Source organism: Dendropsophus ebraccatus, chromosome 13 (genome assembly GCF_027789765.1).
Source record: "Dendropsophus ebraccatus isolate aDenEbr1 chromosome 13, aDenEbr1.pat, whole genome shotgun sequence".
NCBI classification, from domain to species: domain Eukaryota; kingdom Metazoa; phylum Chordata; class Amphibia; order Anura; family Hylidae; genus Dendropsophus; species Dendropsophus ebraccatus.
Window position 1 is genome coordinate 23,531,641 of NC_091466.1, and position 65,824 is coordinate 23,597,464.

The window sequence follows — 65,824 nt, forward strand, 5'->3', positions numbered from 1 at the left end:
GAGGAAGACGATGGAGAGATGCTACAGGGATGGAGGAAGAGAGGATGGAGAGATGCTACAGGGATGGAGGAAGACAGGATGGAGAGATGCTACAGGGATGGAGGAAGACAGGATGGAGAGATGGTACAGGGATGGAGGAAGAGAGGATGGAGAGATGCTACAGGGATGGAGGAAGACAGGATGGAGAGATGCTACAGGGATGGAGGAAGACAGGATGGAGAGATGCTACAGGGATGGAGGAATACAGCATGGAGAGATGGTACAGGGATGGAGGAATACAGGATGGAGAGATGGGACAGGGATGGAGGAATACAGGATGGAGAGATGCTACAGGGATGGAGGAAGACAGGATGGAGAGATGGTACAGGGATGGAGGAAGACAGGATGGAGAGATGGTACAGGGATGGAGGAAGACAGGATGGAGAGATGGTACAGGGATGGAGGAAGAGAGGATGGAGAGATGGTACAGGGATGGAGGAAGAGAGGATGGAGAGATGGGACCGGGAAGGAGAAAGACAGGATGGAGAGATGGGACCGGGATGGAGGAATACAGGATGGAGAGATGGTACAGGGATGGAGGAATACAGGATGGAGAGATGGGACCGGGATGGAGCAATACAGGATGGAGAGATGGTAAAGGGATGGAGGAAGAGAGGATGGAGAGATGCCACACAGATGGAGGAAGACAGGATGAAGAGATGGTACAGGGATGGAGGAAGAGAGGATGGAGAGATGCTACAGGGATGGAGGAAGACAGGATGGAGAGATGCTAAGGGATGGAGGAATACAGGATGGAGAGAGGCTACACAGAAGACAGGATGGAGAGATGGTACAGGGATGGAGGAAGACAGGATGGAGAGATGGGACCGGGATGGAGGAAGACAGGATGGAGAGATGGTACAGGGATGGAGGAAGACAGGATGGAGAGATGGGACCGGGATGGAGGAAGACAGGATGGAGAGATGGGACCGGGATGGAGGAAGACAGGATGGAGAGATGCTACAGGGATGGAGGAATACAGGATGGAGAGATGGTACAGGGATGGAGGAAGACAGGATGGAGAGATGGTACACAGAAGACAGGATGGAGAGATGCTACAGGGATGGAGGAATACAGGATGGAGAGATGGTACAGGGATGGAGGAAGACAGGATGGAGAGATGGGACCGGGATGGAGGAAGACAGGATGGAGAGATGCTACAGGGATGGAGGAAGACAGGATGGAGAGATGGGACCGGGATGGAGAAAGACAGGATGGAGAGATGGTACAGGGATGGAGGAAGACAGGATGGAGAGATGGTACAGGGATGGAGGAAGACAGGATGGAGAGATGGTACAGGGATGGAGGAAGACAGGATGGAGAGATGGTACAGGGATGGAGGAAGACAGGATGGAGAGATGGTACAGGGATGGAGGAAGACAGGATGGAGAGATGGTACAGGGATGGAGGAAGACAGGATGGAGAGATGGGACCGGGATGGAGAAAGACAGGATGGAGAGATGGAATACAAGGCAGAACGGCAGCTTTGTTATCTGGGGCACAGACAGAACAGGCAGCGGAATCCACACAGATGATAGTAGGATGATGGGGGGAGCGGGGAGGGATGTGAGGAGAGCCGGCAATGCTATCATAGTAGACACAGCAGGAGGGCCATCACACAGACAGCACGCATATACATAGACAGCTGTTATACTGTATATATACAGACCAAGCAGCACCACAAAAAACTCATGTGAATCCAGCCTAAGGGTTATAAAAGTGCCCAGCACACAATCATATCTTACAATGTACTGGAGAAATAGAGAATAATGGATGTAACATTTATAGCTGGATTGAGGTATATACTGTATAATGCAGGACCACCCTTAGCCTGAGATATCAGAGAGAGAATAGAAAGCGAAACTGAGAAAGAGAGCAAAGAAAGGAAAGAGAGAGGAGGGACAGAGAGAGATAGAAGACTAGAACAGGGAGGAGGGACAGAGAGATAGAATACTAGAGAAGAGACAAAGAGATTAGGAACAGATAGGAGAAACAGAGAGATAGAAGACTAGAGAAGAGAGAAAGAGAGGAGAGACAGAGAGATAGGAGACCAGAGAAGAGAGAGGAGGGACAGAGAGATTGGAGACCAGAGAACAGAGAGGAGGGACAGAGCAATAGAAAACTAGAGAAGAGAGAAAGAGAGGAGGGACAGAGAGAGAGAACGGGGGAGGGGGGTGCAGAGAGAGAACAGAGAGGAGGGACAGAGCAATAGAAAACTAGAGAAGAGAGAAAGAGAAGAGGGACAGGGAGAGAACGGGGGGGGGGGGGGGGGGGGCAAAGAGAGAACAGGGGGGAGGGACAGAGAGAACAGAGAAAGAGAATAGAAAGGAGGGACAGGGAGATAGAAGACTAGAGAAGAGAGAAAGAGAGCAGGGACAGAGAGAGAGAACAGGGAGGAGGGACAGAGAAAGAGAATAGAGAGGAGGGACAGAGAAAGAGAATACAGAGGAGGGACAGATAAATAGAAAACTAGAGAACAGAGAAATAGAAAGGAGAGAAGGGACAGAGAGATAGAAGACTAGAGAAGAGAGGAGGGACAGAGAGGATGAACAGAGAAAGAGAACAAAGAGAGGGACAGATGGGAGGGTACAATAGGAGGGACTGAGAGATAGAAGACTAAAGAAGAGCGAAAGAGAGGAGGGCCAGAGAGAGAACAGGGGGGAGGGACAGAGAGAGAACAGAGAAAGAAAATAGAAAGGAGGGACAGGGAGATAGAAGAGTAGAGAAGAGAGAAAGAGAGGAGGGACAGAGAGAGAGAACAGGGAAGAGGGACAGAGAAAGAGAATAGAGAGGAGGGACAGATAAATAGAAAACTAGAAAACAGAGAAAAAGAAAGGGACAGAGAGATACATTAGAAGACTAGAGAAGAGAGAGGAGGGACAGAGAGGATGAACAGAGAAAGTGAACAGAAAGAGGGACAGATAGGAGGGACAGAGAGATAGAAGAGTAAAGAAGAGTGAAAGAGTGTAAGGATAGAGAGAGAACAGAGAGGAGAAACATAGAAATAGAAATAGAAGAATAGAGAAGAGAGAAAGAGATGAAGGGCAGAGAGGGGACCAGAGAATAGAGAAAGAGAAAAGAGTGGAGGGACACAAAGATAGGTGACCAGAGAAGATAGAGAAGAGACAGAGAGCTAGAAGACAAAAGAAGATAAAAGAGGGACAGAGCAATAGGACACCAGAGACAATAGAGGAGGGACAGAGAGACAGGAGACCAGAGAAGAGAGAGGGGGGACAGAGCAATAGGAGACCAGAGAAGAGAGAGGAGGGACAGAGAGAGATAGGAGACCAGAGAAGAGAGAGGAGGGACAGGGAGATAGGAGACCAGAGAAGAGAGAGGAGGGACAGAGAGATAGAAGACTAGAGAAGAGAGAGGAGGGACAGAGAGATAGGAGACCAGAGAAGAGAGAGGAGGGACAGAGAGATAGGAGACCAGAGAAGAGAGAGGAGGGACAGAGAGATAGGAGACCAGAGAAGATAGAAGAGGGACCGAGCAATAGGAGACCAGAGAAGAGAGAGGAGGCACAGAGAGAGATAGGAGGCCAGAGAAGAGAGAGGAGGGACAGGGAGATAGGAGACAAGAGAAGAGAGAGGAGGGACAGAGAGATAGAAGACTAGAGAAGAGAGAGGAGGGACAGAGAGATAGGAGACCAGAGAAGATAAAGAAGGGACAGAAAGATAGGAGACCAGAGAAGATAGAAGAGGGACCGAGCAATAGGAGACCAGAGAAGAGAGACAGAGAGATAGGAGAACAGAGAGGAGGGACAGAGAGATAGGAGACCAGAGAAGATAAAGAAGGGACAGAGCGATAGGAGACCAGAGAAGATAGAGGAGGGACAGAGTGATATTAGACTAGATAAGATACTGGAGGGACAGAGAGATAGGAGACCAGCAAAGATAGAGGAGAGATAGAGAGATACAGGAGGGACAGAGAGATAGGAGACCAGAGAAGATAGAGGAGAGACAGTTAGGAGACCAGAGAAGATAGAAGAGGGACAGAGAGATAGAAGACCAGAGAAAAGAGAACGAAAGGAGGGACTGAGAGAGAGAGACAGAGAGGAAAGGAGGGACAGTAAAATAAGAGACCAGAGAAAAAGGAAAGACATAGAAATAGGAGAGAGAGGAGATCAGAGAAGAGAAAGATGTAGAAAAGAGAGAGGTGGGACAAAGTGATAGGAGGGAGGACTGAGAAGAGTCAGAGAGTAAGAACAGAAAGAGAAAAGACAAAGGTAGACAGGAGAGAGAACAGAGGAAGAGAAAGGAGAGACAGAGATAGGAGGAAGAAAAGAGAGGAGAGACAGAGATAAGAGGAAGGGCAGAGAAAAAGGAGAAGGTGCATACAGAACAGAGAAAGAGAAAAGAAATGAGAGACACAAAGAAGAGAGAACAGAAAATAAGAAAAATAAGAGAACAGGGAGAGAGGAGAGGACAGAGATATATGAGGGAGGACAGAGAAGAGTCAGAATGAGAACAGAAAGAGAAAAGAGAAAAAAAAGACAAAGGAGGGAGAACGGAGGAATATAATAGAGAGGCGAGACAGGTACAGAGGAGAGAGCACAGAGGAAGAGAGAGAGAGAAAGGATTAAGGACAGAGAAAGAGAGGAAAGAAGAGAAGACAAAGAAAGATAACAGAGGAAAAGTAGAGACAGAAGATAGATTTATAGAAAGCCAATGTGAATAAATAAAAATGTCAATGTACATACAGCTTCTTTACTGTCAGAGCAGTGAGACTATATAGAACTCTCTGCCAGAGGAAGTGGCCATAGTGAATCCAATAAAAGACATGAGAATGGGCCTGGATATATTTCTGGAGTGTAATAATATTACAGGTTATGATCACTAGATCCTGGAGAAGGATTATTGATCCAAGAATTTATTTGTGCAGGGAGCCATTGTTAGGAAGTGCTACAGGTGAAGTCTGATTCTACTGTCTAGCAACCTGTCAGGGTCATCACAGTCAGCTCAGTCCCATTAATGTCAATGTAGTGATGTACAATCTCTGATATGCACCAAAGTCTGAGACTCGATCTAATGATCATCTGTTCTTTTTTAGAAAAATTACATCAGGCAAGGACATTGCCGAATTCTAGCCCGCTCTCTATAAGTCATCTGTCTGCAGTGGTCATGTTTTTTATACTTTTGTGGTGACATTATCAGTAAGATCGATACATGGATCCAAAACACCTATGTGCAGCCTAAAAGAATGACATACTGTATATAAACCCTGTTGCAAAACTTCCTTCAACCATATACTAGTGCAGCAGTACCAAAATTGTGGCCTTGTACTAAAATGGAAAAAAAAAAAGTAGTTTTGTAGCTCATTCCCACTAAAGTGAATAGGGTTGTAATACCACATACAACCTGAGCACAGGTGTGGTGCTGTATATCTGTGCTTTTTCTAATCCTGGAAAATCCCTATCAGCACTATATGGTGGTATTTGTGTAGACATTGTGAGGCACTGCTACATAGATAAGATGCTGTTTGGTATAGTGATGCATACACTGTATGGCCATGTTCCCACGCTGTCATTTTTGGGGTCTTTAAGAAAGGTTGTTATTTTTAGGCCAAATAACGGCCATTGTTTATTAATAACGGCCGTGGTTATAGAAATAGCAGCTGTCACTTGGGCTCAAAAAGAACTCCGTCCTTAAAGACGTCCGTAAAATGACAGTGTGGGAACACAGCCTATGACATCACACCCTATAGGGGAACTAACAGATCTTTGCACCATCCCGTGAGATCAGCCCTTATATAGCAATATATAATGTGTAATCTACAAAATACATATTGTCATTTACACTTTTTTACAAATTGCCTGGACTATTGATTTCTGCAAAAAAAAAAAAAACGACAGTGACACTTTAAGAACTAGTGCAGCAGAAATGTTTTTGTTACCTTCTCTAGATCTATAACTCCACACAATCATGTCTCTGAGCTCTACAGGTGGTTCGCTCCTCCTCATGACTAGGTGTTTAATATACACTGTCAGCTGTGAGGCCTTATATACACAAGGTGGTGGGGTATTGAATCCAATCTCCCTGTCTCAGCTGCTGAAATAATGGCCATTGTTTATTAATAATGGCCATGGTTATAGAAATAGCAGCTGTCACTTGGCCTCAAAATGACTTCTGTCTTTAAATATGGTCGTAAAATGGCCAAAAATGACAATGTGGGAATATATAACGTGTAATCTACAAAATACATATTGTCATTTACCCTTTTTTGCAAATTGATTGAAAATTGTTAAAAGCTAATAGGGAATAATGAGGGATGTTCTGTAGTGATGAGCGAATAGTGAAATATTCGAATATTCGATATTCGTACGAATATCTCCCGAATATTCGAATATTCGATGCCATTAAAGTCAATGGGAACGAGTATTCGATTATTGAAAAACATCTATTCGACCACTTGGAGGTTAAAACCGTAAGCTGGGGGATTTGAACGCTTATCGAATATTTATCGAATAGTCGGCTAACTATTCGATAATATTCGATAGATCGAATACCTTACTATTCGATCGAACAGTATTCGCTCATCACTAATGTTCTGCTATTCTTCGTATACAATGTAAGGTTGAAAACTGCTAAAAAATAAAAAAGAATAGCCAAGCCTGTCCATGATGCAAAAAGGAATTTAAGTGAAGAACAGAAAGCAGCTATTTCTACAGATGTAAAAGAAACAGACAAATCACTAAATATAATAATCATAATCATGATAAACATTTGTTCAGCTCAGAACTGTAATGTAAGCATTTGTCCACTAGAGGGTAGTGCAGGATAAGAAATACATTTCAGCTACAGCCACATCCTCTATCAGACTAGAACAGAACATTGCCTCTGTAGTCTTTATGCAGTTTTCTGGACCAAAGCTAGATGTGTTTCTAGTAAGGAGTCCATCAACCCTGACAGTCTCTCTGTCCCAGCCGTTGAAATAACCCCACGGCATGATGCTACCCCCCATGTTTGACTATAGGGATGGTACTGGGGATAGGCAGTGCTTGGTTTCCTCCAGACTTGATGCATAGAATTGAGGCCAACAGTTCAATCTTAGATCCACCAGACCAGAGGGAGTCCTTTAGATACATTTCTGCCAACTCCAGGTGGCTTTCTGTATCTTTTAGGGTGGGTTCACACTACGGAATTCTCGCGGATAAACTCTGCGGAATTCCGTCGGCTGGCCGCGCGCCTTTCCGCCGACTCCATAGACACCATTCTATGGGCCGGCGTATTCCGCTATCCACCGAAAGAAGTGACATGTCACAGAATTCTGCGGAGTTTATCCTTACTGAGAAGAGGCTTCTCTCTGGCCATAAAGCCCAGACTGGTGGAGACTGCAGTGATGGCTGACTTTATGGAAGTTTCTCCACAGGATCTTTCAAGTTCGACGTGACCATTGGGTTCTTGGTCTCCTCTCTTACCAAGGCCCCTTTCCCCTGATTACTTAGTTTAGTTCTTGAGAATTATGGAGGACGCTCTGCTCTTAAAGTGTACCTTTTTTTGGCAGAAATCAAAAGTACAGGCGATTTTAAGAAACTTTGTAATTGGATTTATTAGCCGAAAAGTGCATTTTTGTCATGAAAAAGCAGTTTGAAGCTCTCCCCCCTGTCTTCATTGTTTTCTATGGAGAGGGGAGTGGTGGAGGAAGATGAGGCACCAAAACAGGACAACAAAGAGTTAATTTACAGCTACATCACCGTCTGTCTCCTCCTCAGCACTGACCTCTGAATACCAGCTTCACACAGCTTGGTGCTGTGTAATCCTTTGTTGTCTGCTCTCTGCTGCCGACTAATCTCCCTCCTCCCCCCTCCCCTCTTCATAGGTTACACAAGGCTCGACTGTGTAAAAGAGTAGATTTCCTAATAATGAGCAGTGAATGAGAGAGAGGAGGAAGGGGGGGGGGACCTGGGAAAGTCTTTTTGAATGCAGATAATGGCATATTTGCCTAATAAACTCAATCACAAAGTTTCTTAAAATTGCCTGTAACTATTGATTTCTGCAAAAAAACAAACAAAAAAAACGACAGTGACTCTTTAAGAACTAGTGCAGCAGAAGTGTTTTTGTTACCTTCTCTAGATCTATAACTCCACACAATCATGTCTCTGAGCTCTACGGGTGGTTCGCTCCTCCTCATGACTTGGTGTTTACTCTAATATACATTGTCAGCATATACACAAGGTTGTGGGGTATAGAATCCAGTCTCCCTGTCCCAGCTGCTGAAATCAGGGAAGAAAATATTATATCCAGTTATGACAACCAAACCTGTGACCACAAAGTGATGTTCAGCAACCTGTCACATATACAGTTAGATATGCTGGGAACGTGAGACTGGCAGCAGATGCCACCCATAAACTACTGCTGCAAAATATACACTAAGGCAGTGCCTCCTAACCTGTGGCTCTCCAGCTGTTCCAGAACTGCAAATCCCAGCATGCCCTGTAGTCTGCATATTTATACTGCTAGCATTACGCCTACTGATACACATGGTTTGGGCCAGAACTGTACACTGATATAACACACTTGTCTCATCAACATTCTCAGGTGAAGGAGCTGATACAATTGTCTTAAAGGGGTAGTTCAGAAAAAAAACAAAAAAAAAACTTTAAATTAATTGGTGCCAGACAGGGCTAAAGATTTGTAATTTACTTTTAAAATCTCCAGTCTTCCAGTACTTTTCAGCTGCTGTTTGTCCTGCAGGAAGTGGTATTCTTTACAGTCTGGAGAGCAGGAGAGAATTTCCATGGAGATTTGCTAGAACATTGTGTCAGACTGGTAAGAATACACCACTTACTGCATAACATACATCATCTGATAAGTACTGGAAGACTTGAGTTTTTTTAATTAAAGTAAATTACAAATCTCTGGCACTTTGTGGCACTAATTGATTTAAAGGATTTTTTTTATATGAACAACCTCTTTAAATCTGATGTGGTTCTGATGTATAGATAAATCTTCTCAGCTCACGGCTTCCATACTGCACACTGGTTACACTTATAGGAATATCAGATTGCAGAGAGTGGAAACATACATGATATGAACATATAATTGAAGAATACATTCCTCTTATATTGTTCATATTCATATTTATAAGCCCTACAGTGAGAACAGTGCTGGGTACCCTGCTCAGGACCCCAGGAAGCTAAATCTAAGTATTACATTCATTGAATGAAGATGAATTTAAAGTGAATGTACCATCGGTTACATCGCCTTGGGTTTTCTATGTTAACAGATCGGGCTGCATTTCATTTTATGAGTTTCCGCACGGCTCCATTTATCGGTGGGGTTCTGAGTATTCAGACCCCAAGTGATCGCCAGAGTCCAGAGAAGCGCGCAGGTAATTGAGATAGACCCCAATGTAAGTCTATAGGAGCATCTTGTCCTGCACATAGAGCGGAAGAGAAGTGCTTAGACCTGTGCATCTCCCCACTGGTTCTAGTTATGGTCAGAACACAAAGACCCCCACACATTAAAACTTAAGATATGTCTCTATTACATACCAGAAGTTTTTTTTTTAAGTGACAGATACAAAAATAATTATGAAAAAGTTTAAATATTTTGTATGGAAATGTGTCAGTACAATTTTTTTTAAATCTCATACCGTTTTTCCTGAAAATAAAACACACTCCTAAAACATGCCTACTACTTAAACTCTCTGCCCTAAAGAAAGGCATCCCCCTGAAAATAAGGCACCCCCTCCTCTAAACTAGGGCACCCCTGAAAGTAAGGCCGCCTGTTGCCACCCGCCACCACCCAGGACTCACATAATCCCCTCATGGACCTCCAAAGCCGGCAGCCTGGTCCATGGCCCCCACGTCCTATGACACGTGCCGCAGTCGCATGTCACACCGCACGCATGACGCACGTTCTGCCACATCCCTGACCCACAAATACTACTGTCTACAAATACCGGCTCATTATTTCTGTCTGTATGATGGAAAGTCATGCCATGAAGTATCTGCTGTCTCTACACTGAACATACAGTGTGCTCTGGCACCCTCTCCTGGGCACATATCAGATTGCATGCTGATTCAGATGAGTGCAGAGCAGGGATCCAGTGCCATGTAACATGTACAGTACAGGAATATAGGGGGGAGATTAATAAAACATGGTATAAAGTGAAACTGGATCAGTTGCCCCTAGCAACCAATCAGATTCCACCTTTCATTTTCAAAAGAGTCTGTGAGGAATGAAAGGTGGAATCTGATTGGTTGCTAGGGGCAACTGATCCAGTTTCACTTTATACCATAGTGTGTGCTGGATCTGACAGTATGGAATGATCTATAGTTTTCTATTGGACAGTAGGGAAACCTGTTAACCCTTCCTGTTCCGCACATTCACCTGCAGACACTGGGCTAAGTAATGTTATCTCAGTGTCTGTATGAGGAATACATATCTCTGTGGCTAGGCCTCACTATGTCACTGTCATTGGTATGTCCTTAGGATCCTACTACAAACAGGCCAATATCCTCCTGTGTAATAGGGCCAGTGATCAGCCAGCCAACAAGCAACATCCACTGATCAGGCGTTCTGACATCCTGAAAAGTCATCAACCAGCAGCCACTTATCTCCCAGAGAACAGGAGATTTGCCAATGGTTCACTGCCAGAAAGTGCTGCATGAACAATATACTGATCATATATGTGGCCTGGCTGCATGACTGATCCATCCTGTGATTGCTCTGTAAGGCCCCGTTCACACTGAGCAAAAACGGGGGAAATCCTGCCGTGCTCAGAGGTGGTGCACATCGTGGCCTATGTGACATAATGTACAGGCTGATTTTCCCACCAGAGACATTCATGTTCTTTGTTAGGTTGAGGCGGGTGAATCTGTAGTGTCTCAGTAACATGTGACCTTGGTCATGGTACTTTCATTACAAAAATCAGTTTTGGGCCCTATTTTCATTAACCCCTTTCCGCAACATGACGTTCCTTGAACTTCATGCTGTCTCTGCTCATTGCGTCTGGGCTACTATGGTTAGAACGATCAGGCCCCTGCACTGAGGCAGGGGTCTGATCATGTGAATGAGCTGTCAGTGTACTGACAGCTCATTCACTTTATAATACATTACAGCACAGATCATGTGCTGTAATGTATTATATATACACCTGCAAAAGTTACAGTTAACACAAACACACAAATACATAAATAAATAAACAAATAAGTCAAATAAATGTAATTAATTAATTAATTAAATAAATAAATATACACATTCCCCACCCCCCTTTATAAATGATCTCCTATAAATAAAATACATATATTTGGTATCGCCACATCCGTAATTACTCCATCTATTAACCCGTTACATTAATTATCCCGCCCGATTAACACCTTAAAAAATAAAATAAACTAACCAAAATTACATTTTGTTAATCCCGCCCCCTAAAAAAATATAGGAAAAATCTAAATGTCAAATATACCCAAAAGGTGAACCACTAAAAGTGTCGGCTTATGCCGCAAAAAATAAGCCCTCACATAACTTCATTGGCGAAAAAATCAAATTATTGCTGCTCTTATAATATGCAAGACACAAACAGTATATATAGTATAAATGCCATAAACTATAACAAAAGCCATATAAAATGGATATCACTGTAATCGTACCGACCTGACGAATAAAGATAACATGTCATATGTAACGTATAGTAAACGGTAACAAAAAAAATGATGAAGAACAGCTGCTAAATTGTGTTTTTTATTCATACCACCTCATAAAAAAAATTTATAAAAAATTATCAGGGTGTCACATGTCCCCCAAAATGGTACCGATGGAAACGTCAACTTGTCTTACACAAATATTTTGGTACCCCAAGGCCTCTGTGACATGGTATAATAGCTACAAAAAAAACTGAAATAATACAAGGCCCCAAAATTCCCCAGGCCTCTGTCATGTCTGTGGCCTGTGGAGTCAGGTGACGCACTGCGGTCTAATTTCATCTTCATGGAGGACAACACTCCAGCTCATTGAGGTCACATCATTAAGGAACGGCTGGTGGAGACTGGGGGAACTCACATGGAGTGGCCTGCACTTTCTCCACACCTGAATCCCATGGAAATCCTATGGGATCAGCTAAGTCGCCGTGTAGAGGCTCATAACTCTGTACACCAGAACCTCAATGACCCAAGAGACACCCTTAAAAAAAAGTGGGATGCCATGCCTCAACAGACAATAGGGCGAACAGGATGAGACGTTGTAACTGATGCTCTAGGGCACATGACAAGTTATTAAGAAAGTGATATGTTTTCTTGGGGTATACCCAGCACTATTATTGGCTTTTGGTCCAATAAACAGTTTGAGATAAGGAAATCAAAATCGCATAAATGCCCTAAATTTTGTGATATGATATCACGGTAGCGTGATACTCGGGCCTAATCTTCATGTGTGTAGTATGCCTTCATGTAAAATAAAGCCTGACAGTGTCTGACCCAGTGATGGCTTATTTGTTTTGATGGACTAGTAATATTATGTTTCACAACATGCTGTAAAGTGAAATGGTTCTTTAGCTAATGTACTGTAAAATGCAGTCTTAGTGGTGACATCTAGTGGTCAATAGAAACATTTTATTCCTAATCTTTATATTGACTGTTAAAAAAAAAAAAAAAACTAACATGTTCTTAACAAAGAGAATCATGTATAATAATAATAATATTAATAATAATAATAATGATAATAATAATAATTATTATTATTAATATTATTATTATTAAACTGATACAGAACAAGCGTACTGGATACACTGGGTATGTTGTATTTATTTTTATTATTATTATAATGTTATTTTATTAATATTGCTAATCGTGATAGAGTTATAACATAAAACCAATAGGAATCTAATACATATTGATATAATGTAACATTTTGTAGTAGGATAGAGTTATATTATCCCATTGGCACACTAAGGAAATAGCTCATGGAGGTGATGGCAATTGTCACGTGGTTGCCATATCCCAGTGGTGAGGTTAGCATAGGACTATGTGAATAGATTGTGGATTAGACCTAGGAGACTGCCAGTTACCTTGTTAGTAGCACTTTGGGATTCTCACTAGTTGCTTTTACAGTACTTTAATTGCATATTGTGCAACACTAGTCCCCCGCCGCCCCTCCTGACTTCTGGGACCCGGATCACAGATGCTCTGCACATCCTCCCATTAATTAGAATAAAAATAAAAGTAAAATCTGGAGAGACGGGTGACGTGTGACTACTGTTTATCCCTTAGTTAATTCTGGTGTGGGTGTTACAAGCCTTCCCCTAGTGTCTCTCCTACTCCCCAGCTACTCCAAGTGAAAAAATATTTCTTCTCCCTATTATGAAGCCTCCTGGGCTATATAGAAACAAATTGGCTGAGTGCACTGAGTGCAAGCGTGGTGAATTGTGTACTGGCCTCCTGGGCTATGCAAGCAAAGTAGAAATGGTTTATTATATGAAATGAGAGGGCCGGGTTGGCTCATAAACAAGTCAGTTTCAACTCAAATTTAGCTAGAAGACTGCTGAGACTTAGGTAAATGTAATTCATGTACAGAGATGTCGTCACCTTCCACCTAGAGGGAAAGAGAAGTCTAGTTAGTAGAGTTAGCTTACAGGGAAATGTATATGGTGCATCTGTACTGCTGTAATACATACACACTGCTCAAAAATAAGAGAAATAATATTCTAATAAATATAATATACATTTTATTATTTATTATTATTATTATTATTATTATTATTATTATTATTATTATTATTATTATTATTATTCCTTTCCTTGGCATATTAGTTTTTAGAGAATCAAGGAAACAAAAAATACCCCAAAATGCTAAATTAATAAAATAGTCAGTGTACTCACTAAGGGGAAGATTTACCATCATGGTGTATGCCACTGAAGAGGGGCAGATTTGTGGCATATGCCATCTGTATCCCCCACTCCCCTGATGGGTGGGCAGAGGGGAGGGTGTGGCAAGGTAGGGAGGAGGCGTGGCCTCGCCCCGCGCAAGATTTATTCTAATTTATGCCTGCTCTCGGGCGTAAATCATGATACAAATCTACACCTGCTCAGGAGCAAATCATAATACAAAGCTACACCTGCTCAGGAGCAAATCATGATACAAAGCTACACCTGCTCAGGAGCAAATCATGATACAAAGCTACACCTGCTCAGGAGCAAATCATGATACAAAGCTACACCTGCTCAGGAGCAAATCATGATACAAAGCTACACCTGCTCAGGAGCAAATCATAATACAAAGCTACACCTGCTCAGGAGCAAATCATGATACAAATCTACACCTGCTCAGGAGCAAATCATGATACAAATCTACACCTGCTCAGGAGCAAATCATAATACAAAGCTACACCTGCTCAGGAGCAAATCATAATACAAAGCTACACCTGCTCAGGAGCAAATCATGATACAAAGCTACACCTGCTCAGGAGCAGGTGTAAATTTGTTTTTCAGTGCCTACGCCAGTCTTGATAAATGTCCCCCTAACAGTTTCTCACCATTCTCCTAACACCACATCTGATAACCATTCACAGGTGTATGCAGAGACCTATCGTCCAAAGTGACCTCACTACCGCAGAGTATCACTGACCCACCGACTCACTTCCTGAGTTGACCCTATAGAGAATACGAGATCACACGGGAGTGTAAACAGGGATGTGCAGCAGGGCCCAAAAAGAAGCAGTTAGGGAATGGTGGGAAAGGAAGGGTATTGGAAAGTTATTTATTACTTTAGCTTTTTGGCAGAAGAAAATTCTTCATTGTTCCCTCACTATTCACTTGCTATTCTTTCCCAGTGCGGAGCCCCAGTTCTTAAATGGTTGAAAACAAACTCTATTAACACAACTGCAGAGCTGCTGTCCTGTAACTCTTGGCCAGGGGCAATTCTGCCATGAGGCCACTTCAGTTGTGGGCTGAGGCAGCGCCCCCTACTGTTGGAAAGAAGACGTCAGAACCAACAGCAGCACCCAACAAATCAGGGTCCACCTGACTACTGGGTGTTGCGCCTAGCTCTTTAACAGTGAGCGCTCATGAGGAGCACTAACAGTAAATAATGCCTCCCAGCCCCTCCCTCCCTATCCAGTAACCTCAGCCATTTTAAACCTTTAAACTCCCCATTATTTTGTGGCAGACGTGCCGCGCGCAGGCTGACTTCCCAGAAGCACACTGTAGAGATCAGCATGGGGGGATGCTACATGGGGGTTCCTATTCTATATTGCAGTGATTTTCAACCTTTTTTGAGCCGCGGCACACTTTTTATACTTAAAAAATCCTGGGGCACACCACCAACCAAAATGGCACAAAATGACACTAAAACAGTTCATATTATACATATAGTTAACCCCTTAGCGACCCATGACGTATCTGATACGTCATGGTGCCGCTCGGGGTGTTCAGAGAGTGGTCCCGCCGGGACCCCGCTCTGAACGGCGCTGATCCCGGCTGACACGTGCAGCCGGGCAGTGCCTTTATTAGCCGGCGCGGGTCCCGTTGCCGCGCCGGCTAATTAAGCTCTTTGCTCTCCGTGTCCCTGGTGTCTAGTGGGACGGATCTCATCGCGGGGGGGAGATCTGTTCTTCTGCCCGTGCCGGGCCTCAGCGTCGGAATGACGCTGATCCCGGCTCGGCAATAGAATGCTATGGCCTGCAGCAGGCCATAGCAATCTATGACCGATCTGATCGATCTTTGCTGTGTATATACACAGCATTGATCTCTATGAGAGATCAGTGCTATGTATATACAAGCCCCCCAGGGGGACTTCTAGTTAAAGTTAAAAAAAAGTAAAAAAGTGTTTTTATTAATAAAAAATCCCCTCCCCTAATAAAAGTCCAAATCACCCCCCTTTTTCCATTTTATAAATATAAATAAATAAATAAATAAACATATTTAGTATCGCCGCGCGCGTAATCGGCCGAACTATTAATTAATCACATTCCTGATCTCGCACGGTAAACGGCGTCAGCGCAAAAAAATTCCAAAGTGCAAAATTGCGCATTTTTGGTCGCATCAAATCCAGAAAAAATGTAATAAAAAACGATCAAAAAGTCGTATATGCGCAATCAAGGTACCGATAGAAAGAAAGCATCATGGCGCAAAAAATGACATCTGACACAGCCCCATAGACCAAAGGATAAAAGCGCTATAAGCCTGGGAATGGAGCCATTTTAAGGAACGTATATTTGTTAACAATGGTTTGAATTTTTTACAGGCCATCAGATACAATATAAGTTATACATGTTATATATCATAGTAATCGTAACGACTTGAGGAACATATATAACAAGTCAGTTTTACCATAGGACGAACGGCGTAAATGCAAAACTCCACGAAATCAAAACAAATTAGTTTTTTTTTTTCAATTTGACAGCGCAAATGATTTTTTTCCGGTTTCGCAGCATATGTTATGGAAAAATAATGCCTGTCATTGCAAAGTACAATTGGTTTCACAAAAAATAAGCGCTCATATATGTCTCTAGGTGAAAAAATGCAAGCGCTGTTGACTTTTAAACTTAAAATGGAATAAGCAAAAGCGCAAAAACGAAAATTGACTTTGACCTTAAGGGGTTAATAATATAGATTCTAAATGTATTTATACTCACTCAGTGTTTTCTTCTCCCCCCATGCTTCTCTCCACCATACTTCTCCCCCCTACTTCTCTCTTGTGCTTCTCCCCCCCATGCTTCTCTCCTGTGCTTCTCTCCACCATACTTCTCCCCCCTACTTCTCTCTTGTGCTTCTCTCCCCCATGCTTCTCTCCTGTGCTTCTCTCCACCATACTTCTCCCCCCTACTTCTCTCTTGTGCTTCTCTCCCCCATGCTTCTCTCCTGTGCTTCTCTCCACCATACTTCTCCCCCCTACTTCTCTCTTGTGCTTCTCTCCCATGCTTCTCTCCACCATACTTCTCCCCCCTGCTTCTCTCCTGTGCTTCTCTCCACCATACTTCTCCCCCCTGCTTCTCTCCTGTGCATCTCTCCACCATACTTCTCCCCCCTGCTTCTCTCCACCATACTTCCCCCCTGCTTCTCTCCTGTGCTTCTCTCCACCATACTTCTCCCCCCTGCTTCTCTCCACCATACTTCTCCCCCCTGCTTCTCTCCTGTGCTTCTCTCCGCTGTTTCTTTCCCCCCAATCCTCATGTTTCTCTCCCCCCTGCTTCTCTCCCCTGTTTCTCCCCCATCCCCAGATTTCTCTCCCCCCATTGTTTTCTCCTGTTTCACAGGGGCACCATAGTTTGGGAAACTTTCCCCGTGGCACACCCGACCATGTGTCGCGGCACACTAGTGTGCCACGGCACACTGGTTGAAAATCACTGCTATATTGGATGGTTTAAACCAATTGTGAGATGGATCCAGACATCATACTTTATAAATTTTTGTTAAAAAATGAATAAATAAATAAATAAAAATTCTGAAACTTAAAACAGTTTTCCAGGTTTTAAGCATTGATGGCCTATGCACAGGATAAGCCTGCAATGTCTGATAGTTGGGTGTTCATAGACAGCACTTGATTAAATCAGCTGTTTGTGGAAGCCAGTGCACCAGTACTCATACACAGGCCAGACATCTGTGTAGTGGTGGACCAGGCTTCATTCAAGTCAATAGGAGTATTCCGAAACACCACATGGTACCTTAAAGTGACACTGTCCTCCCCTTTTTGCATTCTGACTTCTCTACACAGGTGTAAAAGGTAAATTTAGCAGCTTTCACACAGCAACTGCACCACTTAGCCCTGCCCACAGCGCCCCTCCGTGACGTCATCGGCACATAGGCCCCCTCGACACATATTGGTATGGGCCGACCTAGAGGGTGTGGGGCCTTAACCTTTAGACCAGCCTGTTTCAATGGTTGGCGAGGGGTGGGCCTTTGTGCCAATTACGTCACAGAGGGAGGGGTCTGCGGTGACAATATGGGCGGGGCTAAGTGGTGCAGTTGTCATTAAGCCCCACCCACTTAGCACAATGTGCAGATGATAAAAGATGACTTTTTACCTAAACAACCACCATGACCTATGATGTAAAATAAGGTATGAAAACTGCTAAATTTACCCTTAACATCTATGAAGAGAAGTCAGAATGCAAAAAGGGGGTGACAGTGTCACTTTAAGGCAGATGTGGCGGGCTCCTTAGGTGTCCTTAAAATCCTTGACTAAGCATAAGATGTATATAGGATTGGTAAATGCGAGACCCTATTCCTGCAAGTGGGGGGGAGGGGTTGTTTTCGTTTTTTTTGTTATCATTCTCAACATTTACTGTGGATCTTAATCTGCTTTGGAATCTTCTAGCAATTGTGATGTCATTGTATTTTGTTATACAAATACTATCTCACTGATGATTATATGATCTGCTAGCATGTTATATGGAAAGGAGTAGAGCTACTGGAACCTTTCACTACATTGCACAATAGAAATGCATGGTTTTTGGCACTGATTGCTATGTATGGGGCCGATGCAGTGCCTCCCCCAACAGCTGATCACAGAGGACAGAGGTCCTTACCCCAATGACAGCACATTTAACATGCCTATCCTGTGGACAAGCCATCAGTCTTATGAATGAAGGAATACACTTAGTGATTTTTAGGGGGCCTACACAGGAGGCCATCTACTATATAGGGGATGCACAGAGGGTGCCATCTACTATATAGAGAATGCATAGAGAGCACACTGAACTTGTCAGTGCGGACAGCAGAATCCGCCCAACCATAGAATGGTGTCTATGGAGCCCAGGGGAAAGAACGCACATTCTGCACAGAGTTTTCCTCAAGAATTACTCTGTGTGCATAAACTCTTAGAAACCCCCAGTTGGAAGGCCAACCCCATTACATAGTTAACAAGGTTGAAAGAAGACAAGTGTCAAGTTCAACCTATAATCCTACTGTGTTAATCCAAAGAAAGGCGGATTCCAATCATGGGGAGAAAAATGGTTACACGCCTTGGAGAAAAAAGATTACTTAACATAACATTGAGAAGGTATGTTTCCTAGTAGGTAGGCGGGTCATACAAGTAGGGAGGTAATTTACCCCATTAGGCATGAACTCCCAGTACGTTGACAATTTCTGACCAATAGGTAGGTGATTGCTCAAAGTAGGTAGGTAATTTTTTTCTATAAGGTAGATGCCCACAGATGTTTGGTTATTTCTTCCCATTAGGTAGACGCCCCCAGCAGATAGGTGATGTCTCCTCCTTAGGTAAGGGCCCTATTACGATTATTGTGCGTAAAATTGTTATATTGTTCAAATCTAAACAGTAATTGTCCTGTGTAATTGCAGGCAACGACTGAAAAATCATTTGTGTGTCATTGATCGTTGATTTAGATCTGACCCTAAAATCATTGTTAATTGTTCGCTGTGATTCCACATTCATTTTCTGTAATTCTGCATTCGTTCACTAATCGTTCAGTATGATTCCACATCGTTCCATCTTTTGCTGGGATCAGATGGAGTAAACGATCATAGTAACAATCACTGTAAAGATTGTAACTAGCGACTTTCATTCTGTGCAATATGGTAAACAATTTCATGTTAATGATAAACAATCTTGTTAAAAATCACTCTATCTAATAGGACCCTAAGCCCCCAATGGGTCTTAAAATCTGAATTGCGTGTGTCAAGCATTCACACATGGGCTTATCAGTATGTGTGAGGAAACCAGGGTGTTGTGGAAAGCAATGCAAAAAAAATCTTTATTTTACCACATTATCATATACACTACTTACAAAAAGTTAGCAATATTTGGCTTGTCTGTAAAATTTGAGGATGAACCTAAAATGCACTCTAACCTTCTCTAAAATTTTGAATGAACATGTTCAATGTTTCAGTACTTTTTGAGCCTGTTAGGTGGTGCTTGGTGGTCGTCGTACAGTGTTAGTAGGTGTGTCTAGTCAATACAGAACTGCCCTTCACTTTGTGACTGGTACAGTGACAGGCCCATACTACCTGAATAACATCAATAATCCAGTCATTGTGCCTCTGCATGAACAACACAGGAATAATTTCATCTTCATGAAGGACAATGCTCCAGCTCATCGAGATCACATCATTAGGGAATGGCTGCTGGAGACTGGGGGACCTCAAATGGAGCCTACACTTTCTCCACACCCATTAAAAACTTATAGGAATAGCTGGGTTGCCGTGTAGCAGTTTATAACTCTGTAGCCCCAAAACCTCAATGACCTGAGGGCCGCCCTTCAAGAAGTCATTGTCAATCCGTAATTGCTCAAGGACACATGACAAGTTATTGAGACATTGATATATTGTGTTGGGGTATACCCGCCACTGTTGTTGGCTTCTGTTAAAATAGTTTGAAATGAGGTAATCACCATTGCTGCTTCTACTTTAACCCATTCATGACCAAAGGTCATTGATACATGGATGTCCAGGTCACAATGAAGCAGCGCTCTCCTCCTCGACTTTTAAAAGCCATATTGCTTTTATTTTTCCACTTACGCCCTGAACGCGGTTCAGCGATTTTGCTATTATGAGGTCTTCTAAGGAAGATACTAAATCAAATCTATCTATCTATCTATCTATCTATCTATCTATCTATCTATCTATCTATCTATCATCTATCTATTCTATATAGGTCTTTTTAATATCTGACAAAATCACTAGGAGGATGCTAGCCATTAAAGTTGTGAACAAAGGACGTTCAGCAGAAACATCAGAAAAAGTCAAGCTGGAAAGTGAGATCCTTCAGCTGATGCCTGGAAGTTAATACTGATGAAGAGCTGCATGAATTTAGAAACCAAGAAACAACCATGAATGTTCTCACTAAGTTATATAAAAATATGTACAATGAATATGAATGTGTCCTCTGTTTCCTTCCTCTTACAGGAGCACTGCCATGGACTATACCTATGGAGGAGACCTGAAGAAACACCTTGCAAAAATATGGCGCTCTACCACTCACCAGTGCAAAGTGAGACCAATGGTTTTATAGTTCTTCTATAAGGAATTGGTGATCTGCGGCCCTCCATCTGTTAAAAAAAACTACAATTCCTATTATACAAGGACCACCAAATGGTAGTTCTGAGGGTCCCCATATCTGTTCTGCACTGATACCACTAGTTTACTCAGTACCTACAAGATGTATGGTAAGACTTATTATTCTTTACTTCTTCTCCTACAGCTTCTATGCAGCAGAAATCACATCAGGCCTCCAGTTCTTGCACACAGAGGGCTTTATCCATCGATAAATAGATTTCTCTACTTCCAGTCATATGTAGAGAACAACTGAGTTTACAATAGTCTAGAATATTTTATATGTTGTACTGTATATCTTATATACTCTGGATACTAATACATGAGTAGACAAGACGTTAACTGAAGTATTTCCTATTTCACAGAGATATAAAACCAGGAAACTTTCTCATTGACGGCACCGGTTATCTTAAAATTGCATAATTTTGGATTGGCTGTCAACCACATGTATGGATTATCCGGACATGCAGGGACCAAGAACTACATGGCATCAGAGGTGAGTATACGTAGGGAGGTGTGTACATATATATCCCCTATCAGTGCACACACACACACACACACACACACCACCAGCAGAGATGACAGGAGCGTATAATAAGCGCTACTGTCATCACATCTGACTACTCACCTATTCCCCTGTGCCAGATGGCTTACACACGCTCACCGAACATGGCCTGGACTATGCTGCTGCGAGAAGGCGGCAGCGTAGTCCATGGCACTTTTGGTGGACATGTAAGTCGGCCGGCACCAGTGGAGTAGGTGAGTAGTCAGATGTGATGACAGGAGCGCACATTATACGCTCCTGTCATCTCTACTGCCGGGCAGTGGGGGATCCGTGCCGAGATCCGCAATAGGACGTCCTATTTTTTTGAAGTGGGGGTTGTGGAATGGATTGTGTGAATGGCTGCATTCACTTTAATGGTTCCTAAATGTGTCCATTGTCACGGACCTGCAACCACGGACAATATTACAGGACGTGTGAATGCAGCCTTACTGATCGATTTTGCTATTATGGGGTCCTCTAAGGAAGTCAAATAAAAGGCAGAAGAGGAGGAGAGATGGGTCAGAATAACCAGGACCCAGTAACAAAAGACCATGTCCTGAAGAGGATCACGGAGAGATACAGAAAAATATAGATGGGTCAAAGACATCAGGACCCAAAAAGGAGACACCACATCCTGAGGAGAAACATGGTAAAAAAAACAAAGAAAAAAAATATGTATATTAGAAATTAAAAAGAAATGGATGAAGATTGCTCTCGTGAGTCTGTGAAAAGGCCAAAAAATAACAACTCACAAAGCAACCAGGAAGATTCACCATTCATCGAACGGTTTAAGGTTAAGAAGCTGATTGGAAGGGGAAGCTTTTGATTTGTGAGTTATAATATATATATATATATATATATATATATGTTGTTTATATCACCAAACCCGTCACATGTATCCCTTTATCATCAGTGCCCCTGACACCCATCATTTCTCTATCCTATATCCTATGTCTTTCTAGCATCTGACAAAATCACCAAGAAAATGCTAGCCATTAACGTTGTGAACGAAGAATTTTCAGCAGAAACATAAGAAAAAGTGAAGCTGGAAAGTGAGATCCTTCAGGTGACGCTTGGCAGTCCGTTCCTGATGAAGAGCTGCATGAATCTGAAAACCAAGGTACAACCGTGAATGTTCTCACTAAGTTTTCAGGATATATAAAAATATATACAATGAATATGAATGTGTCCTCTGCTTCCTTCCTCGTACAGGAGCCCTGCCATGGACTATACCTATGGAGGAGACCTGAAGAAACACCTTGAAAACAATGGCGCTCTACCACTCACCAGTGCAAAGTGAGACCAATAGTTTTATAGCTGTTCTATAAGGAATGGGAAACCTGTGGCCTTCCGGCTGTTGCAAAACTACAATTCCCATTATACCAGGGCAGCCAAATGGTAGTTCTTAGGGCCCCCATGTCTGTTCTGCACTGATACCACTCAATACCTACAAGATGTATGGTAAGACTTATTATTCTTTACTTCTTCTCCTACAGATTCTATGCGGCAGAAATCACATCAGACCTTCAGTTCTTGCACACAGGGGGCTTCATCCATCGATAGATAGATTTCTCTTCTTCCAGTGATATGTAGAGAACAATTGAGTTTACAATAGTCTAGAATATTTTATATGTTATACAGTATATCTTATATACTCTGGATACTAATACATGAGTAAACAAGACGTTAACTGAAGTATTTGTTATTTTACAAAGACATGAAACCAGAGAACATTCTCATTTACGGCACCGGTCATCAAAAGATTGCTGATTTTGGATTGGCTGTCAATAAAATGGATAGAGTATCCTATGCAGGAACCCAGAACTACATAGCACCGGAGGTGAGTATATGAAGGGAGGTGTGTATATATATATATATATATATATATATATATATATATATGCCATAGTCTTCTATTTCGGTTCTTATATCTTAACAGACTTGTTGGTCATTGCATATAATGAAGTTTACCTTTCTCCTTCTCATTAAAGGGGAGACATATAATGGCAGCCATGGACTGGCGCTGCGACTGCAAACTATCAGAGTTACCTGAATATAATCTGGAAACTGATACAGAAAACATCATTGAGAAGGTGAGTAAGAGCAGATGACTGGTTCTTGGCACTATGTACAGGGATGTTATACAAAGTGACAGTGTTGTTTTTTGTATGGGAGGTAAAGCCTCTGGGTAGGGGGCCAGTAGATCTCGAGCTTATTTTTGAATGAAGAGGGTATGAAAGTCATAGAATAAGTAACCGGTTGTTGCTACAATCACTATGTGATATAACAAAGGACTGTGTCATTGATGAGGGACAAAAGGGTATAAAATGAAAGAAACCAGAGTTCGAAGAAGAAAACCCTTACAAACATGAGAACATACAAACTCCATATAGATGTTGCCCTACCTGGATCATAGCCCAGAGCTGCACAGTGTAATGAAATAATCATGTAAAAGAAAGAGGTATGAAGATTGCTCCCATGGTAAGGGGAAAAGGCCGAAAAATATAACAACTTCCAAAGCGACCAGGAAGATTCACCAGTCATCGAACGGTTTAAGGTTAAAAAGCTGATTGGAAGGGAAAGGTTGGATTAGTAAATTATATTATATATATGTGGTTTATATCACGAACCCATCACATGTATTGCTTTATCATCGGTGCCCCTAAAACCCATCATCTCTTCATACTATGTAGGTCTTTCTAGCGCCTGAGAAAATCACCAAGAAGATGCTAGCCGTTAAAGTTGTGAACGTTCAGCAGAAAAAAGTGAAGCTGGAAGGTGAGATCCTTCAGGTGACGCTTGGAAGTCTGTTCCTGATGAAGAGCTGCATAAATTTAAAAACCAAGGTACAACCATGAATGTTCTCAGTTCTTAGGATATAAGAAAATATATACAATGAATATGAATGTGTCTTCTGCTTCCTTCCTCCTGCAGGAGCACTGTCATGGACTATAACTATGGAGGAGACCTGAAGAAACACCTTGAAAAACATGGCGCTCTATCAGTCACCAATGCAAAGTGACACCAATGGTTTTATAGTTGCTCTATAAGGAATGGGAAACCTGCGGCCTTCCAGCTGTTACAAACTTAGGCGGATTATCTGGGCAACCGCCCGGGGCCCGAGCTCCATGGGGGCCCAGCCAGGTTGCCCTCATTATAATGCCGTCCGGGATCAGCAGCTCTAGGGCAGAACAGTAGCAATAATAGACAGCTAGGATAGCCATTATCAGACTGAAGAGGCATGTGACTATCACATTACCAGGCCTCAATCAATGAAATGCAGGCTGATCATGTGATCATCAGCAACCGGTGGCCTCCTGGGTTCAAGCTGTCCCTGAGGAGAAGAATGGCAGCTCCAACATCACATCCACGGGGGAGGGGTCAGTGAAAGAATCTAGGCCTTTATCCCCCTCCCCCCTGTGTACTATTTATTTATTTTTAGTAGAAGCCGTCTTCACTCACTCTGTGTTTGTGAAGACGCTTCTCTCCCTGCAGCCGCAGTGCCCGGCTCCCTTTAGTGTGAGCTGCCGCTCATTGCACTGCAGAGGATAGAGGGAAGCTAGCAGGGAGATCAGACTGTCACCCTTACATGCCGGCAGCCTGGCCCAGAAAGATAGGAGTTAATTGACCCCTTCATTGCTGGGTTGTCTGCATCTGAAGCTCCCATTCTGATCTCCTGGGCAGGGACTCCTATCCAATGAGTTTACAATACTCTATTTTAAATGTTATACTGTATATGCCATATTCTGTGGATACTAATACATGAGTAGATAAGACGTTAACTGAAGTATTTCTTATTTCGCATAGACATAAAACCTGAAAACATTCTCAATGACGGCACCGGTCATATTAAAATTGTTGATTTTGGATTGGACGTCAATAAAATGGATGGAGTATCCAGACATGCAGGAACCAAGAACTACATAGCACCAGAGGTGAGTATATGAAGGGAGGTGCGTGTGTGCATATATATATAGTCAGGATCAGCGGACGTCAGCCCACTGTGTCACGTGTCCATCTATCCCTAAGGGCGTTGTCTAAGCGTATCCTCTGTTCTTCACAAGATACTCCTGATGGTGGAGATAGACTTTCCCAGAGGATATGCCAGGTCGTTACCTCTTGAGATAGACAAAGCATGTGACAGTTGGTAAAGGCAGACCAGATGGCATAGGTGGAACCACTCACATTGCCAAACTGACAGTACAAATATGCAGACTCAGGACACACCAGATGAAAGTAGCGGATGTAGGTGAGATACTGGGGACGAAGACACAGGTGCAGGTCACAAGGTGCAGTTCACACAAAGCTGGTAACTTGATGCAGGAATGGTAGTAGGCGCAAACACAGGTTGGGTCAGGTTCAGACTCTGGACAGGAAAACGCAGGTATACTGGAAGCAACTGGGAGTACAGGATCGGACAGCAGGAACACTAGGAAATGACACCACAGCAGGAACACAGGAACCAACTTAGCTGAGGTCCAGAGCGGAGACAGAGGGGGGAAGCGACCTAGGGGTGGGGCTAGGAGATGAGAGGGAAGGAGTGAGGAGGAGACAGAGGGGGAATTTGAACAATGTGCAAACTGATGTCAGTGGGTCCTTCCTCTCTTTAATGGCCAGATCTGTACTGCAGAGAGGACACAGGTTGGGGATCAGAGTTACCTGAATATTATCTGGAAACTGATACAGATGCATCATTGAGGTGAGTAGGGGCAGATGATTGATTCTTGGCACTATGTACAGCTGTAGTAAAGGCTCAATGTCCTGAGATCACGGACCTGTAGATCTCAAGTACAGTTTTGTATGAAGAAAGTATGGAAGTCATAGGTAGAAGAATAGGTAACTGGTTGTTGCTACAATCACTATGTGATATAACAAAGGACTGTGTCACTGATGAAGGACTAGGGGGTATAAAATGAGTCATTACTGTATACTGGGCATCACATGTATACCCATAGGCACTGTGTTTTATCAAGGTTTTCATTCTGGTATTTGTTCTCCTTTACAGTCACTGTGTGAAGACCCAAGCAGACGTCTGGGTGTAAATGGGTGCATAAAGGAACGCACCCTCTTCCGTTTCATCACTTGGGAAGATCTGGAAGCACTTAAAATACCACCTCCATTTATTCCAAACATAGTAAGTTCATACAAGTTACCAACCAAGATTCAAAAGTTACAAAATGTAAAATTGATAAGCTGGACCCAATCTCATATATGATATTTTTTACCTACAGCAAATAAAGAAGAAGTCTATGTCCGTGATCACCTGGGACTAACCATGCCAGCAGCCAATAGCAGCCCAGGTTCAGCCCACTGGGAACCATTAACCATCTGTAAGACCTGGCTGGTTTATACTCACAACCCACCACTCCTGCTATAAGTGACGTCTACTCCATGCAAGACACTATCCACAATGTCCCGATCTTGCCTGTTTATAAGGAACATCTGCAAGAATTAGTGGACATATTACCGGACTTGTCTGAAAACCTTTCTAGGACCCATGATAGACGTCCTCGAGGCTAAACCTGGACTTGAGTTATTATACCGACGGGAAATAAAGTTCCCAAGTAAAAATAGACTTTAAAAATTCTAGTTTTTTTTTATTTCCTTCCAGACATGGCAGCAGCACACATCTGAAATCCTTATCCACTGAGCATGGAGAACTGATCCAGGGATATAATCCTACTGCTATTTCTGGAGTCAGGAAGGAATCTTTCCCCCTAAATGAGGGCAAATGGCACTTATCTCATAGGGGTTTTGTTTCATCTTCTTCTGGATCAGTAATGGGTTAAACTTTTATTCACCGTCGCTATTCATGTACCTAAGTGTGCCGAGGATCTGTTAACTGAAGAAAAAAAAGAAAAATACTGAAATTTACCAAATGAGCAAATCACCAGAAAAATTACCTGGACTGATCTTTACCACATATGACCTTGTAAGCTGTGTACTGGGGTGGGCGCCTGAGGATACAGCCAAGTCATGAACGAGTAAAGTGACTCCAACACCAGCTTAAACAAAACTGCACCTGAAAACTGAAACATGCAAAGGTATCAAAGGTACTAGCAACTCAAATATCCCAAAATTACAAACACTCAGGCTTAAGGCTATACCCCTGTGCTACACAACGTGCCCCTCAGAAATATGTTGTATATTGTATATATATTATATATAACTTGACCTATTAGCGAGCTTGGATAAGCCAGCCGCCATATACCTATTAATCCCCTAAGTTGGGGTGAGGAACCTTTTCCCTGTCGAGGGCCATTTGGGCATTTATAAAATCAAGTGAGGGCCATACACTACATCGCACCCGCACTTAATTAGACTATGTTCACACTATAAAAGTTCTGCAGAAATTTTTGCAGTACTTATGTAGTGCTGCAGGCTGAGGGAATCCCAGCCGGAGTGTATACACATAGTACACATGTCAGTTTTCTGCGGCCGCTATTCAGTGAATAACACAGAAAACCCTGTCAGTTCACACAATGGAGCAAGCGGCTCCGGCCGCACACTCCAGTGTGCTTTGGGGAGTTCTGATGCGGAACTCAGAATTCAGCGGCGCTAAAGATCATCTGCAGTACCTGCTGGGATGATCTTTTCTGAGACCGGCCGTTCTGTGACCCGGCTGGTCTCATTCATACTACGTGTGACCATAGCCTAATACTGTATATGGCACCGTCAGATACAGGAGAGCGCTGTGCGTGGGGCACGCAAGTCTGCAAGCCTGCTCTTTCTTCAGGTCACATCTTCCAACTGTCAGGTTCATGTCCCTTGACACCAACACAGGCTGTGTACTGCAAAACAGCGACATCTTGTGGCCAAATGCAGAATGTCAGTTTAAAACCACAAAGCATACATATTTCTATACACAGTATATTTCCCCGCTTAAAGAGAATGCAGGTGGTTTACTATCTCACAACCTCTCTATAGCGATTGCATTGAATTGTTGGTAAGGTCACAAACAAATGTACATATAAACTATGCACCTATAGTCATACATAAATATAGGCATGCACACAAGCACCTGCTCACTATATACATATACAGATGCTCACAACACATGCTGACGCACAAACTTACACTTAGGCTATGTTCACACTACGTAAAACAACAACCATAGTTTTCACCGCAAAACTACGGCCGTAGTTTTGAGGATGATACGATGTAGCAATTCGTACGAACTACGGTCGTACGATGCACACAGCGTATAAGACTGCGGCCGTAGTTCGTACGGATCAGCGAAAAATGAACATGTCATTTATTTGCGGCCGGTAATGTTACAACTACGGCCGTGGATTTCAATGCGGCCGCACACGTAAAATTTATTGCGGCCAAATTAAACTTGATTTTAATGTAAAAAATTTACTGAGTGGTTAATTGGGCTAGTCGCAGTATTTCAATTAAATGACATGTTTCAGCCCGATTAAAAACATGCTTGGAGGAAATATTAAACAACGGCTGTTGTTTCACGACTAGCCCGTATTCTAGGGTCGTTGTTTTACGTAGTGTGAACATAGCCTTACACAGAAACTAATCACACATATGCACACTTATTACCACATACTGTAATATGTGTTAGTGCAGCAATCATAACTGTTAGGCCCAGATCGGATATACATTACATGATGAAAAAATAAAGAGAAAACTGTTTTTGGCAATGAGACCCAAACTGGGTTGTCAAACTGTTGCTTCAATGGCAGCAGGATTACTTACCATTGCTGCGATCCTTCATATACACTGTGCCACTCCTGCCACAGTATAAGAGCAAAAATAATATATCAGGTTCTGTGGAAACCTTTGATAAATGAATGTTGCCTACAGATTGGACTGATTTTCCAATGTGACAGGTTCTCTGTAGTATCATACTTCATTTTTCATGATGTTCTCCTTGTAAGCTATAAAGATACTATATAATTATCTCTATTATAACCCATGACCGCCCAGGTACACAGATGTTAGGGGAGTAAACAGGACACGTTACATTGTAATGTCATCAATTATTTTCACAATTAACTTTAAATTAACTGCTGCACTGCCATCTAGTGGCCGCTTCTGTAAGTACAATTCAAAAATGACTGGTATACAAGAAAAGGTTTTTTTCCAGGATAGTACATTGATGGCTTATCCTTAGGATAAGCTATAAGTGTATAATAGATGGGAGCTTCTGTATTGGTATTGGGCAGGAGCGTACAGCTCTCAGCAGATCCAAGCCCACTGCTAGGCTTACCAGATGGATCATAGCCAACAGCGAGCACTGGAACTCCCTGGCAGACTAAGACATGACTACAGCCTCAGAAGAGCAAAAAGAAAAGTCAAATTCACCTACCTCAGTCCCCCATACTTCCCGTTCCATAGAACTCACATCTCACATGGCCTGTGATTGGCCTTATGGGCAGGTCCTGCAAAGACGACGAGTCTCGAAAGGAACAACACGGTATTGTATTTTGTGAAATAAACTCCCCCTAGTTTTTTTTTTAGTTCAGAGAGAACCGCTTTGTTCCTCAGCTCCCCCTAGTGGTAACCACTGGCTGACAGAATCTGGGTGCCGTGTAAACCGTGTAAGATTTAAGATTCTGTAAAGTGATATCAAAGGGTACTCCAGCAAAAATAAAAAATTAAAATGCTTAAAATCAATTGAATAGATTTGTAATTTACTTCTATTTTTTCCCCCGCTATTCCAGTACTTATCAGCTGCTGTATGTCCTGCAGGACGTGGTGTATTCTCTCCAGTGTGACACAGTGCTCTCTGCTGCCACCTCTGCGAAAACAATAGCAAATCCCCATGGAAAACCTATCCTCCTCTCCAGATTGGAAAGAATCCCTTCCTGCAGAACATACAGCAGCTGATATGTACTGGAAGACTGGAGATTTTTTAATAAAAGTAAATTACAAATCTCTGGCACTTTCCGGCACCAGTTGATTTTAAGGATTTCTTTTCTTGTTAGAGTACCACATTAATCTCCAAACCCCAAAAAAGATTTTGTTCAGAGGGGGTCTGAACTCTAGATACCCCTAGAAAAGCACCCAGATGCTCCTTTGACTTTTCACTTATAAAGTGCCACTCCCAACCTGTGTGTACTATTCATGTAAAAAGTGAGGTAACAGAGGCAATTTAGCAATATAGCCATCAACATCAATCATAACACTACCCCTCTAAGTAAGCAATATATTACAATAGATGGGACAAAAAAACATGATTCAAGAAAACAATGGTAAGTTCATCCTCTACCTATTTAGATGGCCATGAAGTGTGTGAAGCAAAGACAAAACAGCTAATATCTAAAACTAATTTTACAATATGTCAATATTGTCCACTCAATGTATACAGTATGCCAGGGGGAATCCCCAATGTATACCCCTTAGTGGCATCCACCATACTTAGGGTCATATAAATATCTAGGGGGAGATTTATCAAACACGGTGTAAAGTGAAACTGGCTCAGTTGCCCCTAGCAACCAATCAGATTCCACCTTTCATTTTCCAAAGAGTCTGTGAGGAATGAAAGGTGGAATCTGATTGGTTGCTAGGGGCAACTGGGCCAGTTTCACTTTACACCATGTTTGATAAAGCCCCCTCATAATGTTTATATATCCAACTTAAAGGAGAAGTCCAGTGAATTTTTTTATTAAAGTATTGTCATTGCCCCCCAAAAGTTATACAAATCACCAATATACGCTTATTATGGGAAATGCACATGAAGTGCTTTTTTCCCTGCTCTTACTACTGTATCAAGGCTTCACTTCCTGGATAACATGGTGATGTCACTTCCTGGATAATATGGTGATGTCACTTCCAGGATAACATGGTGATGTCACTTCCTGGATAACATGGTGATGTCACTTCCTGGATAACATGGTGATGTCACTTCCTGGATAACATGGTCACGACCCGACTCCCAGAGCTATGTGGGCTGTGACTGCTGGAGAGGATGATGGCAGAGGGATGCTAAGTGTCCCTCCAGTGCCCTGTGTCCCTCAGTGTCCCCCTGCCATCATCCTCTCCAGCAGCCACAACCCGCACAACTCTGGAAGTCGGGTCGTGACATCACCATGTTATCCAGGAAGTGACATCACCATGTTATCCAGGAAGTGACATCACCATGTTATCCAGGAAGTGAAGCCTTGATGCAGTAGTAAGTGTAGGGAAAAAAAGCACTTTATATGCATTTCCTATAATAAGTGTATATTGGTGATTTGTATAACTTTTGGGGGGAAATACAATACTTCAATAAAAATTTTTGCCGGACTTCTCCTTTAAGGGAAAATCACAGAGGCCCCCTCTATTTCATCTAGAAAACCTTATGCTATATATTGAACATTAGCCAAATTGACACAGTTTTTGCCATCCATCAGGTACATGGGAGTCTATAGATTAGATGAATGTACTGGTGTGACATTCATATGTATGGGGAAGCTGGGAGACATAATGATCATTTGTCCTGCAGTTATTATAAATGAAACTGAATGGTGGTGTCAGAAACTAGGAATACTGGGCTGGTCAGCTTGTAAAGATGAACTTGAAATAATAAAGTCAGTGTCAGTCGTATATTACAGAGTTTTTAAGTGAATATTAATTTATTGTGTAAAATTAGTAAAAAAATTTTTGGAATAATAGTAACAAGCATAATAACATTAACATATCACTTATAATGCACAGTAAATGTTGTGTTAGGCTAGCTTCACGCGTACCGTACCGCATCACAGGGAAGACCAATAGCTCTTCCTTCTCACAGTGGATTTTCCTTCCGCTACAACAATTTAACCATTGCCACTTAACTAACTGGATGCCGGCCTTTAAATGAGCTAATACATTACTTGCTTCTCCAGCTCCAGAGTCACTGAGTTGGCTGTGGTGGGACAGTGCACTGAGCAGGACGTCAACAACCCGGGAGCCGAAGAAGCAGGCGGGAGCAAGGGCAGGTATAAGCTTGGTAAAGCCTGGCAGCTGATGGGTTAAGTAGGCAGGCTGTGACAGTACAGAGTATTGCAGCGTATTCTGCTGTGGAACACGCAGTGTGAAATCAGCTGCAATAGTATATGTGTGAAGCTGCCCTTAAAGGGTTATTCTGCTCAAACATAACTTTTCATATGTTGCTGCCCATGATTAGACTAACAATTCCTTCCATACTTGTTATTACCTTATCAGTTTCCTTTCCTCAGTTCTCAGCCACTGCTTTCTGCTAAAGACATAAAAATCTGTGTGTGAGCTTTTCTCTGTCTCCCCTTCTCCCCCCCTTCCCAGACGGCTGATGTAAACAAGCCCCTGACCGTCTTTATTTGCAACATTGCAGCAGTTTTGTAATGCTGGGAGGGTTAATCACAGCAACTTCATTAGCAACCTGACCTCAGAATAACGCTCCCGGAATTACAAAAAAGCTCCAAAGTTATAGATACAGCCGGCCAGGAACTTGTTTACATGAGCTGTCTCGGAAGGGAAGGGGAGAGAAAGCAGCATCTCAGAACTGGGGGAAAGAGACTGAATAGATAATGACAAGTATGGAATGAATTGTTAAGTCTCACCATGGGCAGCAACATATGAAAAGTTATGTTTGAGCGGAATACCCCTTTAATGAAGAAGAAAAATTATTCAGATTTTTTTTTCCATTCCCAACTGTTAAAAAATAAAATACATTATGTGCAGGTAGTGTTTTGGTACTTTTTTGTTTTGCTGCCCTTCCTGAGTTGACATATTTTTCTGGGGGGTTGGTATAAGGCATCTGTAGGCAGGGGTGGGTGCTCCAATGCTCTGTCGCACAGCGAAAAAAAACATTATATGTAACATAAAACAAAGTTACTAAAAAATACAAAGTAAAGAAAAAATAAAAAGTTACTGAATGTGCTTCAAGAGCTAAAAAAAAAAAGTGACATCAAAGTTCGTGCAACTGTGCAAAATGGTTTAGAGGTTTATTCTTTATACACAGGCTCTGCCATAAGAGTCTGATTGATGAGGGTCACATCTTCAAAATGGGGTCCTCCTGCTTACTTGCTTAGCTGTTTCCATAACTCCTATATAAGTGAATGGGGAGAGCAGTGCACACACCTGGACACCTCTTCATTCATTCTCCCCCGGGGTGGGAGCTGGAGATGAGTGATGTCATTAATCCTGGGTGGAAACGTTTCATGAGCTGCAGAAACTCCATACAGCTCCCCTTCCCCTTACTCATGATATTATGTAAAGTCTTCCTGATTTGTTCCTGCACAGAGCCATGTTTTATGATGTCTAGCTCTTCTTCTATGATGGTGCCTTTAGAGAAGAGGACATCTAATACGTCACTCAGGTCAGGTTTGGCTTGAACAATCTGGGAAAAATTTGCCAGTAAGAAATCTGAAAAGATAAAAAGATTATAGAGTTGCTTAGTAAATTTTTTATGTGAACCCCCCCCCCCTCCACACACACACAAAAGTTACTAAAAAGGTTGTGAACCCTTCAGAGTCTTTTGTTAAAACAACGTCTGGTTTTCACAGAGAAGTACCAGTCCTCAAGGTACAAGACTGCCTATCCAAATAGTCAAACAATCTTTTAAAATAATCCTATTTTAATTGTCATATGAAAAATAATAAAAAAAAAAAAAAACTTGGTAACAACATATAAATAAAAGAGATAAGTTGTGGTGCACAATTATTCTCAGCATAATATAAGACACCACAAAAGGACATCAAATATTATAAAAAGCAGAAATGAATTAATTGTTAAAGGAGAACTCCGGCCATTTTTAAAATTTGGCAACTGGCAGTGGCAGGGGGGAATTTGATCAGAGGTACGAATTTCTCTCTCCCCGTGTCCGCAGTGAGTGGCGGGACCGGCCTTGGGACCCCCGCCGGAAGGCATTTTCCCCCGAGTTGAAATGCCTGTCCGGCTGATGGACTGGCCGCTCAGCCAATCAGTGACTGGAACAGCGTCCCACCTCAGTCACTGAGTGGCTGAGCGGCCAGTCCATGAGCCGGGTCGTGACATGTCAGTGCCAGAGATCCTGGAGCCCGGTGGGCATGGGGAGTGGTAAGTTCCTACTCCTCTGCCCCTGCCAGATTTAAAAAAAATGGAAGGCCTTCTCCTTTATTAGATAATTCACCATATCACTGCTATATAATAATTGTGGGTTAAAGGGAACCAATCACTAATATAACGCATATAGCGCTATTTAAAGAGGTGGTAAAACATTGTCCTACCATACCTGGTGTGCCATCCTCCTAGGGGCTATATAGAGAACCTCATATAATGTGTTTGGTTGGAATACAATTTCAGAAGACTGTGGGCTTCACCTATGTTTTTGGAAAGCTTTGGGACACATGCATGGGATGCGTGGTCATCCATTTTACTTAAACAGGTAACCCACCTCATGCACTCAGTAGTATGAGTCTACCACAACAATAACACCCAGACTCCACTACACATGGCTACCTGAATGTTTGCTAAAGATTCCCTATGCTCATAAATCAGTCAGACAGCAAGACTGTGAATAGTTTCTAAAGATGGACTGCAGAACTGTGAATGCAGCTCTGGAGAATATTACAGACGGTCAAGAATCTAATATATAACAATTATTATATGTATTGTTTAGTTGCAGGTTATTATTTTTGCCAGTAAGTTGCAGGTTATTATATTTGTTATTATATATTATATTATTTTTGTATTATGTCTTGTTTAGTTGTAGTTCGTTTGTGTAATGATGTCTTGTTTAGTTGCTGTTGTTTTGTGTAGAATTGTTTATGTGGTATTAGGTTGTGCTCAGTGCAGCTGGGCCAGGGAGTTCACATTTAGTTAATTATAAAGGTGTATATTATATAGTGGTGTATTGTATATAGCAGTGTATATAGTTAATTAATATGTTATAGTTAGCTAAAATTGTATATAGTGTGTATATATTGTATATAGGTATATGGGTTGCTTGAGTGGAAGAATGAGTGTGGGGATGGACCGGTGTTTTATGTTCTGGTGTGTTTCATTTTGTTTGTTAATTTTTCTATTTATTGATTTGTTTTGGTAAGAAACAGGATGTTTATTTCTGTATTTATTGTTATGTTTAAATTGTTTACATTGTTTATAACTGTATTGTTATATTTATTTTAATAAAAGAAATACAGACTGCCAACATGGATCAGTACAAGATAAGGAATGCAATGTATTATATGTATCATACAGAATCTAAATCTATATATACAGAATCTGTTTATATATATATATATATATATATTGTGAGACAGTGACAGGGATTGTGGTTGGGAATCGCTATATCTCCCCGAGGTACCTGTCATATGTGAACACTAGGTTCCAGAAAGTCCATACCTCATCCAGGGAAAGCTGGGTGAGATATGGAGGAATCCAGGAAAGTTAAAACCCATAGCAAACTACTTGCTATGGGACTGTTTTTAGTTGCTGAAAAAGGGCCTGGATATTTATGGAATGACAGGCAGGTTGGTAGTGGGGCCTGTCATTCCCTTTCTGGCCAGTCCAGGTTTTTGTGTCTGGCCCAAGTCAGCCCAGGTGCTGGAGGCCACTGATCACTGCCTGATAAGAGGAGGCACAGAGTGTGCAGAGTGCGGCTGTGCATGGAGGTCTCTCCTGGCAGTGGGGAGGGTCAGGGCTGCTAAAGCTTCTGCTGGGACTTTGAGCCACACTGGTATTGTACCAACTGTTGTTGTTTTATGTTGGGTGACTGGTAGCACGTCCCCTGTATAGCTAGGATTTGCTGTGTTAGTTAGAGCTCAGCCGAGCAGGATTTATTTTACTTTGTGCCTGTATGTAAGGCTGAATTTCTTTTGGTTTCAATAAACAAACAGGGACGTCTCTGTTTTATCCTAGTTTGTGTCCCTGTCTCTGACTGCCAATCCTGCTGTCTGCCCGGCTCTACAGAGCTAATCTCCCACAATATATATATATATATATATATATATATATATATATTCTTCTGTATGGTATTTGATCCTCAGCTAATCTGCTTTTATATTTGTACCTGTACGATAAGAGGTCAGATAATGACATTTTTTTCGACTAAAAAACTTTTTTCTATTACTAGGTGTCATGGCAGATGGTATGTACACGGTTGCATGAAAGTGAGCAAAAAGTCTAAGCTTCAGACAGAAGCCAATGAGATTAAACCTTGATACCTATGACAGCTGCATCGGAAAATTGTGGAAGAAAGTCATATTTACCTTCTGCATCTACAATGTCTTGACTGGAGGGAACAGATGTATTATGAATCTGAAAAGAATTAGAATGGTAAGATTTATTAAGTAAAACTAAGAAGTAGAAATTCACCCATTGTACCAATCTCTGCTCAATTTTTCTTTACAGCCTGCATATGTCAAGCTATACATCCATGGTATGCTACAGAAACTACATGTAAGACTCCAAAGTTACACTACTTAAACACCTTAGGGCCATAAAAGTCAATGCATACTATTTTGGCAGGTTGCCAGCATATACATCCAATGTGTTACAGAACAGTAACATGAACCCAGCCTAAGTTGGCATTTTATTGGTTAATCGATTATTTAAAGGGTAAATCCAACCTTATGACATTTTGGTATGTTACTCCATCAGAACAGAACAGAGAACCTATATGTAAGAATGGCTCCTGCTCTGGTGAGCTTGGCCTGTCAATTATTGGTGTCTCACTTCTATTTTTAAAAGAGCTGTCTTAAAGAGACAGCGCCATTAAAGAGTACCTGTCAAGAAAAAAGTTTTTGATGTGTCAGTCGGGGCCTGAGTGCGAGCTGAGAAAAGTCTGCGTGCAGGTTGTCCTCACCTATATCGGTGTTATGTGACCTGGAGGGACGCATTATAAGTCTATGGGGCCGACCAGGTTAGAAAATGACACAAAGCCAGGATTGCTCTGCTAATCGGTCGTAGTCTGAACACTCAGACCCCAACCTATCAGACTTTCAAGCGAATGTACCATCAGGTAAATCACGCACGGGGATGCCATGTCGCTGTCTTGTTTCTGAACCGCAGCCCAGTTCCTGCGCACAGCGCCGGTCTATTCCCGGGAACCGGTTCGGCCTGAGGCGCTGGAGGCAGACCCCCCCCCCAGTGTGATAATCTGCCCTCCTCTCTGAGATGCAGCTCCATTGATTCTAATGGAATCAGTCAGTCTGTTCATGTAAAGATCTTAAAGCGATGTACCTGATAGTAAATGTTTTATTTTTTTACTTTGGACAGCACCTACTAGTTAAATGTCCTTTGACAATAAAGTCAATAAGTGTCTTCCTGCTGGGACTTGCAGTGATCAGCTGTAATGTGTGAAGAACCTGGCAGCAAGTAATTACCTGCAGCGCCACCACTGGATACATTAGACATTACCTGGTCACTATAAATCAATGGGCTTTTTATGTAGTGACGGACAAGACAGGTTCTCCACAACAAGAGTCAGCTTTTGTTACTGCTACGCAAGAGATGAGGATCCTGCGCAAGGAATCTTACTCTATTAACTTTGGCTTTTTAAAACTAGGCAACCCCTTTAAGAGAAAGTTCTTAAAATGGAAGTGTTTCTGATTTTTCTGCTCAGTGATGAAGAAGCCAGAAACATAATATTAAATGGATGTAAGTCCTAACATGGAAGTTTGTATTGTACAAGCTTCCTAGTGGTTTATACACAGTGTGATTCAACTTATTCCTGTGACAAACATCTCACTTCTACGTCATATCCAAACTTACCTGAGCTTCTCCCCTCTCAACTTGCTGTAGGACTTCTCTGAAAACGTTTACACTGATGGTAAAGGTGTCTATAGATGAATGGAGGAAGCGTGAGATACTGGTTCTTTCTGACACTTAATACTGATAAATGATCATGGTGATTATGGGTGATACTATAATCCCATACCTGGAATACAAGGCGTAACATCTGACCTTATTGCACCATCAGAAATGTCTGAGCTCTGTAGGAACAACCCAATGAGTTTACAAGGAGAAGAAACTTGAACAAAAATACTTATTTCTGACAAACCATACTGCGCAGGGTTAAGTCTTTTGGGGCAATTCCAGTTTACCATAGACAATTACGTTTAGCAAAGCAAATCACTATGAGGGTTTCTTCCATAAGCTTATATAACCCATTCTACTAGAGGCTACTGGAGCACAGATCTCCCATGGCACATAATGGTCCTTTTACACGGAGCGATAATTCGCCCGATCGCACGATTAACGATTTTGAATGAACAAAGTGTTTTTTTTATAACGATCAGCGTTTAGACAGAACGATACATCGTACGGAAAAATCGTTTTGCGATCGCTTAAGCCTATCTCACACATAGGTGAAATCGTTGAACGACTGTTTACACGGAACCATCTGCAAATTTTTTGCGAGCGATCAACGACGATTTGAGAACATGTTGAAAGATCAAAATGAACAATTTCTCGCTCGTCGCTTGATCGTTCACTGTGTTTACACGGAACGATTATCGCTCAAATGCGATCGTTATCGGGCAAATTCGAACGATAATCGTTCCGTCTAAAAGAACCATTAGAGTTTGCAGACGTGCCATAGTCAATTTACAGCTTTTCTGCAATTTTCTTATGATATTAAAGTGAATGTACAAGCAGGTACATCGCTTTAAGATTTCTACAATAGACTGGCGCCAGAGTGGGGATGCCGGTGCCACAGTCCTTTTTTTTTTTGAACCGTGGCTCAGTTCCCGTGCACGGCTCCAGTCTATACCCGGTCACTGGCCCGGCCTGAAGCACTGGAGCCGATCCGCCCGCTCCCAGCGCAATGTTCTGTCCTCCCCTCTGTGACGTGGCTCCATTAAATCAATGAAGTTGCGTCACAGTGGGGAGGGGTTTCGTCACACTGGGCCTCACCCCATTGTTTTAAGCCGAGCTTTAATATCAGCAGTGATAATACGCTGCTAGGGTTGAAGTGGCACCCTCTACTGACAAGGAGAATGTGGACAAGGAAAAAATTGACAACACATAACTGTCTATTTACTCATAAATGTCCAAGAGGAACAACAGAGTAGTCTTTGATAGCAACTGGCATCGATCAAAAACTCCAAACAACAGTACCACAAACAGAACACAAGGTGGCAGGCCAAGGTCAGGGCAGGCACTGCTCACTCACAAACAGTAGACAGACATAAGGTCAGAACTGGCATAATAGTAAATGTTCAAGAGGTCACGACTGGCAGCCGTATCATTTCTGTAAAAATGTATATTGTACCTGAGAATGTTTTTTGAGTTGATTCAAAACTTGAGTTATAACATTGTCAATCTCACCAGCGTAGCCCTTATTCATCTCTTTAGTCCGATTAATAATAGCTGCAGTATAGAGAAAAACAAGGATTATACGTATTAGTCAGGACTAGAGATGAGCGAGTATACATATTCAAGCTTACTCTTTGCTTGAGTATCACAGTACTCGATATCCTGTATAGGAACGAAGTACTGTATAATCGGACGAATACTGTGTGATGCTCAAATGAAATTGATAGTCTCCTCCCCGCATGTTTGGTGGTTTTATTCAGCCAATAAACATGAGGGGAAGGTACTGTGAGGTACTGCTATGTAGCAGCTACATTGGTTGCTGTCATAGCAGTGATTGACCGGCTGCATCTGGTGATCTGGGTGGATATAGACCCAGGTCTTTAAATGCTCGACTCACGTGCGGTCTGTTAGGTGGCTGGAGAGCTGCTGGAGCAGGGACAGAGCAGGTGTAGGGCTTAGAAAAAAAAAATCAATTGCCATACAGTATAGTACCAGTGTTATCCAGTCTCACCAGGGGCATAGGGCGGCAGTCTTAGGCTATGTTCACACAACGTACAACTGTTGAAATCGGCAACAACGGCCGTACTTTTCACGGAAATATACTGTACGTTGCCTTGTCTTGTATGGAATCCCGGCCGGAGCGTATACACATGGTATACACTCTGGCCGGGATCTCTCGCGGCGCCATAGAAAACTGACATGTCAGTTTTTTGCGGCCACAGAAACCCATGTCAGTGCACACTGTGGAGTTAGCGGCTCCGGACGGTCGCTCTATAGTGTGCTGTAGGGAGTTCTGATGCGGGCGCGCACAGATGCACCTGCATCAGAACTCTGCGGGATGATCTTTTCATTGACCGGCCGTTCCGTGACCCAATCGGGTCACGGCACGGCCGGTCTCATACATTGTATGAACATGGCCTTAGGGTGCAAACTGAGCATTCAAGCATTTTAGTACTCGCTCATCTCTAGTCAGGACATAAAGACACACTACAATCTTGTGAACCTAAGGACACTGCTCTATCAAAGATAAGCTAATGGCCATAACCATGACCATTGTCAATATCCCTGGCTGTGCATCCCTCCAGGGAAAAACACTCGATAGAGACAATAGGAAACACAGATAGCAAACAACCCTCCTAAATCTGTAAACCCCAGTGAAGGGCCCATCAATTATCATGGTAAATCCTCACCAGAGAACATAGGTCTTTTACCAGGATCAGCATCCCAGCTTTCCTGCATCAGCTGTATAGCTTCAGGGACCATCTTCTGAGATGTCTTCTGGGTGACCAGGTTCAGATCAGGTCTGTGTTTCTGGTCTTGCGGAATAAGCATCTTAATCATTTCTTTACCTACATCTAAAACATTGAGATTTAAAGATTATCAAGAGGTTGAAAAAAGAGATGACCTGTCTATGTAACTCTGGGAAAATGTATTATTTCATGGCAGCCATTGTGACAGATAAATGACCCTCAATAGAGCACAAGAACAGTTTATAGGGGTACTATTTAAAATCTCAAGTCTTCCAGCTGCTGTATGTCCTGCAGGAAGTGGCGTATTAATTTCAGTCAGACACAGTTCTTTCTGCTGCCACCTCTGTCCATGGCAAGAACTGTCTAGAGCAGTAGCGAATCCCCATAAAAAACCTCTCCAGCTCTGAACAGTTCCTGACATGGACAGAGGTGGCAGCAGAGAGCACTGTGTCAGACTGGAAAGAATCCACCACTTCCTGCAGGACATACAGCAGCTGATAAGTACTGAAAGAGTTTAGATTTTTAAATAGAAGTAAATTACAAATCTCTATAACTTTCTAAAACCAGTTGATTTGAAAGGAAAAAAAATCACTGGAGGACCTCTTTTAGCCACCCACAACAAAAGCCAACTGAATTGAGTGTCTCTGTTTTGGCTCTCAGAGGGTCGTTTTCTGGTGCCGGTACTGTGTCATGTGGTTCCCAACCTTATACAATACAGATAGAGAAGGAACATAAAAAATAAGCACAGAAAATGTGTGTTTACAGGTCAATGGATAATAATCACAAAAATGGAGTTTACAGAGACTGATAGAGATAAATAGAGAAGGTGATAGCAATGTCTGAGACCCACCTTCATAGGGCTCCCTACCAGACAAGACCGACCAGGTAAAGATTGCAAAACTGCAACATAATAGAAAAGAGCTAAGGATTATTATGGTGCACAAAACTGCTCTATAGGCCTGGCCACTAGGTGTCTCACTTTTCTACAATCTTCTGTCTACTGCCTGTAGTCAGGGGAAATGTGTCTCTTGTGGTATACAGGAAGTAGGGGTGGGGGTTAACAAATGCTATGTGCAGAAGAACCTGTAAGCTGTCACATGTTCACACACCGCCAAAACAACAGCAGTTTTTTTATTGGACATCCATCATTTAACAATACATATAAGGGAATAGTGTTCTGAACTGCAAACCCCTCTAACCTCGGCCAGTGAACAGTGACAACTGGTTTCTTCCACCACTAATCGCACAAATGTAGGTAAACCACGGCACACTTTAGTTGAACAAGTGAAGATGAATTTTATTCATAATGCAAAGTGAAAAATAAAGTATTGTTCCAACCAGAGTATATAAGAATACAAGTTATAAGACCACTAATCCTTTATGGCATATGGGAACGTGACGTTTCGGTCCCTCCCAGACCTTCTTCAGGCCATAAGGTCTCTGTATAGAAGATGGAAATAACATGCCTATGCCTAGAGCCTTACACTCCCTGTACATCTACTTAGATTTTCTAGTAAGTAGTAGTGTCATACCATATTACATTTTAGAGAGCTGCTCCACAAACCTCATCTATATGCAATCACACATGCAGTTTGCTTTATCCTCCAGCAGGTGGCAGTGGTGCAATACTCCTTCCAGCTAAGCTCTGCTTTATACTGAATGCCAATGTGTTCTATGCCTCCACTGTATTAATGCTGTATACACTTATTTTTGATGCTGCATTTTCCCTATGTAAATATGTATATAATTTTGTATATAATTGTTTACGTCATGCTATGTCTGTACGCTATTATACCCTGACCCCAGACTCTCTGCCTTCGCTCCTATATACCATACAACCTAGACATTTTGACATGTTGTTTCCATCTTCTATAAAGAGATCTTATGGCCTGAAGTAGGTCCGGGAGGGACTGAAACGCCACGTTCCTATGTGCCATATACTGTATTTTATAAAATAACGGCCGTTATTTGTCGTTAAATTACATCCGTCAAATAAAAAACGGCTGTCATTTTGATGTGTAATAGCACGGCTTCAATATAATCCTATTAGACCACTGTACACAATAAGAAAAATTAAAAAAAGGTTTATCGTAAACCACAGAACAACATTACAAATTGGCAACAACTAGAGATTAGCGGATTTCCCGAAGTTCGGGTTCGTATGAACCTGAACTATAGTCATCTGACTCCCGCTGTTTGCCGCCTCTGTGCAGCCGGTGGATACAGCCTAAGGAACGCCTAGAAAACTGGGATACAGCCTATGCCAATGGCCATCTCTACCAACAAACTCACCTGTAAACATCAAACTCTTTAGTGGGCTTGTAAGTGAGGGATTTCAGGGCTTCAGGCGGCATGTAGGACACGGTGCCCACCATGGACTGACTGCTTGAGTCTGTTTCTACATTTTTGGCAAGACCAAAATCTGTGAGCTGGAATGAGAAAGGAATTAGAACATCTGAGAAAAATGAAAGTTATATGAATATTCATTGTATTTATAGAATACTCATTGTATCACAGAATATTCATTGTATCACAGAATACAGGAGTATGTATCTGAGATGGGAACCAGCAATTTTGTCAAAAAGTTATCATGTCAGTGGTAAATTTCTTTGCTCATGAATGATCCTCCAATTCCTGACAATTAGCCAATATAGACTGTTAGGCCCCGTTCACACTGAGCCGCCTTGACATGTCACTTCTTCGAGCGGAGAGCGGCAGCAGCAGGGGAGTGGCCGCCCTCTCATTCACTCACAGTGAGACATTGAGCAAAGCGGGATTCCGCGGTGGAATTCCGACGTTCTTGCTCAATGTGAACGGGGCCTTAGGGTACAAACCCACTTGACGTATTTGCTGCGTGAATCAGTCTTAAAAATAAGCAGGCAAAACGCAGGTTGGCTTTATACAATTGTTCTGTGTTAAAATACGCAATTGCGTATTTTTGAAGCATGAAGCTACATGCGTTTTTCGCACAGGTTGTTAACAACTGATGCTTTGCTAACAACAAGCTTCATGCTTCAAAAATACGCAATTGCGTATTTTAACACAGAACAATTGTATAAAGCCAACCTGCGTTTTGCCTGCTTATTTTTAAGACTGATTCACGCAGCAAATACGTCAAGTGGGTTTGTACCCTTATACTGTAATATACACTCACGGTGCTATAGTATGTAATATCCATATATTGTGTACAATATTATAAGCACATGACCACTCGCACTGATACAGGCTGGATTTAAACATAGTATTGTGGACCCTATTTTGGTCAACAGTTTTACCAAGGCCAAGGTCAGCAGCGGCAGGGGGGAAATTGATTACAAGTACTAACCTACCTCTCCCTGTGCCGAGCGGGACCCCTGCCGGAAAAGACATTTTCCCCCAAGTTGTAACGTCATCACAAGGCCTGTGCCGACTGATGGACTGGCCGTTCAGCCAATTAGTGATTGGAGAGGCGTCCCGCCCCAGTCACTGACAAGCTGAGAAGCCAGTCCATCAGCCGGGTCGTGGCGTGTCAGCTCCTGAAATCCTGAAGCTTGGCGGGGGTCCCGCACCTGGCCCCGCTGCACGGGGAAAGGTAAGTTAGTACTTGTAATTAATTTCCCCCCTGCCCCTGCAAACTTCTCCTTTAGGGTACAAACACACACACCGTATACGCAGCATATTTTCTGCTGGGATACGCAGCAGATTATATCTAAACAACTGAACACAGCATCAAATCTGCACCATCAAATCTGCTGCAGATCTGCTGCGTATACGGTGTGTGTGTTTGTACCCTTAGGCTGGGTTCACACTAGGTATATTTCAGTCAGTATTGTGGTCCTCATATTGCAACCAAAACCAGGAGTGAATTAAAAACACAGAAAGGATCTGTTCACATAATGATGAAATTGAGTAGATGGCCGCCATTTAATTTGCAGCGAGTATCGTTGCGGATGATGTCCCTATACTTTCAATGGCAGACAATCACGCAGCAGGGATGTACATCCCTGCTGCGAGTTTGTCCGCAGCCCGCCCCGTTAACCCTCCGGCCTCCGGAGGGGCGATCGGGCGACCGGGGCTGCAGAGTGGCGATCGAGAGGCTGGGGATGCAGGTGGGGCGGTTGGGGCTGCAGGGGATACGATCGGGCAGCCGGGGTTGATCCGGTGGCTGGGGCTGCGGGAGGTCTTAAAGGGGCTGCGGGTGGGCGGCTGGCTGGAGCATATACTTTACCTGGTCCCCGCTCTCTCTTGCTGAAGACACCGGGAACCGCCGAAGCAAGCCGAAGCCGGGATCAGGTAAAGTATCAGCTCCGGTGGCCGGGGGTTAACGGGGCGAGCTGCGGACAAACTCGCAGCAGGGATGTACATCTCTGCTGCGTGTTTGTCTGCCATTGAAAGTATAGGGACAGGATCCGCAGCGAGACTGCAAATACGCAGCGAGGGGACTCGCTGTGGATCCGGCAAGTGGGTTTCTACCCTGAGGCTGGGTTCATACTACGTATATTTCAGTCAGTATTGTGGTCCTCATATTGCAACCAAAACCAGGAGTGGATTAAAAACACAGAAAGGCTCTGATCACACAATGTTGAAATTGAGTGGATGGCCGCCATATAACGGTAAATAACGGCCATTATTTCAATATAACAGCCGTTGTTCTAAAATAACAGCAAATATTTGCCATTAAATGGCAGCCATCCACTCAATTTCAACATTGTGTGAACAGATCCTTTCTGTGTTTTTAATCCACTCCTGGTTTTGGTTGCAATACTGACTGAAATATACGTAGTGTGAACACAGCCTAATTAGGGTACAAACCCACTTGACGTATTTGCTGCGTGAATCAGTCTTAAAAATAAGCAGGCAAAACGCAGGTTGGCTTTATACAATTGTTCTGTGTTAAAATACGCAATTGCGTATTTTTGAAGCGTGAAGCTTGTTGTTAGCAAAGCATCAGTTGTTAACAACCTGTGCGAAAAACGCATGTAGCTTCATGCTTCAAAAATACGCAATTGGGTATTTTAACACAGAACAATTGTATAAAGCCAACCTGCGTTTTGCCTGCTTATTTTTAAGACTGATTCACGCAGCAAATACGTCAAGTGGGTTTGTACCCTTAAAGTAAATGTGTCAACCGCACTTTACATTCCAAACACTGGCACCATTAGATAGCTCTTAGGTCAGGGAGACACATGGTACCTTTCATATATTGATCTATTCTTCCAAAATACAGAAAGATGCTTTTATTTTCAATGTGTCACAGAGACTTTCCCAAGTTCCGGAAATGCTAAGGGCTATAATGCTAACTCACTCCCCCTCCCATCTCTATCCCTGCTTAAAGGGAGCCAATCAGCACAATTGATATAGTTCCCTGCTGCACAGTATAGCTCTGCTTTCCAGCTCCCCGAGGCTACCAACCGTGGCTGCAGCAGTAGATTCACATCGGGAAAAAGTCGTTTTATTAAAGCACACCAGTCATCTGGGCATGAAGCTGTCTGTGACCAGTCACGGCTCTCTGCCTTTCAGCATGTTCTGTGGGGATGATTGACAGGCAGGGAGACCGGCTAGTGGCCTCTACGCCTGTCAATCATCCCCGCACTGCGCGCTGACAGGCAGAAAGCTATCGCTGCAGAAGTGGCGGGTAGGGAGCTCCACAGTAGATCGATACTGGGCAGTTGGGAACCATATAAGCACAACTGAGCAGATTAGTTCCTTTTAACTGACAGTCAGCTGGAAACTGAGCCCCAATATGGAAAAGGGATGGGAGGGGGAGCAAGGATGCATTACAGCCCTTAGCCGTTCAGGGCCTTGGGAAAGCCTCTATAAAATTTGAGAATAAAAATTTTTTTTCTACGTTATGGAAGAACAGATGATACATGAAAGGTACCATGTGTCTCCGTGACCTAACAGCTATCTAACAGTGTCTGCAGTTTAGAAGTGAATTACAGCTGACAGATTCCCTTTAAAACCACCTGCCTAATATTATGTAGGGCCCCAAGCAGCTGAAGCTTGGGGGCGGAGCCTAGGCTGTAAGCAGTCACATGTCCTTCCAGCCGGGCGCAAGGATTAAACATCATTTTCAAAAAGCAACCTTGTAATTAACCACCACTGTTAACCACAGTGCCCAGCGTCTAAAAGGTTCTGGGCAGGGCTTACATACTGTAAAAGTTGTGACTGGTTCCCTTAAAAACATGGAAGGAAAAATTCAATTTTTCAAATGCCATTTTCATTCTTTTTTTTTTTTATAGCACTAATATACACCAACCCTAAAAGTATTGCAATGGTAGTAAATTTCTATACACATTAAGACCATGTTCACACAACGTAAGTTCCGCAGTAATGTTGTTGCAACGGCCATGATTAGTACGGAACTTACGTTGTGCTGAAGGCTTAGAGAATCCCGGCCGGAGTGTATACACATGGGGGGATTTATATTAAGCCCCGCCCCCTTTTCTCCGGCAGGATTAACTATGAGGTGTACGTCTCTTAGTGAATCCGGCCGGGCGCACGAATCTGCCCTTTGAATTAATAAAATATCGTAAAATAAAAATCCAGTAGATGACCTAATCATGATGTTATGGTGGATGCAGATAAAAGGCTCAGTACACGTCCTACACACTGACCTGAACATCTAAGGACTTGTTTAATAAAACATTATGGGGTTTCAGGTCACGGTGGATAATAGGTGGATCTAGACGGTGGTGGAGATAATTCATACCCAGCGCCACTTGGTGAAGAATCTGAAACCTCAGCGCCCATGGTACATTGTCAACGCGCTTAAAAAGGGTGCAAACAGAACCATGGGGCATGTACTCCATCACCAGGCCATAGTTACATAGAGTTCTCCCTTCCATCTCGTACAGTCCAAGCAGACGTAGAACATAGGTGTAGTGCGCTCGGGACATCATGTCTTTCTCTTTCATAAGGCTTTTATTATCAGCTCTAAAATAAATAAGAATAAAATGGTTTTACAAACTTATCACAAGACTACGACTGGGTAATGTATTACTGATGGCTATAAGCCTACATATAATGCTATAAAAAGAGAACGTGTGCATTACCCTGAAAACTATAAAAAAGCATTATTGGTGCATGTATGGAACCTATGGGACCGTATAAATGGGTAGTGCTACATGTATGGGACCTACTGTATATAGATGGGTAGTGCTACATGTATGGGACCTGTATAAATGGGTAGTACTGCATGTACAGGACCTATATAGATGGGTAGTGCAGCATGTACAGGACCTATACAGATGTGTAGTGCGGCATGTATAGGACCTATATAGATGTGTAGTGCTGCATGTACAGGACCTTTATAGATGGGTAGTGCGGCATGTACAGGACCTATACAGATGTGTAGTGCAGCATGTACAGGACCTATATAGATGGATAGTGCGGCATGTATAGGACCTATATAGGTGGGTAGTGCTGCATGTATAGGACCTATATAGATGGGTAGTGCTACATGTACAGGACCTATATAGGTGGGTAGTGCTGCATGTACAGGACCTTTATAGATGGGTAGTGCGGCATGTACAGGACCTATATAGATGGGTAGTGCCACATGTACAATACCTAGGGCTGGGCGATATTGGCCTAAATCAATATCGCGGTTTATCGCACAAGCAGCCGCGGTAACGATAAATTAAACGATAATTATGACACGCCCTTTTTAAAAGCCACGCCCCTTTTGGAAACCCCATTTTCTGATGGTAATACAAACGTGGATTTATTCCATATAACAATGTCCAGCAAACTTCACAAGTAATACACAATGTTTTGGCGTCTCCTACACCATTTTCAAGTGGCACTTGAAAATGGCATAGGAGATGCCGGAACGTCGTATATTACTTGTGAAGTTTGCTGCACATTGTTATATGGAATAAATCCACGTTTGTATTACCATCATAGTGCTGCAGAGTATTTTTTACTTGATCCAAGGTCTGGGATTTGTGTGCTGCCTTTACTGTTTGCGATACATAGATAGATAGGAGATAGATAGATAGCAAATAGATGGATAGATGGACAGACAGACAGACAGACAGACAGATCTCTATCTATCTATCTCCTATCTATTTACCTATATCTTTCTATCTAATATCTACCCCCGGTCACACTGTCACATGCTGCCCTGCCCCCCCCTGTCCCACACATACAGTGTCTGCAGGGGTCAGGTATGGGGTCGGCACCTCCATGCTCCCCCGAGCACCGCTCTCTCTCGCACTGGAATCCTGTAGCACATATATCTGCCGGCAGCGTCCTGGACTGAGCGTCACACATGGCTGCTTCCAGCACTGACGGATTCCTGTGCGGGAGAGAGAGAGCGGTGCCCCGTGGAGCGAGGATGTGCAGACCTATACCTGACCCCCTGCAGCCACAGTATGTGCGGGAGAGGGGGGGGGCAGGGAATACCGTGCAGCCCGGCAGCAGCAGCGTTGAGAACACACCAGAGAGAGAGCTGCGGCCTGGATGCAGCCTGTCACATCTTCAGCCCCCGCAGCAGCATCTTTCATCCATTGCCCTGCACCAGTAAATGTGCGACCTGGCTGGGATCGGGAGGTTAATCGGAGGATCCAGCTGTCCAGCCCCCAACTCTCCACCCGGCACCCCTCTCTCTCCCTGCACCAGAATGCTTGGTGCCCCGCGTGCTTGCAACAGGTAGAAATGTGAGCGTCACACATGCCCCACCTCCCCCAGACAGCAGAATAGTTGGCCGGGCAGCGTAGGAGCAGGGACGCGAGGGAGTTTAACAGAGGGGAGCAGAGCATGCGGCCGCCGGGTGAGGGGAGGAAAAATACCGCAGATACCGTCCTGGCCGTGTTGAAGTCGGTTAACCGACGCCAGTGACGGTATCGGTATTTTTGCGGTATACCGCCCAGCCCTAACAATACCTATATAGATGGGTAGTGCTGCATGTACAGGACCTTTATAGATGGGTAGTGCGGCATGTACAGGACCTATATAGGTGGGTAGTGCCACATGTACAATACCTATATAGATGGGTAGTGCCGCATGTACAGGACCTATACAGATGGGTAGTGCGGCATGTATAGGACCTATATAGATGGGTAGTGCTGCATGTACAGGACCTATACAGATGTGTAGTGAGGCATGTACAGGACCTATATAGATGGGTAGTGCCACATGTACAATACCTATATAGATGGGTAGTGCCGCATGTACAGGACCTATATAGATGGGTAGTGCTGCATGAACAGGACCTATATAGATGGGTAGTGCTGCATGTACAGGACCTATATAAATGGGTAGTGCCGCATGTACAGGACCTATATAGATGGGTAGTGCTGCATGTACAATACCTATATAGATGGGTAGTGCCGCATGTACAGGACCTATACCAGCGTTTCCCAACCGGGGTGCCGCGGCACACTGGTGTGCCGTGAGAACCCGCCAGCTGTGCCGCGGGATCCCGGTCGGAAATTAGAAACTGTCCCTTTAATATCCCTAGAAGCTGCGGCCGCGCAGCTTCTAGGGATATGCCGATGGATTGATGTTCCGCCCGCTCACACAGTGAGCGGGCGAAACATTCAATCGCGCACAATGTCAGAGCAGGACCTGTCAGCGTCCTGCTCTGACATTGACTCCCATAGGCCGCGGCACTTCATGCCAGCAGCCTATGGGAGGCCGGGACGTGACCTCTCCGGCAGGCGTGATGATGTGACGTCATCACGCCTGCCGGAGGTTCAGTCGCCGCGGCTCACAGGACGGAGCCTGAAGAGGAGGGAGAACACACAGCGCCGATTAGGTGAGTATGATGGTTTGTTGTTTTGTTTTTTTTAAAACTATTGGTGCATATTCTCATACTGCAGGGGGCATTATATGGGGGCATACTGCAGGGGGCATTATATGGGGGGCATACTGCAAGGGGCATTATATGGGGGCATACTGCAGGGGACATTAATATATGGGGGCATACTGCAGGGGGCATTAATATATGGGGGCATACTGCAGGGGGCATTATATGGGGGCATACTGCAGGGGGCATTATATGGGGGCATACTGCAGGGGGCATTAATATATGGGGGCATACTGCAGGGGGCATTAATATATGGGGGCATACTGCAGGGGGCATTATATGGGGGCATACTGCAGGGGGCATTATATGGGGGCATACTGCAGGGGACATTAATATATGGGGGCATACTGCAGAGGGCATTATTAATATATGGGGGCATACTGCAGGGGGCATTATATGGGGGGCATACTGCAGAGGGCATTATTAATATATGGGGGCATACTGCAGGGGGCATTATATGGGGGGCATACTGCAAGGGGCATTATATGGGGGCATACTGCAGGGGACATTAATATATGGGGGCATACTGCAGGGGGCATTAATATATGGGGGCATACTGCAGGGGGCATTATATGGGGGCATACTGCAAGGGGCATTATATGGGGGCATACTGCAGGGGACATTAATATATGGGGGCATACTGCAGGGGGCATTAATATATGGGGGCATACTGCAGGGGGCATTATATGGGGGCATACTGCAGGGGGCATTATATGGGGGCATACTGCAGGGGGCATTAATATATGGGGGCATACTGCAGGGGGCATTATATGGGGGCATACTGCAGGGGGCATTATATGGGGGCATACTGCAGGGGGCATTAATATATGGGGGCATACTGCAGGGGGCATTAATATATGAGGGCATACTGCAGGGGGCATTATATGGGGGCATACTGCAGGGGGCATTATATGGGGCATACTGCAGGGGGCATTAATATATGGGGGCATACTGCAGAGGGCATTATTAATATATGGGGGCATACTGCAGAGGGCATTATTAATATATGGGGGCATACTGCAGAGGGCATTATTATTATATGGGGGCATACTGCAGGGGGCATTATTATTATATGGGGGCATACTGCAGGGGGCATTATTATTATATGGGGCATACTGCAGGGGGCATTATTATTATTATATGGGGGCATACTGCAGGGGGCATTATTATTATATGGGGCATACTGCAGGGGGCATTATTACTGTATGAGGGCAAAGCAGGGGGCACTTGTACTCTGGCCTCATGGCCATAGTACGTCTCATTGTACCCCTTTATACTGCAGTTATATGAGCCACATAATTATCAGCACCATATACTGTGGCTATACAGTGCACATCACCACAGTATATGGTGCTGATAATTATGTGCTCATATACGTGGGACTGTATGTATGAGTTTTCATGGGACTGTTATATATATATAGATATATATATATATATATATATATATATATATATATATATATATATATGGGAATACATGGCACTGTATGTATGAGGTTACATGGGATTGTATATATGAGGGGGTTATCCTTTTTTATTTCACTTTTTTAAAATGAATAATTTATTGAAAGGATCTCTGCCCGGCATATGTCACTCTTGAGGGCTTAAAAAGCAGCTCTTGTGGTGATAAGAAGCTGATTTAAAACCCCCAAGAGTGAACTCCGTGAACTATATGTATAATATGTACTGTTTTAGTGTCATTTTGTGCCATTTTGGTTGGTGGTGTGCCCCGGGATTTTTTAAGTATAAAAAGTGTGCCGCGGCTCAAAAAAGGTTGAAAATCACTGACCTATACAGATGGGTAGTGCGGCATGTATAGGACCTATATAGATGTGTAGTGCTGCATGTATGGGACCTATATAGATGGGTAGTGCTGCATGTACAGGACCTATATAGATGGGTAGAGCTGCATGTACAGGACCTATATAGATGGGTAGTGCGGCATGTACAGGACCTATATAGATGGGTAGTGCGGCATGTACAGGACCTATAAAGATGGGTAGTGCAGCATGTACAGGACCTATATAGATGGGTAGTGCTGCATGTACAGGACCTATATAGATGGGTAGTGCGGCATGTACAGGACCTATATAGATGGGTAGTGCAGCATGTACAGGACCTATATAGATGGGTAGTGCCCCATGTACAGGACCTATACAGATGTGTAGTGCAGCATGTACAGGACCTATATAGATGGGTAGTGCTGCATGTATAGGACCTATATAGATGGGTAGTGTGGCATGTACAGGACCTATATAGATGGGTAGTGCCCCATGTACAGGACCTATACAGATGTGTAGTGCAGCATGTACAGGACCTATATAGATGGGCAGTGCTGCATGTACAGGACCTATACAGATGTGTAGTGCAGCATGTACAGGACCTATATAGATGGGTAGTGCCCTATGTACAGGACCTATACAGATGTGTAGTGCAGCATGTACAGGACCTATATAGATAGGTAGTTTCTCACCAAAAGACATAGCAGCCCATTGAAGGGCACCATGTCGGGCATCACAGTACTCTTATTCCTGCCTGCTAGAGGATATACTTGAAGATCTATAAAAAGTATTACCTATCGCATATTTAAGGGACTAAAAGTAAAGTGTCAAAAATATATGTATATTCTATTAAATAATAATATACATTAGTAACAGGAATGGGAATTGTAGTTTTGCAACAGCTGGAGGGGCGCAGGGTGTGCACCCCTGCCCTATAGCCTGTGTATGATAGATGACATAGTGGCATCCCTGTGTCGCTGGCATAGTTATATGTTGGGGGTAAGCGTCACTATTCACCTATGAACGGGGCCGTACAATTGCGGACACACCATGGGTCCTATTTTGAGGTTGTGTAACTAATTTTTCCCCTATAGGAAACACTAAGATTGTGAACAAGCTGCAGTAACCTGAGATATTCCTACAGTGTGACCAAAGGTCACTGAGGAAACCGAGTCGTAAGAATGGCCGTATAGATTCAACGTCCCCCACTAACGCTAGCTGTGGTACATGTGGTACTCTGTGGGTGCAGAGGATTACAGGAAGGGGGGAAACACATCACTGACCCTCCTAGGTAATTACAGGCGAGTCAGGCAAAACCATCACCCAAATAGTGACCGAATGGAGAACCCCTTTAAGTAATGTAAATATGTATTCATTTATTTAATAAATAAATAAATCAATAAATAAATCTCTTGTAGAGCTGTGTCTTACAAAACGAAAGTGAAATTCAAGTACCAACCCCTCTCACCCATATCTAACTAAGTGTATTCCTTTACATATATACTCCTCCCGCCTTTATTTATATACACATACACACACATCTAGGAGTATACACCACCAGCCGATAGATAGATAGATAGATAGATAGAGAGATAGATAGATAGATAGATAGATAGATAGATAGATAGATAGGAGATAGATAGATAGATAGATAGGAGATAGATAGATAGATAGATAGGAGATAGATAGATAGATAGATAGATAGATAGATAGATAGATAGATAGATAGGAGATAGATAGATAGATAGGAGATAGATAGATAGTGGATAGATAATGGATAGATAGATAGATAGATAGATAGATAGATAGATAGATAGATAGATAGGAGATAGATAGATAGATAGAATACACACACATAGTCATGTATACTCTGCCCTAGTCATCCCCACACAGCCCAGCAATGAGGCAAGCAGTAGTCTACAGAGGGAGATCACGTGACGCGCAGGCCCCGCCCACCACTTACTCGCTGTCTCTCAGGGCGGCCTTCAGGGCGATGTCCATCCCCAGACTGGTGCTGTGCGCCCTGTACACCACCCCGAACCCGCCGCTGCCCACCAGCTGCAGCTGGGACAGGTCCCCGGGCGGCAGAGGCTGCATGTCCTCCGGGCAGCGTCCTCTCTATGGCCCCGTCTCCTCTCAGGGCTCGTGTGCTGGGCGGGAGGCGGGAAATGCAGTGTGAGGGATGTGGTAATCCTTATAGTACACGGCTGCTGGTGTACACAGTGTAATGTCTGACAGGATCTGCTGCATACTCACAGTCAGGAAAGCCCCAAGCAAGTCCTGTCAGATCCTGTACACAAATTTCTGAGGTGAGAGCCTCCCATAGTAACTATCTGAGAAGACAATACCTCCTCATCCAACTGTACTATATACATACAATGTGTGTGTGCAGGGGCTGGCATTTATTCTGTAATTTACACAACCTATCACTGCATTTCAAAGCATTCCCATTGAAAATATAACATTGATACCTATTAAATTCATAAGATCCCAATAAACTAAAATTCCTAAAAACACATCAAGTTATGTCCCACCCTGTGATTGGGAACTCAGGTAATTACAAGTATCCACAAGCAGGTTTGCGTATATTCACACTACGGAATAGCCTTAGGCGACGAATTTCAAGCCAACGCGCCGGATTCTACTTGAAATTTCGCCTGTCCCACAGATCCAATGGGATTTCTCAAGCGTGATCTGCCCAAAGAGTTGACATGTGGAGTATGGATTCCGCTTGATACTCCTTGCCTATTCTGTAGTGTGAACACACCCTAAGGGGGACATTTATTAATGGAAAAAGGTGTTTTGTTTTTTTTTGGTGTAAAATGGTCAGATGCAAATAAATTTATTTGCAAGTGGCCGTTTTGAGAATAAATATTCGCATCTGACCATTTTACACCAAATTATGTTGTTTTTTTTCAGCCAAAAAATGAAATGCGTGCGGAAATGCACTGATGCACGTGGGATTTATGTAGAGGCAGTGCGCCTCTAGATAAATTTCAGTAATGTCGGCGCTGCAGGGACATTTTTAAGCCTGGCACAGAAAACATCGGACTTAATAAATGTCTCTCTTAGGGGCCTATTCCACGGAGCGATAATCGGCCGAATCGGAGCGATATAATTCGGCTGATTATCGCTCTGTGGAAAAGAGAGAATGATCAGCCGATGATCGTGTCATCGGCTGATCATTCATTTAGGTTCAGACCTAAAATCATTGTTCGCCACCAGCCCATCGCTACGGTGGAATTGCGGTTCGTGGCGGCGACCGACGATTGCAGCAGCACCATACATTACCTGTCTGGGCTGCAGGTCTCCTTCTTCCTCCCAGTCCCGCGCCGCAGCAGCTTCGGAGCGGGGATGTCTGAACTGACAGATCGTTTAGCCAATCACTGGCCGGAACTGCTGCGGCCAGTGATTGGCTGAGCGGTCTGTCAGTTCAGACAGGCCGCTCCAAAGCTGCTGCGGCGCGGGACCGGAAGAAAGAAGGAGACCTGCAGCCCAGACAGGTAATGTATGAAACAAGGGCTGCAAGGACATTGGTAACGATGTCCCTGCAGCCCTCGCTTAACGATCATCCGGGCCGTGGAATAGGCCCAGTAAACGAGCGCCGATCTAGCAGATCAGCGCTCATTTACATCGTTGATCGGGCCCTCCTCGGCCTGTGGAATAGGACCCTTAGTGTATAAAAGGAGGGGTATATACACACTGAGGGCCTCTGCTCAATGAATTGACATGTCAATTATTTGAGCGGAGACACGCAACACATTACATTGAGACTCTGAGGCAGGTGGGATTCTGCATGGAATTTCCCCGTTTTACTCAATGTGAATGGGCTCTAAGGGTATGTGCACACTGAGGAAAACATACGGAGGACTTGTGGCGTATTCCACCACTCATCCCTGCACGCTCCCGCTTCACAATCCGCCTGTGCCATAGACTCCGTTCTATGGTCAGGCAGATTCCACCGTCCACTCGAAGAAAAAACTTGTTCATTCTTAGGGTGGGTTGACACTACGGAATTCTCTCGGATAAACTCCCCCAGTAGTGTATAGCCCCCCTGTGCACTCTCCCTATAGTATATAGCCCCCTGTGCACTTTCTTCCAGTAGTATATAGCCCCCCTGTGCGCTCCCCCTGTAGTATATAGCCCCCCTGTGCACTCTCCCCCAGTAGTATATAGCCCCCCCTGTGCGCTCCCCCCTAAAGTATATAGACCCCCTGTGCGCTCTCTCTCAGTAGTATATAGCCCCCGTGTGCGCTCCTACCTGTAGTATATAGCCCCCCGGTGAGCTCTCCCCCTCTAGTATATAGCCCCCCGGTGAGCTCTCCCCCTCTAGTATATAGCCCCACTGTGCGCTCTTCCCCTGTAGTATATAGCCCCCTGTGCGCTCTCCCCCTGTAGTATATAGCCCCCCTGTGCGCTCTCGCCCTGTAGTATATAGCCCCTCTGTGCGCTCTCGCCCTGTAGTATATAGCCCCTCTGTGCGCTCTCCCCCTGTAGTATATAGACCCCTGTGCGCTCTCCCCCTGAAGTATATAGCCCACCTGTGCGCTCTCCCCCAGTAGTATATAGCCCCCCTGTGCTCTTCTTCAGTAGTACATAGCCCCCCTGTGCTCTCCCCCAGAAGTATATAGCCCCCTGTGTGCTCTCCCAATCCCATATAGTATTAAAAAAACAAACACTTATACTCACCTGGGTCCGGCGTCTCCTCTTCTCTTCCCTCTTGTGGTCGCACTGCAGCAGTCACAAGAGGCCGCTCTCCCCTTGTCCTGGTGCCGGCGCAGTGACGTCACTCGAGTGCCGACACCAGCGGCCTCTTGTGATTGCTACGGTGAGGGGTGACTGACAGGGAGGGAGCCTATGGCTCCCTCTTGGTAAGTGCTGCTGCTGCACGGTAACTAGGAGCGCTCGTTACGAACGCTCATAATTACTGTGCAGAGCGCAGCTGCAGCAGGGGTCTGGTCAGCTGGCCCCTGCGGTCCGCCAGTTGGGGACCCCTGATCTAGGCTGTGTTCACATATTGCAGTTTCATTGTGTTACTGAATTATTTGTGTTCCCACCCACACAGCGCTGTGTTCTGTACCTGTAACACCACAAAGCACGCTGTATTCTCTACCTGTAACACCACACAGCACTGTATTATCTACCTGTAAAACCACACAGCACCCTGTATTCTCTACCTGTAACACCACATAGCACACTGTATCCTCTACCTGTAACACCACACAGCACCCTGTATTCTCTACCTGTAACACCACATAGCACACTGTATCCTCTACCTGTAACACCACACAGCACACGGTATTCTCTACCTGTAACAGCACACAGCACGCTGTATTCTCTACCTGTAACACCACACAGCACGCTGTATTCTCTACCTGTAACAGCACACAGCACACTGTTACTACCTGTAACACCACACAGTACACTGTATTCTCCACTTGTAACACCACACAGCACACTGTATTCTCTACCTAACATAGTAACATAGTAAATAAGGTTGAAAGAAAACAAGATTCCATCAGGTTCAACCTAGGGAAACCCTACTGTGTTGACCCAGGGAAGGCAAAAACCCCCACTAGGGAGACGACAACCACCCCACCACAGGGAGAAAACTCCCCCTCCCCCCCCCGAATCCAATGGCAACCAGAACAATCCCTGGATCAACGTATCACCGGAAATCTAATGCCCATAACTTGTAATATTATATTGTTCAAGAAAAGCATCCAGGCCTCCCTTGAACTAATTTAATGAATCGGCCATGACAACATCATGTGGCAGAGAGTTCCACAGTCTTACCGTTTGTACAGTAAAGAACCGGCGTCGATGCTGATGATAAAATCTTCTTTCCTCTAGACGTAGAGGATGCCCCCTTGTCATGGATACAGACCTAGGAGTAAAAAGACCACTACAAAGATCTCTGTACTGTCCATTCATATATTTGTACATTGTGATCAGATCGCCCCTAAGACGTCTTTTTTTCTAGCGTAAATAAGCCCAAGCGTGATAACCTGTCCTGGTACTGTAACCCACCCATTCCCTTAATGACCTTTGTTGCCCTCCTCTGCACCCGCTCTAGTTCAGCTGTGTCCTTCTTATATACCGGTGCCCAAAACTGTACACAGTATTCCATATGTGGTCTGACTAGTAATTTATAAAGAGGCAAAACTATGTTCTCAATATTAGCATCTATGCCTCTTTTGATGCATCCCATTATTTTATTAGCCTTGGCAGCTACTGCCTGGCACTGATCACTAAAGTTGAGTTTACTGTCCACCAATACCCCCAGGTCCTTTTCGGAAGTAGTTTTACCCAGTGTATTATTATTTAGCACATAACTGTATTTATTATTTCTATGGCCCAAGTGCATAACCTTACATTTATCCACATTAAACTTCATTTGCCATTTCACCGCCCAAGCCTCTAGCTTCTCCAAATCCCTCAGTAATATGATATTATCCTCCTCTGTGGTGATTACTTTACCCAGTTTAGTATCATCTGCAAAAATGGAGATTCTGCTCTGTAGCCCCTCAACAAGATCATTAATAAAAATATTAAAAAGAAGTGGACCCAACACTGACCCCTGTGGTACCCCACTAGTAACTAAAACCCAATCTGAATATGTTCCATCAATGACCACCCTCTCTTTTCTATCACACAACCAGTTACTTACCCATTTGCATACGTTTTCCCCGAGTCCCAGCATCCTCATTTTGTAGACCAACCTTTTATGCGGCACAATATCAAATGCCTTTGAAAAGTCCAGATACACAACATCCACAGCCTCCCTCCAGTCTATAACTTACCTCTTCATAGAAGCCGATCAGATTAGTCTGACAGGATCGATCCCTCATAAATCCATGGTGATGCTGCGTCACAAGATTGTTTTCATTAAGATACTCCAGTATAGCATCTCTTACAAACCCCTCAAATACTTTACCTACTATAGATGTTAGACTTACGGGCCTGTAGTTTCCAGGATCGCTCTTTGACTCCTTCTTGAATATTGGTACCACATTAGCTATGCGCCAGTCCTGTGGAACAATCCCTGTCGTAATAGAATCTTTAAATATTAGGAATAACGGTCTGTCTAACACAGTATTTAATTCTTGCAAAACTCTAGGATGGATACCTTCTGGGCCCGGTGACTTATGGATTTTAATGTTTTTAAGGCATCTCCCCACTTCTTGTTGTGTTAGGCAGGTGAAATTTATGGAAGGATTTATATTATCCCTAGTCATGTTGTCTGTTATGGGATTCTCCTCTGTGAATATAGTAGAGAAGAATGTATTTAGTAGATTGGCCTTTTCCTCTTCCCCCTCTACCATTACACCCAGATTATTTTTGAGGGGACCAACATTTTCAGTTTTAAGTCTTTTGTTGTTTATATAAGTGAAGAACATTTTGGGATTTGTTTTACTTTCTGTGGCTATCCTTTCTGTTGCTATTTTTGCTTCTTTTATTTGCTTTTTACACATGATACTGGAATAAAGTAAAGAACTTTTTTGTTAAATTTTTCTTTTGATCTCCACGCACATATTATGATCAAGCATCTTTTATCTTTGAGGTTGAGCCCCACAATAAGGACTTTATCCAATATTATCTTACATGGGATATACTGTTTATGCCTCGTTTTTTGTCCAGGTGGGATTGGCAGTGCCGGCTGTAAAACTCTGTGCCGTTTATCATCATTTAATTGTGTTACTGCATCATTTTTTTGAATACGCTGCAGTACTGCAATGAAACTCCAAAATGTGTGAACACAGCCCTAAATTTCACTACAGAGTTTTGCACAATCAGTGAAGTTGCAGCAGCTGCTTCTAGCCGGTCAGAGATGGTGAATCACTCATGGGATTGGGGTATCCAGCCGCGCCTCCTGTGACATCACGCCCTGCCCCCTGTCTGCATCATCAGCCTGTGCTCAGCAAACACACACAATGTGAGACAGAGGCATGGAACATTTATCTTTGCACAAAAACGCACAAGAGGTCCGTTGTGCACTGGAGGCAGGGCCGGCGTCAGCAATTTACAGATATTTCCATCCCCACTCTGATGACGGCGTCAATGCCTGAGATCAGGACATTATGAAAGGCTGGGCCAGCCCCGCTCTGGTGTCGGCGCTTGAGATCAGAGTTCAATGACAGGCCGGGCAGGAAACTGCAGTGTCAGCGGGTCTCACTGCTAACACTGATCAGAAAATACAGTCGTGAAGAGATCGCGGCAGCGCGATGCACTCCCTGTAAGTCTATGAGAAATTATTGACGAAATGAGCTGCAGACCAGGGAGTTGAACGTGCAGCCACGATCTCTCCCCAGCTATATCTTCTGATCCGAGCAGGTGTCAGTAGTGAGACCCGCTGTGATCAATAACTTTTGACATGTCTGATGACATCAACAGGAAAAAAATCAACAGCTTTCAGCAGAGAGATTATTCTTCAGATGAGCTTTATTGCATACCCAGGAAAAACAGCCACTGGATGCTGTTGATTTTTTCTTATTTTGATGTCTACTTGTTGGTAAGGCTGGGTTCACTCTGCGTTTTTGCAATCTGTTTTATGCAAAAAAAAAAAAAAAAAAACGGATAAAAAAAATTGATGTATTTATGTGCATCCGTTTTCCCATTGACTTCCATTATAAAAAAAAAAAAAAAAAAGGATAGAAACTGGATCAAAACACGTATTTTTTATAGCATACACAAAATCGTGGTTGACTACGTTTTTGTGTATGCTAAAAAAACTGATGCATTTTGATCCTTTTTTTTATTATGTAAGTCAGTGGAAAAACAGATGTACATAGATTCATCAGTTTTTATCCTTTTTTTTTCCGCCTAAATCGTATTGAAAACAAAAAACAGATTGCAAAAACAATGTGAACCCAGCCTAAAATGGGAATACCAACCATTCAGCGGGCATCCACATCTCTACTCGTCACTAGACAGATCTGATTCCTGAGTGATGTTGGATCCCAACAGTTCTGTCCCAACAGTGCCCATTTAAGATGTTTTCATAAAAATCCATAAAGATTTGGTATCAATGTTATCAATATACAGTGGTGCCTTGGATTACGAGCATAATTCGTTCTGGGACCGTGCTTGTAATCCAAATCACTGAAAACCCAGCAGCAGTTTGTAGATACAGAATGGAGGTGCAGGGCTGCTTTCAGAGGTCTTTGTGGTCACATGACAGCAATGGGGAAGGGGTGTGTGTTCAGCATGGACCAATCAGGAAGTGAGAATTACAGTGCTGTGCAGGAGGACAATTACAGAAACTTCTCTATATAGCAGTGTGAATGGCTGAGTGTGAGTGCAGGCAGATTATAGCAGCAGTGTGTATAGCTGAGTGTGAGTGCAGGCACATTATAGCAGGAATGGAGAAGATGGGAAACACAAGGGTTGACAGAGACTGCAGGGAGCATGAAGGAATGAGTAGGGCAGATGTGGGCACATAAATGCAGCACTCTCTGTCTGGGGAGAGAGGGGTTACAGCTATGAAGAAATTACCTCCACAGTCCTGTCCCCTGATGCAAGCCCCAGCCTGGAGTGGATCTGCCATGACTTGGAAGGTGAGGGAGACTTCCTGGGTCAGAGTACAGGGCTGTAGACCCCACTATGCAGACCATACCCTTCCCCCACTCCCCGTTTCACCCAGTACAGGTTGCTCTTAAACCAAAGCAATGCTCTTAATCCAAGTTACAATTTTGAAAAACTGTGAGCTTTTCTTGCAAAACGCTCTTAATCCAAGTTACTCTTAAACCGAGGTACCACAGTAGTATATTTAGTTGATTGGTTTTTCTGAGAAGAAGATCTGACTATGGTGATATGGTGGTAATTACCAACAGACGCAATGTGTGAGGCAATCCTGAATCATACTTCTGAAGGGCAGATTGTTCCTCTTGTACAATTACTTCTGCTTTTTACTGCACATCTGCAGCAGTTTCATCAACAAAAAGAAATGTTTGTGTTGTAGCCTCCAGACGTCACGCTGACACAGCAGTGGTTTCACTGATGAAGTCAGAGTCTTCTAGCCCATATATAGATTTTATTATATACTGTTGTTACTATGTTTACAGCTTGGGCAAAAAAATTAGCATTAAAACTGTAAAAAAATAAAATTAAGAACTTTTTTACCATGTCATTCCTTCTCGCAGGATTATGGTGTGGGGTGGTATCAAGCACATCTGGGACATCATTGGTTGGAAATTTTAAAGGGAGTCCGCAGCCAACTCCTTACCCTGCTGATATCATCAGGATGAGCATGCTCGTCCCGTGTCGTCACAGGTTAATAACCTCATTGATAGCGTATGTATTTATGCGCGTGTCTCATGCTCCATACTGAATAAGTCAATGTGTTTTTAATATTTTTCTATGTTTCCATAATTTGTATATCATCAATATCTCTATCAATCCTGTGATTTCCATAGATCTAGGACTTTTCCTGGCCATCGCACAGTGTAATAGGACTGGCGGCCGCAGACCAACACAATCTTCTATGGGCCTCCTTGTTGATCTAAAGCCCATCCTGGCGTCCACTTCCACAGCTGCCTGTGCCCCTTCCCCCGCTCCTCCCCGCTGGATGTCTGTGTGTAATAGCACAGACAGTGAATGAGGGAGCACTGGCCTGTCAGATTGGTTCTCACTTCTTCCTAAATATCGGGCTGTGTACGGCCCTTAGGCCTCATAAACACATCAGGTCTTTTTGTCTATAAACTAAGATCCTAATTCACAAACAGAAAAAGAACTTGTTGTTGAATTACAATTACAATTTTTGATTAACCCCTTAAGGACACAGGGCAGAGCATGTACGCCCTGGTGTTTAAAGGGGGGCTGCGTGGCGACTTTGCTCTGAACCGCAACGATCCTGGGGGCTATGTGCAGCCCGAGACAATTAGCGGGCACGGTCCGATAGTCATGCCCGCTAATTAGCTATTTAAATGTAGCTGTCAAAGTTGACAGCTACATTTATAAGGCTATTTTCCCTCATACCTGGTGGTTTAGTGGGGAGATTGTATATATCTCATTGATCTATGCAGTATATCTATGCTGCATAGATCTTGATGAGAGATCAGAGTAGTAATACTAGAAGTCCTCCAGGGGAATAACCCTAACCCCAAAGGGACTTCTAGTATGTGTGTAAAAAAAAACTAAACTTTTTTTATTAATAAAAAATCCCCTCCCCTAACAAAAGTCTAAATCGCCCCCCCCCCCTTTCCCCATTTTATAAATAAAAATCAATAAATAAATATATTTGGTATCGCTGCATGCGTAATCGCCCGAACTATTCATTTTTTATATTCCTGATCTCTTACGGTAAATGGCGTAAGCGCCACAAATTGCACATTTTTGGTCACATCAAATCCAGAAAAAAATCCAGAAAAAAGTGATCAAAAAGTCGCATATACACAATCACGGTACCGATAGAAAGAACACATCATGGAGCAAAAAATGACACTTCACACAGCCCCATAGACCAAAGGATAAAAGCGCTAAAAACCTGGAAATAGAGCGATTTTAAGGCACATTTATTTTTTTAAAAAGGTTTTAATTTTTTAAAAGCCATCAAATAAAATAAAAGTTATACATGTTACATATCGTTGTAATCGTACTGACTTGAGGAACTTGTATAATAGTGTATATCAGTTTTAACCTAGGGCGAACGGCGTAAACACAAAACCTTTGTGTTTTATTTTCAATTTCACCACACATTTAATTTTTTTATGGTTTTACAGCATATTTTATGTAAAAAATTAAGTCTGCCATTGCAAAGGACAACTAGTGGCGCAAAAAAAGGGCTCATATGGGTCTCTAGGTAAAGAAAAATGGAAGACAAAGGCACAAGGAGGAAATTGGCTCTGTCCTTAAGAGGTTAAAAAAAAGGTTGCACAAAAATTGGTAACAAATATACGCATGCATCAAATTGTAGAGAAAAAGAACTCCCCCCTCCATAGTTTGTATGGATGAAAAAAGGCTGTATGTCCATCCATTTGACCCTGCAGTGTTGATCCAAAAGTAGCCCCCCCCCCCTTCCATAGTTGCACTGCTCTTACAGTAAAGAATCCCTTTCAGTGCGAGTGTAGAATTTTTTTTATCTAGACTTAGAGGATTTCCCTTGTAATTGTTACAGTCCTAAGTATAAATAGATCAGAGTTCTCTGTACTGCCCTCTGATGTATTTATACATAGTTATAAGGTTACCCACAGTTTTGTTGTACTGTAGTCTAACTATTCCATTTATTACTCTGGTTTCCGCCTTTGAACCTACCTCAGTCCAGTCTTATCCTTGTTAAATATTCTGTGTGGTCTGACTAATGATTTGTACCATAGTAGAACCATAAAAAGCTTGTATGTTCTCTTCATGTTTGCGTAATGCTGACATGGACCTATTAAAGTATCGACAGCGCTGTGGAATAGGTCGGCGAACTGTTAGAGCACAATAAAAGAAATACGCATAGCTTGCCACCCAAGGGCAGCAATGTAATATATTTATTTAAAAAAAAAAAAAGTCTGTGTGAAAAGTGCAACGTAACACAAACTAGCAGACCAATAAAGATAAGGTCAAACAAACATAAATCAAATATCAGGAAGCTAGTCGGAACAGGGGAATGAACGCAATAAGTAAAGTATTAAATACAGTGAAACTACAGTAGCCAACACTTCAGAGAAGTCAGCCATAAAATGTATGATTTAGGAATACAAATACTGGAGACAATAGAGGCAAAGGGCACTGAAATTGAAATGAGGAAGCAGCGTGAATGCTATTGGAATCAGAAGTTAAAAACTTTGGAATCTTGATGGTGTGTAGTTTTAGGCCATGTTCACACTATGTATGGTTTGGGTAAATCACGGACACTGTTTCAAATTGCAACAACCGCCGTGATTTGCACAAAACATACGTTGTATTGTGAATTGATGGAATCCCTGTCTGGAGCATATACACATAGTATACGCTCCGGACGTGATTCCATCCGGTCGCATGGAAAGCTGATATGTCAGTTTTCTGCGGCCGCTATTCATTGAATAGCTGTCGCAGAGAACCTGTCAGTTCGCACAATGGAGCGTCCAAATTCATCAGAAAAGAAGATCATCTTCAGTAACACCAGCCATTCTGTTACCCGCCCGGGTCACAGAACGGCCGGTGTTATACGAAGTGTGAACATGGCCTTAAAGTGTTCCTATGGACAACAAAATGTTACTGTATGTGCATATAGGTGGTAATTCTGTGTGGATATATACACAGCAAAGGTGAAGGAAGTTAGGTGTCACAGCGTCTATTATTTTTC

At 43.3% G+C, this 65,824-nt stretch overlaps 1 protein-coding gene and 1 long non-coding RNA gene across 3 annotated transcripts; one reads left to right on the forward strand and one right to left on the reverse strand.

The window, feature by feature from the left end:
- Nucleotides 1-26,149: 26,149 nt before the first annotated feature.
- On the forward strand, nt 26,150-26,830 carry LOC138770874 (uncharacterized). Its single transcript, XR_011359522.1, has 3 exons — nt 26,150-26,232; nt 26,539-26,667; nt 26,765-26,830. It is a non-coding gene; the product is annotated as an uncharacterized lncRNA (long non-coding RNA).
- A 5,862-nt stretch (nt 26,831-32,692) lies between these two features.
- On the reverse strand, nt 32,693-54,860 carry LOC138770870 (receptor-interacting serine/threonine-protein kinase 2-like). 2 transcript variants are annotated; one of them, XM_069950151.1, is made up of 10 exons: nt 54,518-54,860; nt 47,575-47,893; nt 43,271-43,407; nt 41,829-41,878; nt 40,919-41,083; nt 39,685-39,782; nt 38,350-38,404; nt 38,184-38,251; nt 36,680-36,728; nt 32,693-33,854 (listed from the first exon to the last, which is right to left on the reverse strand). In XM_069950151.1, exons 1-10 carry the CDS (start codon nt 54,649-54,651, stop codon nt 33,586-33,588), a joined length of 1,344 nt encoding a protein of 447 aa, XP_069806252.1. In that variant the 5' UTR covers nt 54,652-54,860; the 3' UTR covers nt 32,693-33,585. The 2 variants fall into 2 exon arrangements, with proteins under 2 accessions (XP_069806252.1, XP_069806253.1); XM_069950152.1 differs by lacking the exon at nt 54,518-54,860 and adding an exon at nt 54,410-54,442.
- Between the last annotated feature and the right edge of the window lie 10,964 nt (nt 54,861-65,824).

What these genes read in the sequence shown, in the direction of transcription:
- LOC138770870 (XM_069950151.1), bottom strand. Translation starts at nt 54,651, where the DNA reads ATGCAGCCTCTGCCGCCCGGGGACCTGTCCCAGCTGCAGCTGGTGGGC. An exon ending in TAAAAGACCTATGTTCTCTG is followed by an intron (nt 39,783 to 40,918) that starts GTGAGGATTTAC and finishes TCTATACTGCAG; the next exon opens with CTATTATTAATCGGACTAAA. An exon ending in TGTTACGCCTTGTATTCCAG is followed by an intron (nt 38,252 to 38,349) that starts GTATGGGATTAT and finishes ATTCATCTATAG; the next exon opens with ACACCTTTACCATCAGTGTA.